This window comes from Prunus mume, linkage group LG3, assembly GCF_029339155.1.
Source record: "Prunus mume cultivar Tortuosa linkage group LG3, ASM2933915v1, whole genome shotgun sequence".
NCBI classification, from domain to species: Eukaryota; Viridiplantae; Streptophyta; class Magnoliopsida; order Rosales; family Rosaceae; genus Prunus; species Prunus mume.
Window position 1 is genome coordinate 24,482,075 of NC_142700.1, and position 72,089 is coordinate 24,554,163.

At 36.9% G+C, this 72,089-nt stretch overlaps 2 protein-coding genes, 2 long non-coding RNA genes and 1 pseudogene across 5 annotated transcripts; 2 read left to right on the top strand and 3 right to left on the bottom strand.

The window, feature by feature from the left end:
- Positions 1–4,182: 4,182 nt before the first annotated feature.
- Positions 4,183–8,242, bottom strand: LOC148919189 (uncharacterized). Its single transcript, XR_016124911.1, has 4 exons — positions 8,037–8,242; positions 6,664–6,737; positions 5,537–5,868; positions 4,183–4,571 (listed from the first exon to the last, which is right to left on the bottom strand). It is a non-coding gene; the product is annotated as an uncharacterized LOC148919189 (long non-coding RNA).
- Positions 8,243–16,219: 7,977 nt separating this feature from the next.
- Positions 16,220–21,506, top strand: LOC148919190 (uncharacterized; annotated as a pseudogene).
- Positions 21,507–29,305: 7,799 nt separating this feature from the next.
- Positions 29,306–31,977, bottom strand: LOC148919191 (uncharacterized). The gene is made up of 5 exons (XR_016125433.1): positions 31,894–31,977; positions 31,639–31,764; positions 31,319–31,501; positions 29,669–30,005; positions 29,306–29,400 (listed from the first exon to the last, which is right to left on the bottom strand). It is a non-coding gene; the product is annotated as an uncharacterized LOC148919191 (long non-coding RNA).
- A 15,415-nt stretch (positions 31,978–47,392) lies between these two features.
- LOC103327168 (uncharacterized) lies at positions 47,393–48,253 on the bottom strand. The gene has a single exon (XM_008229457.2). It carries the CDS (start codon positions 48,208–48,210, stop codon positions 47,587–47,589), a length of 624 nt encoding a protein of 207 aa, XP_008227679.1. The 5' UTR covers positions 48,211–48,253; the 3' UTR covers positions 47,393–47,586.
- Positions 48,254–58,146: 9,893 nt separating this feature from the next.
- On the top strand, positions 58,147–70,806 carry LOC103327167 (uncharacterized). Of its 2 annotated transcripts, none has more exons than XM_008229456.3 (8): positions 58,147–58,411; positions 62,346–62,453; positions 62,539–63,198; positions 66,590–66,666; positions 68,607–68,981; positions 69,092–69,175; positions 69,300–69,391; positions 70,194–70,806. In XM_008229456.3, the coding sequence occupies exons 1-8, from the start codon at positions 58,405–58,407 to the stop codon at positions 70,261–70,263; spliced, it is 1,473 nt and encodes a 490-aa protein (XP_008227678.1). In that variant the 5' UTR covers positions 58,147–58,404; the 3' UTR covers positions 70,264–70,806. The 2 variants fall into 2 exon arrangements, 1 of the variants encoding a protein (XP_008227678.1); XR_016125173.1 differs by having other exon boundaries at positions 58,152–58,411; positions 69,092–69,209.
- Positions 70,807–72,089: the final 1,283 nt, after the last annotated feature.

Below are 72,089 nucleotides of genomic sequence, written 5' to 3' on the forward strand. Positions count from 1 at the left end.
GCTCCCATTGCACAGCGGGAAAGGAGGATGTTGAGCCCCAAATCCACGAATTCATGAAAATAGATGCGACCTTTGCCAAGAAAGGGAAGTCGAGAAGGGGAGGAGAAAGGAAGAAAAGCTTAGCCAAAGTAAGTAGAAGCCATTAGGGTTTCTTGAAAATTGGTGATTTCCGGCAGCTATAAATTGAGCCTTCCCCTACCCAACAAGAACAACTCACAACCTGCAGAGAGCAAGCTTTTCTCTCTATCTTGCAAAACTCGGACTTGCACTGCTCATCTTCTTCTCCAATTTGTTTTTCTGGCAGCTGCCAGAAGAACTCTGCCTTTCTTTTTCCTCTTTCCCTAGTCGAATTCCTCACAAAACACCTCATTCCTTACTTAAACACTTTCTTTTCTCATAAACCAAGCCTAATTTCTCTCTTAGTGCTAAACCCATGTTGATTTTGCTCCCATGCCACATGCCACTCATGCTGAGCTGAAAAGACTATCTGTAAGCATGCCAAAACTATCTGCAAGTTACCATTATTCTCGTTGGTGAAGATAACCAAAATACTTCCTAAGGCTCTACTGCCTTTTCGAGGTATTTTGGGGCTTAATTTTCGAACTCAGGCTCAAGGGGCAATTTCTTCCATTTTGCCCTTTACTGTGATCAGGCCCGTAGTAGCTGCCGGAAGAAAAAGCCCTACATAAATTGGTGACTCTGCTGGGATTAAGCCACTGTCGCACCAATGCCTCCAAAGAAGAAGACTGAAGCAATAAACCGGAGGAAATAAAGAGATAAGAGCATTCCCTCTTTCTTTTTCTTTTTCCTTTCGTTGGCTATCTACTTTGTAGAACAAACATAATATAGATTACTCACATGCTCCCTTTGCTTGTGTCTTAGATATCCATTCTCAAGCAAAACAATATCTTGTAAGACGACTGGGGGCTTCAGCCAACGTGCAAGCCCGACCACCGTCGTCAATGGTTGAGGCTAGCTCGCCGCTCACCTCTCCGCCATGATACATCATCAGCAAGTCTGGCCATTGCCGTAAATCACCTTCATAGCAGCCCTCACCTCTCTAGAGTTGTGAAAACACGCGTTATATCGGTCCTGTGCAAGGAACCCAAGCCTCCAAACAACAAACAAGAAAACAAATGCTCTCATGTTTCCTACCCAACATCTCAACACACTGCCATTATCATTTATTCCTTAGACAAATCTCTCTCTATACTTCCAGTCATAGAAGTTCAAGCACCACTGAAAGAGCCGCTGGAAGGGTGGAAGAAGAACAGAGCCAGTCAAAATCCAAACACCACTGCTGGAAGAGTCGCTGCCAGAAGCACATGCTACCACCGAATCATGTCAAGCTGTCACCATTGCAACAAAGGGATATCCCAAGTTCATCATGCCATGCAATAACCCAAACAAATACTAAGAAGGCCATGTTGCAAAAGTTTTTGTAGCCTATGCCCATCAAATCCTTTTCTGATGATTATGGTGCACTTGGGGGCTGAGGAAGGAATTCATTGCAATCACCACGGCAGTGATTCAAAACCCCAAATGAGCTTAAAAATCCATTATTACCAAAACCACTATTCCCAGACCAAAAATCTCCTTGAAATCCCAATTATGTTACTATGACCTCCAAGTTCGCCATCACTTGTTATTGTAACCCAACACATTTGCTGCAGTGACCACATACAAAGCTCAAGCTTCAATAGCCAAGTCCAAGCTTTTGGTTCCTAAAACATGTTCGCAACAGCTGCAACAAACAATACCTAAGTTGCCATAACTGATATGCTCCAACGCCTCAAGCACTTTCTAAGCCTTGACCATTCCAATGACCAAGTTTAGGAGTCAAAACCAAAAGGCTATCGGGATGTCTCAATTGCCACAATTCCATAATCAAGCATCATCAAGCCCCGAGCCTTAGTCAAGAAATCCAAGCACTATGCTTTACTCAAGAAGGAAAACATCTCAATTCATGGCAAATGAAAGGAAAATATTGCGAAGGTAGTGCTATGATACTACTGGAAGAACCTAAATGCTGTCAAGATGGAGTTTATTTTACCGAGCAATCAGAATTTTTGAAGCGATGTCAAGCTTTCAAGAAAAGGGGTCTTTGGAAGCGTATTTTCCTATATTCATCCATTCTTCACCTGCAACATCCACCACTGCTTGCCATACTCTAAGGAAGTTCTTACACGCCGAGATACATGACAAAACTCTAAGAGGCAAGCTATTGACAAGGACCCCTTGCCAAAACGAAGGGGAAAGTAGATGGCTACTGTCATTACGTGCTTTGATGACTTGCTCGACGACGACGTATTGTGCCACCTGTGGAAGAATGACCCAAAGAAACCGGAGGCTATGTGGGAACCTTGTGGAAATATGAGGAAGGCCAACTTGAGCAAATATTCAAAATCTGCAAGCTATAACACCCCATGGCTACTTGCTAATTGATGGGAGAATGGTTCCAGCAGTGAAGTATTCACGTTGGACATGCTGGAAGAAAGCCACTCGGAGGCTTCATTTGGTCATCAAGATTATCAAGAAGCAGCTATTGTAACCTCTCATAACTTCACAGAGGTTGAAGAAAGTACAATGGGTTAGGAGCTGCAAATCACTCTTTGATTAGTTTGGTTATGAGCTGTAGGCAAGCAAAGCAGCAACTGTGGCTCTGTTAAATATCTCTACAGAGCATGACATCCTAGTACAACACATGCCAAATACATGCCAACCTAAGCCGCAAGCTTTCGTGCTATTGCAAGTCATGCACAACCTTGGGCCCTTTCATACTTGGGGGCTTAATTTGATGGGGGTACTTATCAATGCAAAATGGCTCAAAGCCTTACTACTGAGTTGCTTTTGCACCTATCCTTTTGTTTTTGGCTTTTCAAATTTATTTCAAAGATGAACTCCTTTTGTGTTTTCACCATATGTTTTCACAACTTTGGTAGAATGCACCACCATTATTGCATGCCAAGGCATAAAACGATATTTGCAAGGAGAATGGAGTATTTTGGAAAAAGAAAAAAGCCTCTAGAATTCTTTCCTTACTTTTGTCTTCTTCTGTTTTGCAAAACGTGTTCTTTGAAAAGAAAAAGAAAATAGACAAGCAAACTTCCCTTTTAAAAGCTAAGCCTTTTAGCAGTAACCATGCCAAGCAAAGTCACTTGGATGGGGTCCCGAACCATCAACAAGCATCAAGCCTAAGCAAAATGATGTGGGGTATGCAAAGTCAAGCTATTACAAAGAAACGAGCAGTAAAAGTGTATTTTGAGGCGCTGGAATAACAAAACCGTTGACTCCCAATCGGAATGCTCAAAAAAATTCACAACATCCGGCAATTCTTACAGGAGCCTTCGTGGAAATCATGCATACAGTGGCATGACCATTTTTAAGGCACGGAAAGAGGGTGCATTTTAGGCCAAATGAGTAGACGAGCCTTGCAAAAGTTTTAAAGAGCAATGCATCGAAGATTTAGCTTAAAGGTCCTGTCAAAATTTTGGGCAGCATATACCTTGTTTTTAAGGCTTGCCAACTCATCAGAAAATTTCAAGAAGTTCACAAGAGCAAGTTCTCCCAACCAAGCAATATATATATAAGATGTACGAATTACAACATGCCTCAAGCATTCAGAAATTAATGCAAGTTCCAGTGGTTCAGTAGTACATTAAAAAGTCATAATGACATAGTCATTAGATTATCTGAAAAGTACACAGCCATCGCAAAAACAAGGTTACACATGCTGGAGATTAGTACATCCTATGGTATCAAGAAAGATGGAAGCTGTGCACCAAGCCAACTGACCCCAAGCCAAAGAAAACAACCTGCGAAATAAAAGGAGGCGACTGGAAGATGCAAGGCAGCGCGGCTATGTCGCATGTTCCGAGAAGAGGATGAGTAGGGCAGGAAGGTGCAGGGCGGCGCAGCTATGTTGGATGTTCCAGAAGAGGAGAAGTAGAATGCAGCACGTTGGAAGGTGCGAGGCGGTGGCAGCTATGTCGCATGTTCGAGAAGAGGATGAGTAGGAGGCAAGATCGGAAGGTGCAGGCGTGCGGCAGCTATGTTGGATGTTCCGAGAAGAGGAGAAGTAGAATGCGACGCTGGAAGATGCAAGGCAGCACCGCAGCTATGTCGCATGTTCCGAGAAGAGAATGAGTAGGAGGCGACCTTCTGAAGGTGCAGGCGATGCGGCAGCTATGTTGGATGTTCCGAGAAAAGAATGAGTATGAGGCAGCACTGCTAGAAGGAGCAGGGCATTGTCTACCCCTGCATCGGATGTCCCAAGAACATAGGGGCTATGGGAATCATGCCGTCATGCGCTATTGCTAAAGCCAAGGGGAACACCTGCGCATGCAGACAATCTTGGGAAAAGTCACAGAGGAGGAATTTCCCGAACCATAATGATACAAACGCAGAAGACAACACTGGCTCTTCGCCTACTGCAACATCTTCACAAGCATTCTTGAGAAATGGAGGGGGCCTTCCCCTCTTCAATTGATCATCCGTTGAATAAAGGTAGCCACTAATAATTGACAACGGGTTAGTGAATGCCATGGCAGGTCTTGACAAGCGATGAATCCCTGCAAGAATTGCCAACAAAGAATACGCTGAAAAAACGGCAAAGCATAAAGCTAGTTCTCTGTGTTAAAGCCAAGCAATCTCCACACTAGCATGCAAGCCCTATGAACTTTACAAGCCAAGCCAAGCAAAGCAAACTATCTCATGCCAAGCGAAATGCATAAACAAAAAAATATTTTTGAAGCATCATGCAATCTATTACTCGAGCTCATGATGAGCAAATTTCCCATTCCATGCTCAATCAATCATTCCAGCAGACCCATTTTCACAAAGCAAGTGCTACAAACTGAGCACTATTTACCTCATAGTAACCTTTTTCACAAAAACGAAATACCTACGAGTTACACATCCTTGCAGACCCATCATATACATGTTTATGTCTATCCTTATAAAGCCAAAAAAATAAACAGTTACCCATGACCAAATTCTGAGCTCATAAAAAATAAAAATAAAAAGAAACCAATGGTGCTTTGCTCAAAGCTTTCAATAGCCTCTAATCCTATGCATTAATCATACGATTACAAGCATGCGCTCGTGATGCATATAGTTTAACAACAAAAAGTGGGTCAAGAACGCAGCACACGCAAAATATACGCCAAGCAGGGCAAGTCAAACTCAGGCCAAAGGAAACACTTAAGCAAATACCCAAGCAACATACAATTTATCCATGGCAAGCGAAATTTTCAAGCAATTCCCATGACAAGCAAATTCTTCCTCAAAATGCAAAAGGATTCAAGCATTGCAGAGCATGCACTCTATCAATTTCTATTTCCACAACATGGGAGAAAAGTCCAAATTTATTCAAGCATGCGAAAAACAAGCCTAGGCCAAGATATCAGTCTATATCTATTCCTACAGAGTTAAAAAGAAGGACCTGAGATTCCAGTGAACGAGCAAAGCCCATGGGCATGAAGAGCCCAACAAGCCCCTCGATAGATTCAAGAAATTGCAAAAGGAAAGGGCATACCTTGTCAATCACCTCAAAGGACGACCTCAAATGCACCAAGAAAGAAGGGAGGTTGGTGCTGGAAGAAGGGCAGTAGGTGCCGGGAGAAGGGTAGTTGGTGCTAAAAGAATATCGTATCTTCTATTTCACGTTACCATCTCCTTCATCACCATTGTTGATCTCATTATTTATGCAACCAGCTGACCCATCATTGCAATTATCCCCATGTTTTTCTGCGCAGACTTTGGCACCATCATTATTTTCAGGCATACTTAAGAATTGGTCTTTCTGAAGATGGATACTTCGGCAACCAATACTTGCAAGAACTTCTTTTCATGGCCATACGACAACTCCTGAAAAATCACAAGCTTTATTCATGCAATTGCACTACAGCAAAATTTAAAGCTTTTCAGACAAAACATCTTGCGAAAGGCTTATGGGGGCTTAAGAGAATCCATCATAGCAAAGAGCACATGCAAAAATGACTTGGGGGCTTCATGCCAAGCAAAAGAAAGAGACAAGAATCCTGAAGCTGTTGTAAATTTCAGTTTTCCTCTTGGAGGAAAGCAAACTGTTTGTTACTTATCTGGAGGAAAACAAGCTGTATGAATCTCTTCCAGCAACTCGCTTAGCCTATTCCTTCTCATCTTCAGTCTACTTCTTCCAAAGATCTTCTTTGAAGCAAGTTGCAAAAATATATATATATATATATATATTTACAAGCAGGCCTCTACTTTGTTTCTCGACCCTGAGTAAGCCAAAGAGAATATAACCCAACTCTGCAACCAATTGCTGACCTCAACAAGCTGACTTGAGGGCTTCATGCCAAGCAAATTCAAGGAAGTACACCATGCCATCCAAACAAGCAAACTCATCTACCTTTTTTTGCCACACAGTATAAATCATCTCTTTGATTACAACAAGCCTAGATAATCTTGCATTATGGTGAGAAACAGTTTTCTATTTCCCCTTTTTGAAACAAGCCAAGTTACATTCTTCTAGCACCTACTCCATAAGCAAAGAATTTTTATCATCTACCCTATTTCAAACATCCTTCCAGTACATGCCTAATTTCAAACATTCTGCCAGTTTCAAATCTTCCAAAAGCCTTCATATCGCAAGTCAAGGTGCAAGCAGCCAAAACTCACCTTCATGCTACCAAATTCCTTGCAAATTAGTAAGAAGATGGCATTTCTCATGCTGTGGAATCTCTCAATCAAGCCTGAAAAAGAAATAAGGGAGTACGTTGGTCAGATCAGTGGAAGGAACTAGTAAACAAAAAGGGGGTGCCGGAAGTAGAATTGCTATTAAAGCATAATGTTTTCCAAAGACAAGTTGCAAGAGACCAAGACTCACTTTCATGCTATCAAATTAGACTTCTCATGCTTTATCATGCTTTCGAGCTTTTAAAACAAGAGAATATGTTAGCCAAAATCAGACTCCGGAAAGGTACTCATACACAAACGGATGTGCCGGAAGCATAATTTTCTCAAAGTGCAAGCAAACTCATCTATTAAGCATTTGACAAAATTCACAAGGTGTGATACCAATTCACATGCCAAGAAATTTCATTTCATTCAAGCATTTCAAGCAATTCGGGCGTCTGAAAGCAAATTGAAGAATTCATGCTCTTACAACAATACCAATCCACTTCATGCTCTCACGACAATATTGCTCAAGAACATGCTTTAGCAATATTCAGATCGGCACTCAATGCCAACAGAAAAGACATGCTAAATTCCCAAGCAAAAGCAACATGCCAAGCAAAACTTATACACAAGCTTTCCAACCATCCTAGCTAGAATATCCCACCTTTAGAAAATCACTATAAATCAAGCTTACAACCAAAAATCCCAAACTTTCCAGATTAGAACTAGACATATCAAGCTTCATTTTCCCAAAATTTCGTTGCATTTCGAGCTAGGGAAGCATGTCAAACAGATTTCTAAAACAGCACATGCAGCAGAAACTGTACAGCTCCAGCACCTTAACCCTTACTTTGAAATTCCACCGAAAATTCATTTTTTCTTCAAGTGATGCAAGACCAATTCCAACATAACCATTGAGAAGTCCATTTTTATGTCTCAAAAGCTCCAACTCAGATTCGAAAAGAAACATTTCAAAAGTTCAAAAAACAGCCAGCAAGCTACTTTGAGATATTTTGACAAGCACTTGGCATGCATACCCAAGTGAGCTTGTATAACTCTTGTTTATCACCAAGCTAGAATCCTAAATCAAAAGCTCAACCTTAGAATTCGATTTCTAGTTCACAAATTCTGGGAAATACAGAGGAACTCAAGCATTCAAGCATAGAAGACAAGCATGCAACAAAGGCATCAACATCAACTCATGAACATGCTTTAGAAAAATGGAGGTAGAGAGCACTAGAATGGGTGGATGATCCTCAATTTTGGATATGTTATAGACAACATAATTTCAAGCAAATTTTGTGAAGCAAGCGCAATCATACGAGTATCATAAGTTAAAGACACATGCAGAAGAAAAATCTGCAAAAACTCACCAGCCATGGATGAATTCAGAAGTTACAAACCAGCTTTGAGGTATCAGAAAAATTCAAAAAATTCTGCAAATTTTACTGGCTATAGTACTCGAGCAGATGAACAACTTTGATCAAGGAAGTTTTCTGATCCGAGCTTCCGAAATATGACTTATGTACTGATGCACAATACCCACGGGTTTGGGTCGTGAAGAAGAAGAAAGAGGAGAATGAGAGAAAATCATAAAATAAAGCATGCCATGCCAAATGAAAGGAAAAAGGGTAGACATTTGCAAATAATGAAAAATTCAAGGAAGGGGCAACAAAATTTTGGGGGCCAAGCCAGCAAGGAGACAACGTGCCCAGCTCTCTTATGCTCTCTCAAACTCAGATCTCTTCTTCCACCCATCAATACAAGCATTTGTGAATCAATCCACGCAAACCATGCAACTCAAGCATTTCACTTAGATGCAATCATTTCAAGCAAACCAAACCAAATATCACAATATCAAGCTTTTCAAGCAATACAGTCATCATAAAAATGGCAATGTTAGAACTTGGCAGTTCGAAGCTGTGGAAGCACATAGAAGAAGTCATGCTATCATTGTCCTCATTGCAACAAAGGGGTATCGTTTTTCCAAAACACCAATATTCATGCTACCGGAAGAGTGAACCCTCATGCCAGATCAAGCTATATCTTGATTCAACTCAACCATTAGATTATCCAAGTCCAAGCTAATCATGCCAAGCCAAGTCACATTTTTTCCAGCACCTATTCCATGCCAAACAAAGCCGTTTCCAGCACCTATCCTATTCCAAATATCCTTCCAGCACTTGTTATATTCCAAATATCCTTCCAGCACATGCCCTATTTCAAGCATTCTTCCAATATTTAGCCATCATGTCGCACGATATCACCTTCATTGAAGTTCTGTCTGTTAATTCCTTAAAGCCATAACATGTTTAACACTAACCTGAAGTCGACATGGTGGCGCAGATTGGATGATCTTTGGAATAGATTGGCAAAGTGCAAGGTAAACAAAGTAGTCATTTGACAAGGCTGGCCTTTTAGGTCTCTGTGATCTCCCGAGCTGTAAATCTGGAGCCGCCTCGCTGATCTGGAGCCGATTCGTGATCATCTGCATTTCTTCCGGCCGCTGATCTTCTTCCAAGGCATCAAAAGATTGGATGATGCTGGAATAGATTGGCAGTGCAAGGTATAGAAGTTCTTCTCCGAGAATCCGATCCTTACAGCCTATAACTCGATGGGTGAATTTCTGTTTAGCCTGTGTTGTGTTATTCGGATCTAGGAGGGAGCCTTCTATTTATATGCATCTCTCTAAGTGTCTTGCCCATCAAGAAACACTTAGAGATATCCTTCATGCTATAGGATTAATCCATTCCAATCCTTGTAGAACTAGGAACCCTTAAGCCTTCATTATCCTTATTGAACACTGTTTGAGGCTTGCCTAATCGAGATAGGTTTTGAGTTCCTAATAAACAATAAGTCTTTGTAATCCTAAGTTGATTAGAAGATCACTTTAGTAGGTTTAATGTAATAAACCTTCTTACATTGTCCTCTAAATTCAAAGTGTTCGGAGGCTGGTACTGTAAAGTCAAACACAATGGTGAATCCAAGCTTATTGCATCCGCAACTCTAAGATTGGATCCCCACTATCCACTAGCACGTCCGGCTACTGTCAAATGACATCCACCATGCTAAATGTCCCAAAAGCCATATTAAACCATGCTACCTTAGCCAAAACCAAGCATCCAAGCATGCAAGCCAAAATCAAGCATACATAACTAATATTAGATACACAAGTCAATGCAACTCTTGCAAACCACAATCATGCAAAATCAAGCCTCTCTAGTCACTCAAGCAAATAAATCATGCGAGCTAAGTAGTTATCTTGAGCTAATCCACCAAGCATTTTCTTCTATATCATGCCACAAAATAAGGTCAACTCTTGGTAACTCTAGTAAGTGACCTTCAAAATTACAGTTGTCTAGGAAAGTTCTTCAAGGCAACACCCTCGGTGTTTAAGAATGATTGGGTTTAAGTGGGACCATTGTGACCCTCCAACCTTCCCTTAAAAGACCGTCTGTAATTTTGAGACTCTTAACTGTTATCCTTGAGTTGTCTTAAACCCATGCCATGCCATGCCATGGTAATTTATTTTGGGTTGAAAATTGATTATTCGGACCATTTCAATACACATTCATGGCCCCAATAATCAAGGGGGCTAATGTTGAGGCCCAAAATATTTACGGTTCGCCCAAATAAATTCTCGCCCAATGTGATGCTTTACCAAGAAGAAACCCGATTTGGGCATGCGAAGTTCATCATATGCGCGCTGCACACATGCCCAAGCCAAACGACACGCCACGCTAAGCAAGGAATTATCATTCCGCACCTAATCACGACACAAGCTTAAGTGGGCCCCAAGCCACTCAAATACCCGGGGCTTGCTTGAGTGGGTTGTGGTATGGATGGTGATAAATCAACATGAGACCCATTGATGGACCGAGAAATGGAAAGTCTCGGGTTGCTTGGGAGCCTCGAGACTCAAGCCCGTTTCTTAGGCCCAAACATGTGGGTAAGCACAAGAAAGAAAAGTAGCCCAATACCCAAGCAAAACAACCCAACCAAAATAAAGTCCAAACTAAGAAGCCCAATGTTTAGTAAAAGCCCTTTTGCTTAGGAAATCACCTTGGCCCATATAAAAATCCTAAAATAGCCCACAAAAAACCTCAGCTTTTGGAGAAAGCAGAGGACACGTGAAGAGCAGATGGCAGACTCCTTAAGCAAAGTGCTGAAACCAGCCCTCAAGCCGAGACATCCAAAGAACCGATGAATACCATCCCGCATCGTCGAAGCATCCTTGGACCAAGATGTATTTTCACCTCTTTTCCTTCGTCAGATTCAGCCAAGGAAGAGGAAAGAAAAGAAGAAAGAACACAAACCAAGAGTGGAAGCTCCCATTGCAGCCGCATGGGAAAGGAGGATGTTGAGCCCCAAATCCCACAATTCATGAAAATAGCAGGCGACCTTTGCCAAGAAAGGGAAGTCAGAGAAGGGGAGGAGAAAGGAAAAAGCTTAGCCAAAGTAAGTAGAAGCCATTAGGGTTTCTTGAAAATTGGTGATTTCCGGCAGCTATAAATTGAGCCTTCCCCTACCCAACAAGAACAACTCACAACCTGCAGAGAGCAAGCTTTTCTCTCTATCTTGCAAAACCGTGCACTGTAATCGCTCATCTTCTTCTCCAATTTGTTTTTCTGGCACCAGCAAGAACTCTGCCTTTCTTTTTCCTCTTTCCCTAGTCGAATTCCTCATAAAACACCTCATTCCTTACTTAAACACTTTCTTTTCTCATAAACCAAGCCTAATTTCTCTCTTAGTGCTAAACCCATGTTGATTTTGCTCCCATGCCACATGCCACTCATGCTGAGCTGAAAAGACTATCTGTAAGCATGCCAAAACTATCTGCAAGTTACCATTATTCTCGTTGGTGAAGATAACCAAAATACTTCCTAAGGCTCTACTGCCTTTTCGAGGTATTTTGGGGCTTAATTTTCGAACTCAGGCTCAAGGGGCAATTTCTTCCATTTTGCCCTTTACGGCAATCAGGCCCGTAGTAGTACGCTGGGAAGAAAAACCCTACATTGCCTACCCATTTGTCTCCTGAAAAAAGTTGGTCACTCCAAGGGAATAGGCAATGCAAGTGTACAAACTATTATTATTTTATTTACTTTTATATTTTACATTTACTAATATATTTTATAGAAAGTAGGTGAGAGTGAAGATGATATTTTATTATATAAAAAAATAAGTGGGGCCCAATATACCTCTTTACTTTGAAGTAGGCAATATTGCCTTGTTGGAGATAGTATGCATATTTTGCCTACCCATTTGCCTTTTCCTTTGGAGCATAAAAATGCTGATGTAGCAAGGCAAATAAGGCAGCACAAGGAGAGCCATTTATGCTCATTGCCACTATGTTATTGTTTTCTATCTTGAAATTTATCCTCAGTACTCTTGAGAAATTCTATTGATCATCACATGCTTCCATGAATGTGTGTATAACCCTCAATCAAAGTCATGAATATTTAACATGAAAAATAATAACAGATGCAACAATTTAATATACAAAATAGTTGTATCAAAACAGGAGCCAACCAAGAGGTATGCACATAACCAAAATATGATACACACAGCCACACAGTTTCAAACAAGTTTAACAAATACTATCAAAGACATACTTCACATTTGACTTGGTTGTGATTGTTTATGAGCATCCCCCAACCTGAGTGGTCGTGAGACAACAGGAAGATTGTTGATCAGAAGTTGAAATTGAGCTATAGACAATCCTTTTGTAAACAAATCTACAAGTTGATCCATAGAACAAATGTATTGAACTTCAAGTTCCCTGCAAACAAGTTTTTCTCTGACATTGTAAGGGCTTTTTGATTCTAGCGAATGGACTTGGGTTTTGTAAGAGATGAATGATGATAACCCTTTTTTGTTGGTTCAAGAACCATGCCCCAACACTACAAAACAGAAGCCCTTTTGCGAAGGCATTTTGTCGTTGCAAAAGGCCTTTTGCCGTCGCAAATATCTTTTTTCGACGGCAAAAGTTCGTCGGCAGTCGTCGCTAAAAGCTCGGTTGCAAATACTTCATTTCCAACCATTCCATCGGAAATAATGTATTTCCGATGCCCATGCTTCGTAGCTATTGCTTAAATTTCTATCGGAAATGGATTTTTAAAACGACCCTACATATTTATTTCCGACCGTACATGTGGTTGTAATTACTTATTTGATTGTCGGAAATAGTTCTTTTATCGTGATTTTTGTTTTTGTGAATTCATATTTTCAACCAATGAGTGTCGTCAAAAATACTTTTTCCGACAATGATATATTATTTGTGAGGGCTAGATTTCATCGCAATTATCATTACCGACCAAAAGAGTTTGTAGAAAATATATAATAGCTAGTCGAAAAAGAGTATAAAAATATATTTTCGATGGGCAAGTTACATCGAAATATATATTTCCAACCATATTTATTCGTCGCAAAGTTTGTCGCAAATAGATTAATCCTGTCCGAAAATATTTTCGACCAACAAGTGGTCGGAAATATAATTGTTTCGACCCGATTATGTCGTGGGGAATTTTGTCGGAAATAGGCAATTATTGTCGGAAACTATTTCCGATGATAAAATGTTTGTTGGAAATATGCATTACCGAGAGGGAAATGCGGTTGAAAAATGTAATTATTTTATAAAAAAAATTAATAAAAAGAAATTTGAATTATAATATTTGCTAGAAATAGTTTTCTAATCATTCGTATTTAATTGGTAATAATAATAAAAAAAGGGAGTTTCACTAAAACACCCAAAATAGAGGTTGAAATTATAAAAAAACCCAACACCCAAACTACTTTATAAACACACCCAAAACCCATTATTACACATACTCAAAACCCATTTATAAACACACCCAAAAAGTTGACTTTGGGGTTGATTTTGGGTGTGTTTCTATGTTTAAATAGTGCTTGAGTTTTTTTTTATAAATACATGTCTAGGATTGAGTTTATTTATAAATTTGTATAAAAAAAAAATCATACGACACCATACTGTACTAAAATTTTATGCATTCAATTAAAATTATTCTAAATAGTTAAAACATAAACAATCCCCATCATCCTTAAAACATATAAGCAATCCGCAAATATATCAAAACTTTGAAAATCAAAATACATATTGTAGCGAAATACAATTGATGTTGCACTACTCGTCTTCGAGGTGAGCATCTGAACAACTTTCTACATTGTCCTGTCGAATAAAAGATAATAATTAATAAGACATAAATCATTTGAGAATAAAAATAACAAATACAATATTTAACAGTGAGCAAAATATTGAAATGAGAAAGAAAAGAGTTCACCATTAAAGCAGATTGTCTTGAGCGTGCATAAGTATTTGAGTTGTTTTCCCTCATACTTTGAACTAGATCTTTCAATTCATACAGCACACTTTTCAAGTCCTTCACTTCCTCCTTTAATTTCTCATGCTCTTCTTCACGTTCTAAGCATATACGTATATTACAACCTTGGTCATCTGAGGGATACACATCTTTTGTACTATAGCCACCACCTAAGCCAAGGATACGACCATGACTTGGCCCACCAATAACCTCCTTGTATATATCCCAATCATCTACTTCATTCTCGTCTTTCGTTGCAGCAACCTTTTTATTCTCCATTTTTTCCTTCAATGAAATAGTAGAAATATAAACATAGATATAAAAAAAATGTCATGTGAATAAAAAATTTAAAAAGAAAAAGAAAAAGAGAAACAAAGTAGGGGCAACGTACAAAAAGTTCTTTAGTATTTTCACTTGGCCAACTTTCTTCTCCTCCATTCTTAGGCTTACTTACATGGAACTTTTTGAAACAATCAATTGGACTCGGTTCAATTCCAGTTCGATCAAGCTATTAAGATTTAAACAATGAAGTTTGTTATGACCAAATTTGGAAATAACCACAAAAGGAACAATCAACAAAAAGTAACAACCAAATGGATATTTTTACCTCATCTTTTCTGTACTTTTCCATTGGAACAGAACCTGTGGTATGCACAACTGTAGATTTCGCCCTATTAGACTTGTTTCTTTTACTTTTATCCTACATGAAAAAAGTAAATCATAACCTAATATCAACTTAGTGAACCCATATAAGGCATCTCTAAATAAAACAAAGCACACACTAGCCAGTCATAACAATATTATTTTAAATTGAGTTTTTACCTGCCATGTAGGCTGCAACCAATGATCAACCAGTTTAGACCAAACATCTTGAGATATCTCTAATGGGCAATGAGTGTATCTATCACTAGTAGTCTTGTATTTCTTAAAAACGCTATTTCTCAATGCGGACATCCAATCGGAATATCGTAATTTAATATGTTGTTCGAATGCCTCCCTCATCTCTTCTTTTGAGCACGTGTGTGTATATCCTGTTGTGTTAAAGCGATCATACAGTAAATCCATTTGAGTTGATGAAAATGTTTTAAATGTTGGCCATGCTCCATCGATAGCCTGATAAAAAACACTCCTATAGTTCGCACAGCTCCAGTGGTTATAATCTTGAAAATTTAAACCGAATTTAAATAAATAAATAAAAATGAATCTACACGAGAAATGGCTAACTTTGTAGGCCTTATACATTACCTTCCTCTACGTATTACAATTGGAGTGCCATTTCCATCTTTACCCTTAGCCTTCCCTCTACCTTTTTTTATTCCAACAGTTGAACCTAATAAAAATATATATATATATATTTGAAGTACAAGGTAAAAAAAAACTAGCTATAGGATCATATATATATATATATAAATTATCATGTGAAGGTTCAGTTTAAACCTCATATATATATAAATAAAAAAAATTACCTTCTTCATTTGATGGTTCGGTTTCAAGGGGCATGTCTTCCATTTCATTATCATGTGATGGCACATGTTGGTCTAAAGAAGGTCTAGATGACTGAGGATGTGTAATGTCGGATGCTTTATTCTGATTCTTTCTCTTTCTTGCCTTGGCTACAATTTATAATAGAGCAAAAAATTGGAAATTAATTGAGAACTAATCATATAATTGAAATATATATATATATATATATACACCAAAGAAAATTCAAAATTCAAAATAAATCATACATGTTTCTTGCATTTCGTTATCATGTGATGACTCATTGGAAATATGGCAATCTAAGGAGAGTCTAGATGACTGAGGATGTGCAGTGCCTGATGCTCTATCTTGACTCTTTCCATTTCTTGCCACGGCTAACATTTGTAAGAGAAATACAAACACAAAACATAATTGAAAAATTTAAAACTCATATAATAGAAATACAACTATAAAAAATAATAGAAACAAGAATTTAATCGATAATACGACACAAATAACTCATACATGTTTGATTTGTCTCTTGCATTTCACGATCATGTGATGCTCTATTATTGCTCTTTTTCTTTTTTGCCATGGCTGCAATTTATAATCACAAAAGAACCCATGTCATAATTAAAAAAAACATAAATCAGAAATAATACTTAAAAAAAAATTCATCCAAAAAGGAAAAAGTAGGTAGAGAAAACAATTTGCTTCACCCGTTCAAACTAGATAGGTACTGATTTCCATGAGTACCCATGTCAGTATCACCATACATGGGTATTGATTTCTATCTTTCTGGAAGACAATTTGCTAAAGGTATGCTAAAGGCTGCCATAGATAATTTCCTCTTTTGAAAGAGGAAATTGCTGTCCGTTCAAACAATTTAAGAGGAAATTGCATGCTGTCCGTTCAAACAATTTGCTAAAGGTATGCTAATACCCAATACCCATTTTTCTATATCAATACCCATTTTTCTATATCTATAACAACCTTTAAAGATGCTAAAGATCTATACCAACTTCTACATGAGCCGGTACAACGTGAAGCATGAGTTGACGTTTTCTATATCTATAACAATACATGGATATTAGCAAAAATGTAGTAGGTTACCTGCATGGCTCAATGGCTTCCTTGATATTGCTGAGGAGAAGAGGGTTTAGGGAGAAGACGTATGAAGAAGACATATGGAAGATATTTTTTTTCTCTTTTGTGGCTGCTGTTGAAAACTGATAACTATTAGGGTTAGCAAAAAACCTAAATTAAAAAAGAGGCTTGAGCGGCAAACAAATAATTAATTTGGGCTTCCCCCACTTTTTTTGGGCAAGCGAGAGTTAATTGCTGATTTGTTTATATTTTGTTTAATTAATTAATTAAAATAAAACAAAGGGCTTTGAAACCAAATTCACATTTGAGATTATTATTTGTCAAATATACAGTTTCTGTAACAAATCAATATTATTTGTACTTAAATAATTGAATTCCTTAAATTATTTGAGATTGATAAAGACATTTGTATTTTTTAGTGTTGATCATGTTATCTATTCCCGGCTGTACGTTTCAACTCCATTATGTTACATATTCAATGATAAAACAAAAGGAAGGATCAAGCTAAAATTGATGGTCTTATAGTACGAAAGAGCCCGTTTTAAACTTGATCAATTTTAAATATGTTGATCAATCGGAAGAACATGTGATCAAGAGTATTTGAAAATCTAAAAAAACCATTGATTTGTTGAATATGATAATTCGAATCCAAATTCGATATGGTACATTGCATTTTAGGCCAATGTAATCCAAATCCAATTTGTTTACGATCCAAATTCGAATTAGGCCAATTGAATCCAAATTCATGAAATCAATAGTGTTGGAACGGACAAATCTGTATTATTTGTACTTAAATAATTGAATTCCTTAAATTATTTGAGATTGATAAAGACATCTATATTTTTTAGTGTTGATCATATTATCTATACCCGGTTGTACGTTTCAACTCCATTATGTTACATATTCAATGATAAAACAAAAGGAAGGATCAAGCTAAAATTGATGGTCTTATAGTACGAAAGAGTTTTATTTCAAAATTCGAATACAATCCAAATTCGTTTACATTAGTAATTTCACTTGATCCAAATTAGGCCAATGTAATCCAAATTAAATTCATTTACATTAATAATTTCACTTAATTCTTTCGATGTGATGATGAAGGAAATCAAACTTTTTTATGTTATTTGATAATTTGATATCTTTATCAATCGGAAGAACATGTGATCAAGAGTATTTGAAAATCTGAAAAAACCATTGATGTGTTAAATATGATAATTCGAATCCAAATTCGATATGGTATTGCATTTTAGGCCAAATTCAGTAGTCTTGTTTCCCATATCACCATGTTAAGGAATTCAATTATTTTTCTTGGATTTGGTGACCTCCCCTGAAAGTTTGAAAATACACGAATTTGCTTCACCCGTTCAAACTAGGTAAAGAAAACAACACAAAATTCTAACTATGGATTGAGGAAACCCAATCATGCTTTATCATCAGCCCACACATGAGTTATTGTCTTTCAAAATTTATTCCATATTTGGTCAGCACCCAAAAAAACAAAAAACAAAAAAACAAAAACAAAAAAACAAAAAAACAAAAAAACAAAAATAGAAGCTAGAGCCGCTGGGGGTGGGTGGAATACGCCCAAAACTTACCCATATTAGTTTTAGTTTACCCTAACTTCAACAGCAGCCAAAACAGTAAAAGAAAAAAAAGACCTCCATAATTTCACACACTGAAACCCTCTCCATAATGGTCTCCGTGGCTTAGCGTTTGATCTTCCTGGTGTGTGTAAAAGTTTGAATTCAATCTACTTTTTTAATATAAAAGCATATCTGTCTAGTATTTGATGGTTCCGTGACTGATTTTTTAGTATGGAATATTGTTTCTTCCAATCTAATCCATGTAAAAAGCCCGCCCACCAGCTGTTTGATAAAATGACTCTGTTAATATGACCCTTGTAAAATTGTTATGCATGCACTTCAAATATCCTCTGGGTTTAGGCTTATTTTCTTCTTCCTTTTTGACTTGCAGGGTGGAGTATTCCTGTGGCTTCTTCTTCAATTTACAGCTGAACTATTCTATTTTGGCACTTCTGTGACTAAGAATTTGGTATCAGCAGCATCAACCCTTCAGAGAATAACTCTCAGTAATGTTCATGTAATTGTGTTATAAGAAGTCTAAGATGTGTGCACCAGTGCTAAAGTGTTGAATTTCTTTTTATACAGGAGGAGGCTTCTACTATCAAGGCCGCAGGAAAAGCTTGGTACAAAACTATGATCTCTGACAGTGATTTAATTTATTGCTTTGAAAATCTAAGACTTTGTTTTGTTAGTCTATTTTGTTGTGGTATTTATCTGTGTCTCTGCTGCTGCTGAGACTTTAGGGTGACGTTTTAGAGAATTACATAATATGTCATGTTTAAAAAGAATTTTCCGACAAATCAAATCTGCACCTCACCCATTCCTTAATGCTTCCCTGATTGTCATTTAAGAAAGCATATCAGCAGCATCAACTCTTCAGAGAATAACTCTCATTAATGTTCATGTAATTGTGTTATAAGAAGTCTAAGATGTGTGCTAGTGTCAGTAAGCTGCCTGTGTGAGACGTCTAGTTCTTGCAACTCAAGAGGTCATCTAATATATTATGATTTTTCATACTCTTATCTTATGTGAGTAGTACTTCATATAGGAAATGGTTCCTTCATGTAATACTGGTTTTCATCAGTTACACATGCCATCCTCAATTTAAGTTGAGCATGTACAAAAATTCTACATCTTGCCTAAAATTCTTTTGCTTCTTGTTTACTCTGTTGCAAGATCTTGGGCACCAGTGCTAAAGTGTTGAATTCTTTTTATACAGGAGGAGACATCTACTATCAAGGCCGCAGGAAAAGCTTGGTACAAAACTATGATCTCTGACAGTGATTTAATTTATTGCTTTGAAAATCTAAGACTCTGTTTTGTTAGTCTATTTTGTTTTGGTATTTATCTGTGTCTCTGCTGCTGCTGAGACTTTTGGGTGATGTTTTAGAGAATTACATAATATGTCATGTTTAAAAAGAATTTTCCGACAAATCAAATCTGCACCTCACCCATTCCTTATTGCTTCCTTGATTGTCATTTAAGAAAGCATATCACAGCATCAACCTTTCAGAGAATAATTCTCATTAATGTTCATGTACTTGTGTTATAAGATGTCTAAGATGTGTGCTAGTGTCAGTGTGCTAGTGTCAGTACCCTGTTAAAGATTTTCAATCACTGGCACTGGATTTATATTTGTAGCTTAGTTTGTCAACTTAGTTTCATGACAATGTTAGCTACTTTGGTTTTGCAATACAAGCATAATTTTGTTTTGGATTCCTTTAATTTTATGTGAATGGTGGATGCATGGCACGTTGGTTTGGTTCTTTCTTTCTTGTTGGGTCTACATGATAACCAAATTCTCTTTAAAAAAAATCAGTTTTCTTCCCTAGCTAATAATATATTTTGTTAAAAGAATATATGGCATGCAGAGAAATGCTAGTCAAACTTTTGGGAGATGTTTCAAATATGAATATGATAAAGGTTTAATATCTGGATTTTTGGTTGTTTGTTCTATTAATATTAATTGGATCTTATTTATGCAGAGAAATTATCTTGGATGCAATCTGGGAGGTCGTCAGAAGATTATTTTGTAGGAGTTGAAAGTTTTCTCAATTATGCATGCAACCATGTTAAGCCGGATGATTCTAAGATCTTCTGTCCTTGCTCTAAATGCAGTAATAGATATAGACATCTGAGGTATGAGGTACACAAGCATCTTCTTTATAATGGAATTAAACTAAATTATACTACATGGTATTTGCACGGTGAGGGTGAGGATGAGGATATTGATGAAAGTGATGATAGTGATAAAAGTGATGAAAGTGATAGTGACAATGATGGGCATGATGTGGCCAGTATGGAGCAAGATGATGATATGCATGGTTTAATAGAAGAAGGTTGTCCACAAGATCCAAATGGAGATGCGCACAAGTTTTACAAATTATTAGAAGAGGCAGAACAACCATTGTACGCTGGTTGTGAATCATATTCTAATTTGTCTTTTGTTGTGAACCTTATGCATATCAAGGGTATTGGTACTGTTGAAAAATGCATTTCCTTTTTGTGAGAAGTTACCTACAACCACTAACGGTGCAAAGAAAATTGTTTCAGATTTAGGTCTTCATTATGATAAAATAGATGCATGCAATAATGATTGCATCATTTATTATAAGGAGCATGCGAATGCAACGCAGTGTCCTACATGTAAGCTTTCGAGATGGAAGAAACAAGGAAAGGGTAGCAAAAAGAAAGGTAAAAGGTTCCATGGAAGGTGCTTAGATATTTTCCACTCACACCAAGACTTCAAAGATTATTCATGTCATCCAAGACAGCTGTAGATATGAGATGGCATTTTAAGGATCGTGTAAAAGATGGAGTGTTGAGGCATCCAGCAGATTCTGAGGCTTGGAAATCGTTTAATCAAATTCATGAGTCATTTGGTATGGAACCTCGAAATGTAAGACTTGGTTTGACAACAGATGGATTTAACCCTTTTGGGAACATGAATTTGCATTATAGTATTTTGCCGGTTCTTATATACCCATATAATCTTCCTCCGTGGATGTGTATGAAGGAGCCTTATGTTTTCATGACTTTACTTATTCCAGGACCCAAGGGTCCATGCCATGACATTGATGTATACATGAGGCCATTGATAGACGAATTGCAAAAATTGTGGGAAATTGGTGTTGAAATGTATGATATATATGCAAAGCAGAATTTTTAGATGAGAGCTGCACTTCTTTGGACTATCAATGATTATCCAGCCTATGCATACATGTCAGGTTGGAGTACGTCTGGTAAATTGGCATGCCCATATTGTGCATCTGATACTTCGCATCGTCTGTTATCTCATGGGTCTAAAACATGTTATTTGGGTCATAGAAGATTTTTACCGTCTGACCATGTATGACGTAATTAACGAAGCCAATTTGATAATACAAGAGAAATAAGACTTGCACCCAAGAGACCATCTGGTGATGATGTGATAAACGAACTTAGTGAATTAAGAGAAATAACACATGGCAAGGATGGGAAAAAGCATACAATACTTGGGTTTGGAAAAGATCATAATTGGAAAAAACATTCAATATTTTTCCAATTGCCTTACTGGAAAACACTTTTGGTGCGTCACAATTTAGATGTCATGCACATAGAGAAAAATGTATTTGAGAATGTGATTGGCACAATGATGAGCATTGATGGTAAAACAAAAGATTCTTTAAATGCTCGTCTTGATCTTCAAGAAATGGGTATAAGACACAGGTATCATCCAGAAGAAGGAGATAATGGTAAGCTCTATTTTATCCCAGGCGATTATACATTGTCAAATGATGATAACAAAGCTTTATGTCAATGGTTAATGGAGTTAAAAGTTCCAGATGGATACTCTGGAAATTTATCTCGATGTGTGAATGCTTCAGAGCGTAATATTTATGGTATGAAAACTCATGATTGTCATGTGTTCTTAGAGAGATTACTTCCGTTTGTGGCGCGAGATTTATTGCCTAAAGATGTAAGTGAGCCTTTAATTGAATTATCGTACTTTTTCAAGGAATTGTGTGCTAAAGTTTTAAGAAAAGATGACTTGAATCTTCTTGACAATCAAATTGTCATAACTCTATGCAAGTTGGAAAAAATATTCCCACCTGCTTTTTTTGACATCATGATTCACCTAACCTGCCACTTGGCATGGGAGGCAAAAGTGGCCGGTCCAGTACAATTCAGGTTGATGTATCCTGTGGAAAGGTAATCTTAATGTTTAGATATTAATTTTATTCATGATTTGTTTAACTGCTGATGTATGATTCTCTAATTTTGGTATTTATAACGTAATTAGGTATTTGCATATGCTAAAGACTTATGTTCATAATAAGGCTCATCCAGAAGGGTCTATTGCCGAAGGTGTCTTGGGAGATGAGTGTTTAATATTTTGCTCTCGCTATTTGCATCGAGTTGAAACTAAGTTTAATAAAAGAGATAGAAACGACGATGAAGGTCAACCGTCATATGATACATCTCCGTTATCTATTTTCTCAACACCTGGTCGAGCTTTTGGAAAGGTGTACTTAGAGAGATGAGCACCGAACTTCATAAGGCTGCCACTCATTATGTCCTGCAAAATTGTGATGAAGTTTTTCCATTTGTCCAGTAAGAATTCTTAAACACTATAATTTCTAAGTGTATTTAATAAGTTACTATTTATTTAGATGCAATATGTCACTGTATTAATTTGAATATAATCATTTGTTATGTATGCAGAGAACATAAGAACATTCTAATCCAGTCTAGTGTTGATAATGTGGAGGAGTCACATAGGCTTCAATTTTCAAACTGGATTTCTAAAAGGGTATGGATAAGATTGTATTCAAAAAATTATTGATTGTCATAGATGTTTATTTAAAAATATTTTTTCCTTTCTATGCAGGTCACAGAACTATACAACGATGGTAAAGTTAGTAAGCAAATGCTTTCTTTGGCTCGAGGTCCCTGAAAGGCGAGTAACTTATTATCCTGGTTATTATATTAGTGGTTTTAGATTTCATACATTGCAGCCTGATGAGAATAAAAAAACACAAAATAGTGGAGTTATGGTTAAGGGGGAGAATCAGATTGACGATGTGCCTTGGTATGGAACCTTAGTAGATATTGTTGAGCTCCGTTACACAGAAGGAAATAGAGTTGTATTGTTCAATTGTGATTGGTATGACACGGCATGAAAAGGAACAGGTTACATGATAGATCGTTATGGAATAATCACTGTTAATACAACACGCAAGCTAAATACTCAAGAGCCATTTGTGCTAGCAAGCCAAGCAACCCAAGTTTTTTATGTGAAGGGGGTTAAAAATAAAATTTGGAGTTTTGCCGTGGAAACAAATCCAAGAAATACTTATGAGACGACTAATGATGAAATTGAGCCATACCAAGAAGCAGAGACTCAAATTCAAAGCATGCATGTCATCCAAAATGATGTTGAAGACAATGAAATTGATTGAAGAAGGGATCGATGTGTTCAACTTACAACTATAGGATGAGTTGCCATGTAATTGTGATTGCTTATTTTTTTTGGATTGGCTATTTTTAGTTATTTATTTTGGAGTGTGATTGGTTATTATCAATATTTTTTTTTTACTTATTCTAATGGGAAATTCACAGCTAGCTAGGCTCTTCTTTTTTGTGGGGGAAGGGGCCAAAAAGTTGATAGGTTCAAATAAGAACTGCATATCACTACAGAGAGCTTTGGTTTGTGCATCAAATTATAATTTTCATATCATTTTGATTTTTAATTTGGGTTTCATTTCATATGCAGATAATGCCTTTGTTTTGTTTTGTGTAGAGACTTGCGAATGAAACTGTACCAACCCCCCATGGAACACAGCCCCCACCAACTACCATATATATTGGCATCGGGTTTGTTGGGTCTACATGATAACCAAATTCTCTTTAAAAAAAATCTGTTTTCTTCCCTAGCTAACAATATTATCAATCAAATTTTTTTTAATTTATTCTAACGGGAAATTGACATTCAAACGTTTTTCCGAGAGAACATATTTCTCCTCGAAAGTAGTCAAACAATTCAGACGAAAGGAGAACCCCTCGGAAATGTTCAAGCAATTTCGACGGAATAAAAAGCCCCTCGGAAATAGTCAAACAGTTCGACGAAAGAGAAAGCCGTCGGAAATAATCATCCTATTTCCGTCAAATGTACTTTTGGTCGTTAATAAAGTTGGCGCCAAGTCTTCCGACCAAATAAATTACATTTCCGACGACAATAGAGACTTTTTCTGAGGGTATTTCCGTTGTCAGAAATAAATTTCAGGCTCGTGACATATTTCCAACAGACAACATTTTTTGGTCGGAAAAAACACTTTTACTGAGGAAATTTCGGGGCCCTCGGAGAATGTTGGTCGGTAATGACCCTTTTTTTTGTAGTGCAACACACTCCGAAAGGATGTCGATTCTTAGGGAGTGCTCTGGTTTTTTCACCAAAGGTATTATGTTCATAGTAAATAAAAAATTCTTTAGCTTGGCTTGAGAAGTTTGTGGTGTGAGAGCTAAGTTTCCATAAGTTTAACAAGAGATATAGAAAGTTTGTATGGCTAGAACATGAGTTTTTCTAAGTTTCCATAAGTTTTGGTGTGACAAGACCCTTCCCGTGTTAGAAATATGCCCTAAAGCCAAACATGTGATATTACTTTTTAGATATTTCACCATCACTAATAGGCAAGATCGTTGTTTTCAACTATGATAAATGGTCTATTATCATAACAGTAAAACAACAAGTCCTTGGAATATGAAATAGTATGAGGGCTATGCAATGAGATTGGATATAAGGAGGCCTCTCATACTTCCACATCATTTCCTAAACGTTCCTGATCGTAGGATTATTAATTGGACACTGATCATCCGTAAAGACTGGTACACACTATATTCTCTCAATTGGGAGAATGACTATAGTCTCAAGTCATTGCATGTAAAGGCACTAACATAAGTGTGTAGGTGCTTATAAGGAAAAGTACACTGCATGCAATCAAATCACGAGTTCTAGTATGAAATTCTTACTCACATATTAACCTAGAACTCATAAGTTACAATACTGCAAACTAGTCCTTAAACCTAAGACATCATAGTTGTCTTGTGAACGAGTCATTTGTCTTTGATATCACTATACGATAATTGAAAGAAAAAATGACTCAAAGGTGATTATCAGGACTCTTGACAAGTTTATGGAGACAAGTGAATGTACAAAAGGGATCTATGTTTTCAGTAAGGAGAGAGAATGCTCCAAAGATATGATTGAGAAATATTTGCAAAGTATCGGATATGATTAAAAAATAAGTTTATAAACCTAACCAAAGTAATCATATAGGGTTTTGACAAAAGTATCCATACCCTAATAATATGAATTAGGAGCACTGTAATAGAGAAGGACTCAATTGCTCAGCAATTCCAACTTGAATAGGCTCTTTGTTTAGGCCCAAAAAAGTCCACGGTTGGGCCCAAATAAGTTTTCGGTCCAATACGCTACTATATTAAGAAAAGTCACATATCTGAGTATGTGAAGGCTCGTCATATGCGAGTCACACCACATGCGCCATGCCAAATAAATAATTCGTCATGTTAGGAATCGAGATTAAGATTATAAAATGCATTATCTTTGCAAATCCATGCTAATTATCCCGCCAGGCAGAATAATTGAAAGCATGCCAAGCGATATGCCATGCTAAATAGGAAATCATTATTACACACCCAACCACGCTACAAGCCTAAGTGAGCCCAAGCCACTCGAATGCCCGGGACTTGCTTGAGTGGGTTGTGGTATGGATGATAATAAATCAACATGAGGCCCATTAATGGGCCGAGAAATGGAAAGTCTCGGGTTGCTTGGGAGCCTCGAGACTCAAGCCCATTTCTTAGGCCCAAACATGTGGGTGAGCACAAGAGAGAAAAGTAGCCCAATAGCCCAAGCAAAATAACCTAACCAAAAATAACCCAACCAAAAATAAGCCCAATCAAAATAGCCTATTGACTCAACCAAAAAGCCTAAACATTTTAAATAGCCCACTTGCTTGATAAACCATCTTGGCCCATACAACTACCATAATGAGCTACAAAGGCACTAACACCTAGCTGAAGAAACAAAAGCCACGAAAGGGAGGTCTGGAGGTTCATTAAACAATGCTATTGGAGGTTCCAGCACATGGAGGGAGCATATTCCAAGCAAGAAACATTCAAAGTACCAAAGAATATTAGCCTGCGAGCTGCCAGAAGCACCCTTTGAACCAGCATGTATATTCAATTCATTCCCTCATCAGACCTGGCCTTGGAAGAGGAGAGAAAAGAAGGAAGAAGGATGGCTGAAAATAGAGTCCAAACACCATGGAAAGGGGTCTTGAGCTCCAAAAAATCCCTGATTTTGTGCAAATGGGCAGAGAAGATTTCACCAAAAAAGGATGATTGAAGGGATGAAGGGAGAAAGGAAGGGAAAGACTTGACAAAATGGGATGGAAACCATTAGGGTTTCTTGGAAAATGTCAGCTTCCAGCGGCTATAAATTGAGGCATTTTCTACCCAATGGAAGCAACCCACATCTAGAGAGCAAGCTTCATCTCTCACTATGAAATCTCTGCAATTTCGTGTCCTAATCCTCCATCTCCTCCCACTTTCCATTCTGCCATGCCATTCTAGAGTCTGACATAGCTTTTGTCAGGCTGCTGGAAACTTACCCAAACCACCAAATACTTCACCATTAGTCACAACTCAGACCCAGAGAGCAAGCTTTCTCTCTAACTTACAAAAACCCAAAGCAATCTCGTGCACTATTCATCTTTTTCTCTGTTTTGCTCTTCTGGCAGCTGCTGGAAGAACTCTGATCTTCATTTTCCCTTTCCTAGCCAAATCTCTTACAAAACTTCTCCTTCCTTACCCTAACACTTCCTTTTTCCCTCAAAGCAAGCCTAAATTTTCTTTTAGTGCTAAACTCATGTTGATTTTGCTCCCATGCCACATGCCACTCATGCTGAGCTTGAGAGTTTATCTGTAAGCATGAAGAAATTACCTGTAAGCTGCCATTATTTGGTTGGTGAAGATAACCGAAATACTTCCTAAGGCTCTACTGCCCTTTCGAGGTATTTGGGGCCTAATTTTCGAACTCAGCAAAGGGGACAATTTCATCAGCCCTTTTACAGAAGCCCATCCCATTTGTACCAGCTGCTGAGGAAAAAGTCCCCTACATAAATTGGCGACTCTGCTGGGGATTAGGCCATTATCTTCATCGATGCCTTCAAAGAAGAAAACCAGAAGCGACAACATGACCTCCCAAGATGGGCCAAGCCATGCTGACTCAGAATCAAGGCAACATCCCTCATCTAGAGAAGAAGAACATGCAAGTGAGGGAACTTTTACCCTCATAGACGTTGTTGCAGCCATCCATGCGATGGGAGAGACTCAAAGGGAGATGACAGAGACAATCAAGGAGCTAAAAAGTTTAGTCTCTAAGCTAAGTGAAGAAAACAAAAGACCAGCCCAAGAGGAATCTACTGCTGCCGGAAAGAGGTCTAAACAAAGGATGCAATCTTTTGTCACCCATGAAGATGTCATCGCCATGCTGGAAAAGAAACTAAGCCAAAACTAGGAAGCTTGGAAGAGTGAAGAGGAAGAGCGCCACTTGGGGGCTTCATTTGGTCAACAAGATAATCAAGAGATAGCTGCCGTAACCTCTCATAAGAGCCGCAAATCACTCTATGATTAGTTGGGTTATGAGTCGCATGCAAATCAGCAGCTGTAGCTCTATTAAATATTTCTACAGAGCATGACAGCCTAGTACAACACATGCCAAATATATGCCAACATTAGGCACAAGCTTTCATGCTATTGCAAGTCATGCACGCTCCTTAGCCCTTTCATACTTGGGGGCTTAATTTGATGGGGGTATTTATCAATGCGAAATGGCTCAAAGCCTTACTACTGCGTTGCTTTTGCACCTATCCTTTTGTTTTTGGCTTTTCAAATTTATTCAAAGATGAACTCCTTTTGTGTTTTCACCATATGCTTTCACAACTTTTGTAGAATACACCACCATTATTGCATGCCAAGGTGTAAAATGATATTTGCAATGAGAATGGAGTATTTTGGAAAAAGAAAAAAAGCCTCTAGAATTCTTTCCTTACTTTTATCTTCTTCTGTTTTGCAAAACATGTTCTTTAAAAAGAAAAAGAAAATAGACAAGCAAACTTCCCTTTAAAATGCTAAGCCTCTCAGCAGTAACCATGCCAAGCAAAGTCACTTGGATGGGGTCCCGAACTATCAACAAGCATCACGCTTAAGCAAAAAATAGCATAAGGCACGAGAAACCGATCTATTACAAAGAAGCACGCAATCTTGAGGTGCTGGAACAACATCTGGAGAGTTTTATAAAACCTTGGTAAGAATCATGCACATGCTAGTCTGGCCCTTTTTAAGGAAGGCAAGAAGCTGCTTTTCAAACCCAGAGGCTAGATAAACCATGCAAAAGTAACTTTAGAAATTCCGCTCCTGTAAATTTTGGCAGCATATACCTTATTTTTAAGGATATCCAACCTGTCAGAAAATCTCAAACAGTTCACAAAGACGAATTTTGCCAACCAAGCTATATATATATGAGACATGCGAATTACAACCTGCCTTCAACATTCTAAAAATTAATACAAGCTTCAGTGGTTCAATGCCAAATTACAAAGTCATAACAACGTAGTCGTTAGAATGTCAAAAGAAAAGAAAAAAACTACAGTCAAAGCACGATAAAACTATACATGCTAAAGATCCATGCATCCTATAGTCTCAAAGGAAACAGAACCATGCGATGATTTCATGCTATGAGTAACACCGCCATCAAAGAAGGCTTTGAACGCCATGAAGGAATTCTCCCAATCTTGCCAAGACATGCTTTTCTCCAATAAATGCCCCACGGAGGTGGAAACATCACCGTCCTTATGGATGTCATCAATAATCTCACCACGAGGGGCACTGCCGGAAGCTTTGTGAAGAGGTGCCAATATGTGTCGGGTGTGCTCGGTAAGGAGAAGTTGGAGGCAGACCGCTGGAAGCTGTGGAGAGATGCCACGATCTGTGTCAGGTGTGCCTAGGTAAGGAGAAGTTGGAGGTAGCAATGCTGGAAATCAGGCAGATGCCGCAGCTATGCCGTGCAAGGAGAAGTTGGAGGCGTGGCAAGGGAAGCTGCGAGGAGGTGCCGGCAACTGTATCAGACGTGTCCCAAAGGGAAAGGAAGGAACCGTACCCTCCGCCCCTTGTGAGATGCTTTTGATCTAAAAGAAAAGAAGGAGTTCAAACAAATATGCAATTTCTGACCCAAGTTCTTGACAAACAAAGTTCTCATCCTGTGAGTCAATAAGCATGACAAGCAAATTCTCTTTCGGAACAAAAATCAAGCATTGCAAGACATGCATTCCTACTTCTTGCAACCGAGAACAAAGTCTACAATTAATCAAGCATATGTTCACTAGGAGAGTAAGCTTAGGCCATGCACCAGTCTATGCTTATTCATGAAATATTCAAATTGGCGGAGTTACTTACCAAAAGATTAAAGCAGAAGCCCTAAATATCCAAGTTAGAAGGCTGGAGGATTTGAAGGTTCCAGCAGCAGAAACGTCAAGGTTTCCAGCACCTGCCCCACCCATGCCTGAGACGCGTGCACTTGCCTTATTTCAAATCTTCTTAGCCCCTGTCCTATTTCAAACATCATGCTAGTGTATATGCTCATTAACCCCCAAAGCTCAATTTATCCTTGCAACAATTCAACAAACTCATTACATCCGTGAAAGTAACCAAAAACTCACCTTTATTCTATCAAGTTCCCAGCAAATCAGTAAGAAGATGACATTCCTCATGCTTTGGAACCTCTCAATCAAGCCTGAAAAAGAAACAAGGGAGTACGTTGACCAGATTAGGCGCTGGAAGGGAACTCGTAAATGAAATGGGGGTGCCGGAAGCATAATCACTATTGAAACATAATTTTTTCCAAAGACAAGTTGCAAGCAGCCAAGACTCACTTTCATGTTATCAAAATCCTAGAAGATTAGACTTCTCATGCTTTATCATGCTTTGGAGCTTCTAAACAAGAGACTACGTTAGCCAAAATCATATGCCGGAAAGGTACTTATACACAAAGGAAGGCGCTAGAAGCATAAATTTCTCAAGGTGCAAGCAAACTCATCTATCAAGCATTAGACAAAATTCACAGGGCGTGATACCAATCCACATACCAAGAAATTTCATTTCATTCAAGCATTCCAAGCAATTCGGGCATTTCAAGCAAATTGAAGAACTCATGCTCTTACAACAATACCATTCCACTTCATGCTCTCACGACAATATTGCTCAAGAACATTCTCTAGCAATACTCAGATCAGCACTCAATGCCAACAGAAAGGACATGCTAAATTCCCAAGCAAAAGCAACATGCCAAGCAAAACTTATACACAAGCTTTCCAACCATCCTAGCTAGAATATCCCACCTTTAGAAAATCACTATAAATCAAGCTTACAACCAACAAATCCCAAACTTTCCAGATTAGAACTAGACATATCAAGCTTCATTTTCCCAAAATTTTGTTGCATTTCGAGCTAGGGAAGCATGTCAAACAGATTTCTAAAACAGCTCATGCAGCAGAAACTGTACAGCTCCAGCACCTTAACCCTTACTTTGAAATTCCACCGAAAATTCATTTTTTCTTCAAGTGATGCAAAACCAATTCCAACATAACCATTGAGAAGTCCATTTTTATGTCTCAAAAGCTCCAACTCAGATTCGAAAAGAAACATTTCAAAAGTTCAAAAACAGCCAGCAAGCTACTTTGAGATATTTTGACAAACACTTGGCATGCATACCCAAGTGAGCTTGTATAACTCTTGTTTATCACCAAGCTAGAATCCTAAATCAAAAGATCAACCTTAGAATTCAATTTCTAGTTCACAAATTTTGGGAAATACAGAGGAACTCAAGCATTCAAGCATAGAAGACAAGCATGCAACAAAAGCATCAACATCAACTCATGAACATGCTTTAGAAAAATGGAGGCAGAGAGCACTAGAATGGGTGGATGATCCTCAATTTTGGATATGTTATAAACAACATAATTTCAAGCAAATTTTGTGAAGCAAGCGCAATCATACGAGCATCATAAGTTAAAGATACACGCAGAAGAAAAATCTGCAAAAACTCACCAGCCATGGATGAATGCAGAAGTTGCAAACCAGCTTTGAGGTATCAGAAAAATTCAAAATATTCTGCAAATTTTACTGGCTATAGTGCTCGAGCAGATGAACGACTTTGCTCAAGGAAGTTTTCTGATCCGAGCTTCCGAAATATGACTTATGTACTGATGCACAATACCGACGGGTTTGGGTCTTGAAGAAGAAGAAGAAAGAAGAGAATGAGAGAAAATCAGAAAATAAAGCACATCATGCCAAGTTCAGCCTTTTCATATACAAAAAAGAGGTCAGAGTAAGATAAAAGTAAGAAGAGGAAAAGGAGAAACCCATACCAACAGTTTTGTTCTCACGGAAATTGGCACCCTTCCAGCAACTCGAGCAAATCAAAGAAAAGGGAATCCCAGAAGATTAGTGCGAGCCCTTCCTTGCTAGCACCCACGTTGTAAGCACTCACGTTGCTGCAATAACAAAATAGGTCAAAAGAGGGTTTGGTGCTTGACTACCAAAACAAAGGGCAATATTCATGGATGAAAGGAACCCAGCAAATTCCTCAATAAATCCAAGAGAAAGCTAGAGAAGGGACATACCTTGCTAAAATCCCAACGGGTGACTTTAAATATAACAAGAAGGGAGCGAAATTGAGAATCATAGCAGCGGCAGAGGGGCTTCTTGAAGGGAGAAGGGCTGAAGGGTCAAATCGACTTGGGCTCTTTTCCCAGCTCTTTGGAGGCAGATGTTTTCTACTTGATCTTACTCTCTCACTCAGTTTTGAGTGGGGAACAAGGGAAAACGAAGAAAAAAAAAGTAGGAAGAAGTTGGGTCTGGTGCAAGAAAAGGGAAGAGAAAGAAAGAAAATAATAAAAAATAAAGGAAGAAGGCGTTTGGTGTTGGGAAGCTGCAAATAACATTTGGGGCCAATTATGACACCGTCATTTTGCACGCGAGAAGAAGAGAAGTTCTCTACAAATACAAATCTGATTTTTTGGGTTGGGTTTAATTATTCGGCCCATTCCAGCACCTGTCTTGTTTCAAATATCCTTCCAACACCTGCCATGTTTTCAAACATCCTTCCAGCACATGCCCTATTTCAAACACCTTGCTAGCACCTGCTCTATTTCAAATTTCCTTCCAGTGCATGCCAATGCCAAGCATCCAAGCATACAAACCAAAATCAAGCATACACACCAATGCCAAGTATCAAGCCAAAATCAAGCATACATGCCAATGCTAAGCATCAAGCCAAATACCAAATATACAAGTCAAAGCCAATCATGCAAGCCAAAATCAAGCATACATAACTAATATTAGATACACAAATCAATGCAACTCTTGCAAACCACAATCATGCAAAATCAAGCCTCTCTAGTTACTCAAGCAAATAAATCACACAAGCTAAGTAGTTATCTTAGGCTAATCCATCAAGCATTTTCTTCTATATTATGCCACAAAATAGGTCAACTCTTAGTAACTCTAGTAAGTAACCTCCAAAATTACAATGTCTAGGAAAGTTCTTCAAGGCAACACCCTCGGTGTTTAAGAAGGATTGGGTTTTAAGTGGGACCATTACGACCCCTCCAACCTTCCCAGAAAAGATCTGGCTGTAATTTCAGAGACCCTTAACTGGTCATCCTTGAGCTGCTCCTAAACTCAAGCCATGCCATGCCACTGCAATTTATTTTAGGCTGAAAATTGATTATTCGGACCATTTCAATACACATTCATGGCCCCAATAATCAAGGGGGCTAATGTTGAGGCCCAAAAAAGTCCACGGTTGGGCCCAAATAAGTTTTCGGTCCAATACACTACTATATTAAGAAAAGTCACATATCTGAGTACGCGAAGGCTCGTCATATGCGAGTCACACCACACGCGCCATGCCAAATAAATAATTCGTCATGTTAGGAATCGAGATTAAGATTATAAAATCCATTATCTTTGCAAATCCATGCTAATTATCCCGTCAGACAGAATAATTGAAAGCATGCCAAGCGATATGCCATGCTAAGTAGGAAATCATTATTACACACCCAACCACGCTACAAGCCTAAGTGAGCCCAAGCCACTCGAATGCCCGGGGCTTGCTTGAGTGGGTTGTGGTATGGATGGTAATAAATCAACATGAGGCCCATTAATGGGCCGAGAAATGGAAAGTCTCGGGTTGCTTGGGAGCCTCGAGACTCAAGCCCATTTCTTAGGCCCAAACATGTGGGTGAGCACAAGAGAGAAAAGTAGCCCAATAGCCCAAGAAAAATAACCTAACCAAAAATAACCCAACCAAAAATAAGCCCAATCAAAATAGCCTATTGACTCAACCAAAAAGCCTAAACATTTTAAATAGCCCACTTGCTTGATAAACCATCTTGGCCCATACAACTACCATAATGAGCTACAAAGGCACCAACACCTAGCTGAAGGAACAAAGCCCACGAAAGGGAGGTCTGGAGGTTCATTAAACAATGCTGTTGGAGGTTCCAGCACATGGAGGGAGCATATTCCAAGCAAGAAACATTCAAAGTACCAAAGAATATTAGCCTGCGAGCTGCCAGAAGCACCCTTTGAACCAGCATGTATATTCAATTCATTCCCTCATCAGACCTAGCCTTGGAAGAGGAGAGAAAATAAGGAAGAAGGATGGCTGAAAATAGGAGTCCAAAACACCCAGGAAAGGGGTCTTGAGCTCCAAAAAAATCCCTGATTTTGTGCAAATGGGCAGAGAAGATTTCACCAAAAAAGGATGATTGAAGGGATGAAGGGAGAAAGGAAGGGAAAGACTTGACAAAATGGGATGGAAACCATTAGGGTTTCTTGGAAAATGTCAGCTTCCAGCGGCTATAAATTGAGGCATTTTCTACCCAACGGAAGCAACCCACATCTAGAGAGCAAGCTTCATTTCTCACTATGAAATCTCTGCAATTTCGTGCCCTAATCCTCCATCTCCTCCCACTTTCCATTCTGCCATGCCATTCTAGAGTCTGACATAGCTTTTGTCAGGCTGCTGGAAACTTACCCAAACCACCAAATACTTCACCATTAGTCACAACTCGGACCCAGAGAGCAAGCTTTCTCTCTAACTTACATAAACCCAGCAATCTCGTACTTTGTTCATCATCTTCTCCGTTTTGCTCTTACAGCATTCTTTGGAAGAACTCTGATATTCATTTTCCCTTTCCTAGCCAAATCTCTTACAAAACTTCTTCTTCCTTACCCTAACACTTCCTTTTTCCCTCAAAGCAAGCCTAAATTTTCTCTTAGTGCTAAACTCATGTTGATTTTGCTCCCATGCCATATGCCACTCATGCTGAGCTTGAGAGTTTATCTGTAAGCATGAAGAAATTACCTGTAAGCTGCCATTATTTTGGTTGGTGAAGATAACCGAAATACTTCCTAAGGCTCTACTGCCCTTTCGAGGTATTTTGGGGCCTAATTTTCGAACTCAGGCAAAGGGGACAATTTCATCAGTCTGCCCTTTATAGCAGCACCATTTACAATTCTTTGGAGGAAAAAGTCCCCTACACTCTTCATCTTTGAGTAATTTTTTTTTCATTTAATGGCCATATAGTGATATCAAAGACAAACAACTCGTCCACAAGACAATTATGATGTCTCAGGTTTGAGGACTAGTTCGCACTATTGCAACTTATGAGTTCTAATTTGATATGTGAGTAAGAATTCCATACTAGAACTCATGGTTTGATCGCGTTCAGTGTATTTTTCCCTATAAGCACCTACACACTTATCTTAGTGTCTCTATACGCAATGACTTGAGACTATAGTCATTCTCCTAATTAAGCGGATATAGTGTGTACCAGTCTTTGCAGATAATTCCAATTGATAATCCTACGACCGGGAACGTTTAGAAAATGATGTGAAAGTATGGGAAGTCTCCTTATATCCAATCTCATCGCATAGCTCTCATACTATTTCATATTCCAAGGATTTGTTGTTTATTGTTATGATAACATACCAAATATCATGGTTGAAAATAATAATCTTGCCCATTAGTGATGGTGAAATATCTAGAAAGCAAAATCACATATTTGGCCTTAGGTCATATTTCTAACAACGATATAGTCAAATATCGACTACTCATCCATAAGGCAACCATGGTGCCTTAGGTGTAAGGATTAACCTTGCGTTATTGCAACCTATGAAATCTTGTTTGACATGTAAGTCAAACTTCCATTGAAGATTTCTAGTTTGAACGCATTTAGTGAACTCACTCTCTAGTGAGCATCTACACAGTTTTTTTTTTTTTTTTTGGTCTGAAAGAGCATCTACACAGTTATCCTAACGTCTTTACACAAATGACTTGAGACTAGTCATCCTCGTAGTTGAGCATATATAGTGTGTGTAGTTCTTTGCGGTTTGTCAATGCATAATTGAACGATCCTATGACTAGGAACTTTTAGAGTGTGAGTTACAAGGAGAGGTCTCTCTGTGTTTAAAATCTTTAGATCACTTTCCTTGTATCACAAATCTATAGACTTGTCAATAGGCTAAGAGCATGCACAATCATGCTCTTAATTTTTCAGTTAAAATTTAGCTTAAAATATTAAAAAGCTATTTTAGGAGCTCTTTATAAAATTTCAACTCCGACCATACTCTCTAGTTTAAAAAGTCATAAATATTTTTAATTAGAATAATTAGGGTTTGTTAGTTGTATATAATCAAAATTAAAATTGCTTATATAATAGGAAATTAAAATTGCTTCTTAGTTGTATATAATCATCTTTAAATTATCTACCCCTAACAAAAAATTTATTGTAATTTAATTTGTATTCCTTAATTTCTTGGACACAACCAATCTATGGATATGAATATGAAGGTTTGATTAAGCATGTTGTTGAACGAACTCTAAAATTAACTGAGTACACCCTATGATCTAAGTACATCCTAATATTTAAATCAAAATATAAAATTAACTAAGTATACCCTATTTAACTACCAAAAATACCCCTGGTATATCCTAACATGCCCAAGAAAATAAACAAATAAATAAATAAATAAAAGAAAAATATTTTAATTGTAAATTGCATTATGGTTCTACAAAGATTTCAAAGCCATATAGACTGGTCAAACAAAAGAATAAGCCAATTAGGAATTGCCTCTGACTCTCTAGTTCAAGATTGCGTCACATGTGAATTTCCTAAAGCTTTCACTGATCAATGATCACCAAGTGAAAACAGAAAGAAGACGAAACGGAAAAAATGATCAAAAACTAAAAGATCAGCAAATGGAAGGTGAAACAATTGTGATCGAAGTGATGGGATGTGATTGTTTCAAAGCCTTCAAAAACAGTAAATTAGAACAAATGAAGATGAAGCAGAAATTTACCAAAGATCAGCAAACCAACAAATGGAAGCTGAAAGAATTATGATAATTGAGATGGGTTTCTTTCAAAAAGTTCAAAGACTCAAACTTTGATATCAGAAACAAATGAATTCTCATATGAAATGGTCATCCAAATTCACAAATTCTCAATTTTCAACCACATTTAAATAAAACTCATATGGCAGATACTATTATCACAAAAAGATCACAGCTTGGTTCTATTTGCTTGGGCGTGTTTGGGTTTTTAGAAGTATGGTTTTTTGCTTACATTTGGTTGGGATTGAATATGGTGAGTATGGTGTACTTATTAAAATTATATTTGTTTCACAATTCAATGTATCTTTTTTTGTCATTTTATATTTGGATAAATTTGACAGGACCCAACCCAAATTCCACTTTATAATCTGCGTTGAACCTTGTGCATATCCAACACCTGTCAGGTGCCAAGTACACTTGACCAAATTGCCCTTAAAACAAAAATTCAATTTTTTTTTTTTTTTAAGGTTTGACTTCTGCTGAAAATTTGGCAGAGTCTCCCCTGTAAATTGCTCGTTTCCCAATAATTTACACCTATACAAAATGCAATTCTTATATCCATATGCGTTCAACATACACAATGTTAAAGCACACACAATCCAACAGAAAATCTGTGTGGCCTCAGGCCTTACAGAAATCTTAGGGCAATATCAGAGCCTACTAATTAATTTAATTTACAAAAAAATAGTACGATTATAGTAGGATATCCTACATAATGGAAGTTGATGAGTGGTCGGTGATGAATGCCCAGTAGTGGTGCTCCGGTACTTGATTACTGCCTGAGAGCGCAAAACATTAAAAGTGTGAGTAGACAAAAGAAAGTTTTGCAAAAGTGTTCCACGCATATTTATATTCATATAACCGTTCATACATTCAATCAATTCATCAAAACCATTTGAAAGCATTGAAAAATAATAATTCCTTTCCACCTAGGTGTATCCTTCATAAATCCGTTAATTCCATGATTTTCTATTTATTTCCCACATTATACAGTCAATTCCAATGTCACATAAGCGACACCTCCTCGCAGAACTCGGAAACACAAAGTTAACCCGAGCCGCATTCCTCGCAGAACTCAAGAGACACTTGATCAACTTGAGCCGCATTCCTCACTCCTCACAATCCGGGTATCCTTAAGACTCGTGGGGCAACTGCTAAACGCATACGCTAACTCAACCGAAGGCAACAGTTTATTCGAAGGCAACATTTTGGGTACATATAGTGGTTTAAAAACCTTTCATGGAAAATTATAATAATGTTTCTCACTCAATCCTTAAATCATGTTACCATTTCCTTTTCTACTTTCCAAGCCATTCACATTTAATCATAAACAACATTTAATAAAAGTATTTGAATTCAAATTGTATGCTTGGAAAGTAAAAACTATAAATAATTCATTCATGATCAATTAATAAAACTTTTACTGCATAAAATTCATTTATAAAACAAACATTCACTCACTGTGCATCCGAGCTTTGACCTTGAGAGTCCTTCCCGCGGGTTTAGTGGAGCCTGAGTACCTATTTAAGCGATTAAAACATTTAATTAATAAAATAGTTGAACCACAAATATTTAATCAAAACCCTGACCCCTCCTTAAAGTGTATGTGTGTAACTTAAGAAAGTTCTTAGGCCCATTTTCAACAGTTCTACAGTTGGAATGGTGCGGAAAGACCCGAAATTAAATATATGATTAAATTCTTATATTGGTCAACCCCTTCCCCTGTGTGGTCCACGACCTCCGATTAATAATCCGAAAGTTCCTAGAGGTTCATAAAAATCCAATTAACATATCCTATGAGTTTCGTCAAGATCTGACAGTCCGAAAATATCGAACCCTAATTATGCCTAATATGTAAAAATTGGTTTTATACTCAAACGATAACAAAAAATTAATTATGGGTCTTTTTGTTCCAGCAGCTTGATGAATGGACTTGGGCTGCTGTAAGAGAAAGACAAACAAAATTCCCTTGCGTATGAGTTCAAGCACCAGGCTCCAAAAGAATTTCGAAAAGTTTGTGAACCTTAGAAAACACTTCGGGGTTTCTTTCACCAATAATTAGATGAATGTGACAAAGTGATAATACGGCTTGGCTTGAAAAGCTTGTGGCATGGGAGCTAAGCCTTCACGAGTTTAGCCACAGAGAGAGAAAGAGCATGAATTTCTAAATGAAATAAAGGCTTAAAGTAAATGGAAGAGAGAGTAAACTAGGAAGATTTTGAGTGAAGAAGAGAGAGAGAGATGGGAATGGAGAGTGGGGTGTCTTGAGTGAATTTCCAATTGCTTGACAAAGCTTGGTCGCACTCTGGACGATCTTTTTGGTGGGTAGAAGAAGCCTCCTTTTATAAGCACTTCGACCCCTTAATTTTATTAGACCTCCTCTTTGCTTTTCACTCATTCTTCCATTTACTCTTATTTGGTGAAATTCCCCTGCCCAGCACGCATAGGTAACAAGCCTTTTGGGGTTCCAAGATTTTTACACAGCTGGACCTCTCCATGTGGGTGAGGCGCCAGTCGCTTTTCTTCTTGGTTTCCTTATTAGAGCTCGCAAAGGAAAGGAGAATTGATAGAGCTTTTGCCTAATGGGTATTCCTCCCACACGTACGAATTCTCTTTGATTTTTTGTGATGGCTTCACGTTGACTCTGCTATGAAGCTTTGGCAAGGGCTGAACACAAGTCTAGATATTTTATTAGGTATTGGGCTAGGCTTTTCCTAAGGTATTGGGTCACTGGCCTCTTGTTTCCAATAGTCAGCTAAGTCTTTCATGGTTTTGTCAAGCTGCTGGAAGTAGCTTATTTGCTCTTCTTTTGACAAGATGTTGTGTGCCTTAGTTGATGAGGGGCCCTCCTAAACGTTGCAGACCACTACATATTTTCTTAAGTTGCTAGGTCACGTTTTCTTTCTCTATTGCTTACCCATGTGCTTGAGCCCAAGAAATGGGCTTGAGTTTTGGCGCTCCCAAGCAACCCAAAACTTTCATCCCTTGAACCCACAATGGGCCTCGTGAGGGCTTGTACCCATCCATACCACAACCTTCTCAGCAAGCCCCAGATTTTACGTGACTTGGGCCCACTTGATCATGTAGCGTGGCTTGGTATTTATAGTAGTGATCCTTTTGCCTGTCATTGCATGTATATTTGGCATGTTTGAACTCCAGGGTATGGCAATAGGTTGTGATCGAGCTAAATAGTATCTTAATAGGTCGGTGAACGTGGGCTTACAGTGACAGGACCTGACCCAAATTCTGCTTTGGAATCTACGCCAAATCCTCTGCATGTCTGACACTTAGCAGGTGCTAAACACACTTGACCAAATTGCCCTTCTATCAAAAACCAAATTTTACCTCAAGTTTGACTTCGTCAAAAATTCGTCAAAATCTCCCCTGTAAATACTTGATTCTCAAAAAATTTACACCTGTCTGAAAAACAATTTATAACCACAACCATTCAGCATGCATCGAGTTTGAATTCAAACAATCAAGTCTCAAATCTTTACGGCCTTAAGCCCCTTTAAAACAAATAAATCATTTTGCCAAAACTTAAACTAGTCCCACTGTTAAAACACTTAGAAAACTCAATTAAATCCCATTCTATACTCGTACAGAAATCACACATGCGTATTTATATTTATATAACAATTCTCCTATTTGCATAAATCACCACATCAGTTTAAGGCATTGAAAATAAGATTTCTCGTCCACCTAGGTGTACCCATCATATATCTATAAATTCCTCAATTTTCCATTTAATTCCCACATTATACCATCAATTCCTCGTGCCACAGCTTGCGACACATCCTCGCAAGTCTCGGTAACACAAAGTTGACCCGAGCAGCAATCCTCGCAGGATTCAAGGGACATTTAGTCACCCTGATCCGCATTCCTCGCTCCGCAAGGTTTGGATATCCCTAAGACTCGTGGGGCAACTGTCAAACGCGCTAACATAACCGAAGGCAACAATTTATTCCGAAGGCAACATGGGTACCTATAGTGGTTTAAAAACATTTCCTGGAAATTATAAAACTATTTCTCATCCATCCTTAAATCATGTTGCCATTATTCTTCCTACTTTCCAAGCCATTCTCAATTTAAATATAAATATAATATAATAAAAGTATTTGAGATCAAATAATTATGCTTTGAAAGTAATAACCATAAATAAATCATTCAAACTCAATCGATGAAACTTTGTTTGCATAAAATTCATTTATAAAATAAAAGTCCACTCACTTGGTCTCGTGGCTACACCTAGTAATTCTAGGTTGCCTACGTACCCTTACTAAGGGATCAAGCCTTATGTAGTTCTTTCCCTTTGTTTTATTGACAAGTTAAGTATTCAACTATTATGTTTACCACCTGTTTTGCAACATGAAATGTGAAAGGAAATTGAAAATAAGAAAATAATGAGAGGAGAATAACTTTTAAATTGGAAAAGAAACACAAGGAGAAAAAAAAAAGAACATGCATATAAAATCAAATAACAAAACATGCATATAAAATCAAATAACAACATAGTAGAATAAAACTTCACTTAAGAAAATATACATAAATTATATAAAATCCTTAAAACTTAGAAACTCTTAATCCTTATCTCTTAAGATAAAATCTCAAGTTTTAATTTATAACATCTCAAAACTTAAATACTCTCCACCTAGGCGTATCCCCATTTGTGATCCATCAATTTCATTATTACCGTCAATTCTAAGGGTGGTTGCGGTTCGGAAACTGCGAATTTTTATCCAAACCGCAAACCAACCGACTATATTGCTATATGGTGATTTTTGAAACAGCAAACCGACCGCTTTTTGCTGTCGGTTACCGTGAATTAGCGATTTAAAACCGTAAGTTCTTTTTGTATCATAAAAATCCAATCTTCCACATTTTAGGCCTAATTTTGATGCTTCTTTTGAAGCCTTTTGATTTCAAGCATACTTTAACCCAAAAATATAAATTCACAACCTAAATAAATAAATTCACAACCTCAACTTCTCAAGCATATATAAATTCACAACCTCCTCAATTTCTCAAGGATTTACAACCTAAAGAAAATTAAAGTTACAATTTCAATTAAAGTTAAACTTCTCAAGCATTCATAACCAAACTTCTCAAGCATTCCAATTCCAAATCCTTTAAAGTTACAAACCAAAAGGAAAATGCAATGCAAAATGAATTAAAGTTACAACCCAAAGGAAAAAAAATCCAATTCAAAGTTAATTAATGTTACAAACTAAAAGGAAAATGCAATGCACCAATATTACAAATTAAAGTTACAAACTCAATTGAAACGACTCGACCCAAATTCCACTTTGAAATCCGGGCCGAATCCTGTTTAAAACGACACCTAGTGACTGTAGGTCGTAAAATACCAAAATACCTGCAAACAGTAACATAAACCTAAGCCCTAACTCGTGGTTGTGCACGATAGCTGTAGGCTGCCTCGTACCCTTCTTGAGGAATCAAGCCACACGTAGTTCTTTCCTTTGTTCTGATACATGGTTTGTTTACTAAAACTTCGCTCTAGGGCTGACATTTCTGGAGTATCTGAGACTCCGTTTTACGATTCGTCAAATTCTATACGATCTTGAAATTATCTAGATCAACATACTGGAACATGATTACGATCCAACGGTTCAAACCTGTTGAACCCAGGAATCACCCATTAGGCGAGATCCGTTCGGGGTTAAAAATGTTATCCGAATTGATATCCATGAATTCCTACGAGCTCGTGACAACAAGAGGATCACATTGGGACAAATGCCTCACTACTACAGTGCCCACGCGCTGCCACATTGGCGCGCGTGGTTGCCCAGCGATAACGCTTCACCGGAAAATCTCACCATCTCGGCTCAAAACTCCTACCCTAGGTAAAACACCCTATTTGGAACCACTTTTGTTCTTGGACCTACCCCAAAAACTGGCCCGGAAGTGGCCAGAATAGTGACTCGAAAATCTGCTGAAACCTAACTTAAAAATCGAACGATTCTACGCTTGAAATCTCTGAAATCCTATCCAACCAACAGCTAGAGCATGGAAAATAGCTAGAAAACCATACCTCCCTCGTCCGATTTGGTGGCCGGAGGTGTCCGAACGAGTTCCGTGAAATTTCATAAAAAACTGTCCAAACCACCTGTTTCGTAGTGGTTTCGACGGCGGATCGAGGTGGGATGGGCTGAGACTGAAAGAGGGGAGTGAGGTGGTTTGTTTGGCACTGGTCTTGCTCAATTTGGTGGTCGGAGCTGAGAGAAACCCTCTCCTAAAGTCGGCTGGTCGAACTGGAGGAGGAGGAAGAAAACTGGGTTTTAAAACTGAAGTTTGAAGTATTTACGGTTATGCCACTGAACTTCTTTTAATCGTAACTCCTTCGTTACAACTCCGATTTGAGTCCACTACATGTCTACGGACTCTTTTCGTCACGCTCTATGCAACGGTGCAACTGAAATCCCCAAATTCATTCCCAGTCAAAAAGTCAACTTTTAAACTAATAAAATATTCTAAGGGTATAATGGGCTTTTAATGGAATAAATTAGTAATTAAATATTAATTAAGGACCGGGTTGTTACATCAAGTGTTGGTGGTGGTGAGTGTATTTGAAGGACCCCGTTGTGTTGTTTGAGCATCAATGCTATCTACAAAATGTAATTTTTTTATAAAAAAAATAGTCGCGGTTTGTGGTATCGGTAAGTTTTGAAAATCAAATACCGTAATGCAACCGCAAATGTAGTTCGGTTCTTCATACCGCAAATGAGATTCAATTTCCCGTGATTGCGGTTCTATTGAGATAAATTGTCGGTTGATTTTTGTGATTTTTCGATCTAAAATGCCACCCCTAGTCAATTCCAATGTTAATCCGTCAATTCCATTAATACCGTCAATTCTAATATTAATCAACACTTGTTTACGTATAAATTCCATATAATACTATATTTCACTATTAAAACAATATGCTTTCATAGATAACCTGATATCACTCAGTCATATACTTAATAAAAATCATAATAATAATAATAGATAAATAACAATATAAACTTCAAACATTATAATAACACCCAAGAATACCATAAAACACCATAACATAAACTCGTAATCCAAACATAATCAGAACAGTTCATAAACAGTTAAACCTTTTTACACAATCGTTGTAGCACTACTCGAAGGACAATACTATCTCAGAAGACTCACGGTCAACCGAGGGTCAAACTTCCCTACACTGGGTCAAACAGGCCGTGGGGCCCACAACTCCATTTTTCCGATCTGAAAGTTCCCATATGTTCAACCAAATTTACTAAACATGCCCTACAAGTTTAATTTCAATCGAGCAGTCGAATCACTCACGATCGGACGGTTATCATTTAATGCAAACTTTAAATTATTGAATCGGAACATCCGGGACTCCGATTCACGATCCGAGAATTCCTACATGATCCTAGGAATGCCTAGATCAACATAATATTAAATTAGAGTCGATCCAACGGCTTGACCTATCAAACTTGGATAACGCCTAATATGCGATATTCAATCGACGATCAAACAATATCCAAACCACAAGGAAAAACTTATTTCTACATGATCAGCACCTAGAGTGGAGCAACTTTTGTTCTTGGATCTACCCCAAAAAGTCGACAAAAGTGGCCGAAATCGGAGGCCCAAAATTGGCCAAACTCCCATCACTTATTTGATTTCCTAAATGCAGAAATTTCTCAAAACTAATACAACTAGTAGTAAGAACAGCTAGAGAGGTTGAAAAACCATACATGGATTGTTTGAAACGGTGGCTGGAGAAGCTCAAAGGAGCTTTGAAAATTTTCTGCAAAATCTGGTGTGTTTTGCGATTCAATAACTTTGGCTGGGTTGTGGGCGACAACGGGGTAGGAAAAGTTGGGAAGGAGCGGCGATTCAAATGGGACGATCCTTGGCCCGAGTGGCGGCGGTGGTGGCGGTGGCGACGGTGAAACCGTCGTTGCTATGCTTCGAGGAAGGGCTTGCGGAGAGAGAGAGAGAGAGAGAGAGAGAGAGAGAGGAAAATAAAAAACTGACTTTTGCAAAATTATGATTTTGCCCCTCTACGTATTTTGGTTGTATCTTCCTCAATACAACTCGGATTCGAGCCCACTATGTGTCTACGGACTCATCTCGATGTGCTCTACGCAATGGTACAATTGAAATTCTTAAATTCCTTCCCAATCAAAAAGTCAACTTTTAAACTATTAAAATATTAAGGGGGTAAAATTGTCTTTTACTTAAATAAATTAATAAATAAAAATTTATTTAAGATCGGTTTGTTAAATACAGAGCTGATACATTTTTTACTAGCTCATTTTTGACCCTTTTGCTTGGCGGGTTTGCGTGTTTGCTTGGCATGGCATGCGTCCCATGATTTATATGGGTGTATGTGACAAATTCTCGTACACCCTAGTTGGGATTTCTTTCTCACTTAAATATTGCGCTGGGCTAAAATTAAACTTGGGCCCAGCCTTGGATTTTTGGGCCTTAACACATACCACAATGCTTGGGACGACCTAGGAATAATTTTAGGCTAAAAAGTACGCAGGTGGCCCTGGCCTACGATGGGTGCGTTGAGTAATTTCCGGTGATCGGAAAATATCAAAATTTCCTGCCAATACCTATGCCAAGAAGTACATTAAATGGAGTGTTTTTAAGCACATTAAATGGAGTGTTTTTAACTCTTGTACCCCAGCCAAAAAGTGGCCAGAAACAATCAAATTCAGGACCAAACAGTCGGAGCATATGGGTGTTTAAATCAAACTTACAAATCACAAAATTGATTGAAACTACCTACAATAATGGATAGAGCACTTTGAGAGGATGAAAAACCATACCTCACTCGTCAAAATTGGTAGCTGGAGTTGCCTGAAAACAGAGGAGGAAAACCGGCGAAACTTCCCTCGTTTCCAGTCGCTTTAACCCTCGATTTTGAGCTGCAAAACTAGTGGGTTGGGTAGAGGATGAAGAGAGGAGAAGAAAGAGTGTAAGATTGGGTCATGAGGTGGCCGAAAACTGTGGCAAATGGCCGGCAAAAATCCGGCCAAATGGAGGTGCCGAATGGGAGAGAGAATGGAGAGAATTCGTGAGGAAAGAGAAAGGGAATAATCCAATTCAATTTGATCAACATTTTTTTTTTCACTTTCCTTTTTTAGACTTTTTCTCTTTCGTTACAACTCAGAATTGAGCATGCGGTATACCCACGAAATCATATCGATGAGCCCGGTGCAACGGTGCGGCTCAATTCCCCAAATCCTTTCCTGAAACAAAAAGTCAATTTTAAACCCATTAAAACACCATCGGGGTGAAATTATATTTTACTTGAATAATTTAAGAATTGAATATTAATTTAGGAACATGATATCACGTCATTCAATAAATAGTTTGGTACGAGGATGTTCTCAATTAATTTTAAGGTTCTTTTAATAGTACCCTTGATTAATTAGGATGCATAAATACAGTTCCGCTCACCTTAAAACGTAAAATTGAGGTCCCTGACACATAATTATTAGTTTAAATTCTCACTCGTGCTCCTTATTTTACCTTGAACAAACTCTAACTAGCCTCTCCACACGCGCTTCCGCCCTTGTAAGAGGCTTTTTTAAAAAATTTAAATTTATTTTAGAATTAAAAAAGATAATGGGCAGTTGTGTTCCATAAAAATATGATCCATTATCTGAATTTTCTTTTAATTTTAATTTTTTATATATGAAAAAGTGTGAATTTACCATATTATCATTATTTAATTATTAATTTCAATTCTTAATATTTGCATTAACTAATGACATTTTCTAGTATTTTGAATGTTTTACCATTCTCTGCCTTTTGCTTTTATATATATATAGATTATAAAAAATAAAGGAATTTAAAATTAAAATTAGGGATTCATGTTCAATCTCTCAACTTCCCTCACCATCTGAACCTTGTCGGAACCTTAGATCGGCGGCTCCAATCAACCCTACCCACCCAGAAATCCCTCTCCTCTTTCTTCCCTCTTCCCTCTTCCGTCTTCTCACCCGAAAAAAAAAAAAAAACAAAAAACCATCACACTTTCAAAATCTAAAATCAAACCAAGAAGCTGCATGACCCCTAGCTAGGAAGATGCAAAGCAACCTCGTATTTTGTATATCTTAAAAAAAAAAAAAAAAAAAAAACAAATCAACATGTACAGTAGTTATAAAGGCTTTGTGGCACCATTGTTGGCCACAGAGGTCCAGCCACGCTGGCGACTGCGAACTCCCAAACCCCACGCCCAAGCTACACCCCCACACCGCCACCCACCCATCATAGCAATTGCTCCCCCAACTCACCCATCACCGCACTCATCCCCCCACCCCAAACAACATTGATGGATCTCACTCCCTGAACTCCTTTTCTCTACCCATCTCTCTCCAATTTCAAAAACCAAAAAATTGAAAGAAAAAAAAAACTTCGAATATTGTTTGCATCTTCGTTTTTTGTTTTTAAATTAGAATAATTGGGGTTTGTTTTGGTAAAATAGGGAGCATGAGTGCGGGTTTAAATTATCAATTATATGGGTCATTTGATTAAGGCTTGTGAGGACCTCATTTTTAGGTCCTTAGGTGAGCGGGACTGTATTCATGCATCCTCAAACCTTCATATTCATAACCAGAGATTGGTTATGTCCAAGAAATTAAGGAATACGAACTAAATTACAATAAATTTTTAGTTAGGGGTAGATAATTTAAAGATGATTAGTTATATACAACTAAGAAAGCAATTTTAATTTCCTATTATATAATCAACTTTTTACAACTCATGAATGAATCAGGAAACAGGAATGAAGAAAACACAATACGTACAATTAGCAAATCTCTGTCTTCATATGCTACTAGCTCGTAGAAAATTAACCAATTAACTTCGTCACTAAATTAATGAAAGAGATTGAACAATTACATGACTTCACTCTCTTTCTGTTTCCATTCCAGCCCTATGAATTTGCATGGTGAAAACCTAACCTTGTATTCAGAAATGGTATCAAGCTTAGGCGACCACAATTGCTCTTTAGACCCAACAAGCTGTTCATAGTGCTTTTGCAACTCAGGCGTGCTACAAAGAAAACTATTGCTAGGGCTAGTAACAGTTTCCTTATTATTAGCTCTCGTAATTAGCCTTGTTATGAAGTCTGGCACAACCTTGATCAAGACCTTCCCGTTCGAACCCTTTATGTACTCGAACGGGGACTCTCCGAAATTAATCGGAGCCTTCTTGTTGGGGCTTGAGGACGAGCCTAAGGCGGCGAGCGAGGAGGCCGAGAGGACCCTGCATGCGAAGCAATCAAGGGGGAGAACAAAGTAGGTCTGTCCATGAATGAGCTCATCGTCTATGGCTAACGCCGGGACAGGGTGGCCGATGAAGAAAGAGTCCGCATGGCAAACCATTTGGTCTGGAAACTCGAACATGATCTCTCCAGCTACGTGCTTTCCTCTGAGGAGTCTTGTGGTTCCTTCTGAAAATATAACTTTTACAGCTAAGTTTGTTTTCTGTTGAAAACACGGAGACACTGCATTTCCCATTCTGAGAGAGAGAGAGAGAGAGAGAGAGAGAGTTAGGATTATTAGTTGGCTTTTAGGTAAGGGACGAAGGGAGAGGGTTATTATATACAAGAGAAGGGATGAAATTGACTTGGAGAAAGTCTTGGTTTGTTTTCCTTTAAGATTTGGAGGGGTCGGTGGTCAGTTATGCCGGCTTTGACAATCTCTCTCTCTCTCTCGTGATGTGGTACGGCTTTAACCACTCTTAGATATGTGATTACTACTTCTTTTTAACGTCATCTTAAGCATCATATTATGCAGATACCCTAAATTCGATTAATCAAGTCGCAAAAATAAGTTGCAAGGCAAAAAAATGAATATGATGCCTTTATATAAATCAAATATATTATGTAGGTTGAATTGAGGATCTCTTAAATAAATTTGAGGGGCGCTGTTGTATATGTGCCCATTATATTTTGTGATTTAATAATTCAAACAGTTAATTTTTCAGTTATCATCTCTGTAAAATGTCAATCAAATTAGAAAAATTTTATTCAATTAAAAGGTAGAGATCTTAGTATTTTCTTAAACTATTATGTCAGTCTACTTATTTTATTACAATTAGATGGGTTTACAATTTGTATAATTTGTTTCAAGCATGATTTATGAACAAAAATTTGAAAATAGACATTTCATATTATTGAAATATAATAGTGTACTTCACATGTGTACTTCACATGACTTTTTTTTTTTTAAATAATAAGCACGAGTCAAAATGCAATAATTTGACATCTAATGTCATTATTTATATGTTTTTAATCATAAATATATATTTGATGTCTTTCATTTTAGGGAAATTACTTGAGTCCTTAATTAATTAAACATATCAACTACAAATTAATTAAACAACATTGGACTTGATATCTAATCACATATGACATATACACAATCAAAGCAAGACATTATTTCACATATAAAATAATAAGTTGTTTAAAGATGAAAAGTTGAAGTGGACTTTGTAGAGTTTGACACTTTTTGCCCTCCGCCATTTCATATTGTTTGGATGTTTGATTGATTAATGTTTTCAAATAGTTCATCATTTCTTGCCTCTAATTATATATTTAATGTTTATAATTTGAATTATCAAGTGAAAAAAGGGGGTTTTACTAAAACACCCAAAATGGGGGCTGAAATTATAAAAAAAACACAACACCTAAAATACTTTATAAACACACTCAAAATCCATCATTACACACACTCAAAACCCATTTATAAACACACCCAAAAAATATACAATTGTTGATTTTATGGTTGATTTTGGGTGTGTTTATATGTTTAAATAGTATTTGAGTTTTTTTATAAATACATGTTCTATGATTGGGTTTATTTATAAATTTGTAAAAAAAAAAATGAAGTGAAAAAAATTCAAATTAAATGGATTGGTTCTTGGGCCGAGTATGGCACGAGCATGAGCACGGGCATGGCACGAGTCCGGCCTGAGCCGTTTCAATATGGACATGGGCTTTGGGCCGGCCGGGATCAATGATTTTACTAAATGGGCGGCACGGCACGACCCGATAAATTAAATGGGCGGCCCGGACCGCAACGTTAAAAGCACGAGTTTAAATGGGATGGGCCGGCCCAGACGGCCCGTTTGACACCTCTATTTGTAAGTCAAGGTCTTTTTTATACTTTACGCTTCATCATTTCTTTGCTAGATTCTTTCCTTGATTGTTAACTAGGGGTGGCATTTTAAACCAAAAAACTGAAAAATCGCAAAAATCAACCAACAATTTACCGCAATGAAACCTCAATCACGGTAAACCGAACCGCATTTGTTGTATTAAGAACCGAACTGCATTTGCGGTTGTGGTTATGGTATTTGATTTTCAAAACTTGAGGTTACCGCAAACCGCAAAGTATAGCCGCACGGATGATAAGATTGAATTCTACAAGGAAATGAAACATATGACAACTTGTAAGTAATTAGTTTATTTATGTTAATGTTATTTATGCTTCTTCTTATAATAAAATGTACTAAACTATATTGTTTTATTTGTAGACAACATTGGTGCTCAAACAACACAACGGGGTTCTTCAAATCCACTCACCACCAACGCTTGTAACTTTAGTTTGTAACATTGGTGCATTGCATTTTCCTTTTAAGTTTGTAACTTTAATTAACTTTGAATTGGATTTTTCTTTTTGATTGTAACTTTAATTCATTTTGCTTTGCATTTTCCTTTTAGTTTATAACTTTAAAGGATTTGGAATTGGAATGCTTGAGAAGTTTAACTTTAATTGGAATACTTGGAATTGTAACTTTAATTTTCTTAGGTTGTGAATGCTTGAAGAAGTTGAGGAGATTGTGAATTTATATATGTTTGAGAAATTGAGGTTGTGTATTTATTTATTTATTTAGGTTGTGAATTTATATTTTTGTGAATGCTTGAGAACTTGCGGCTTTAAACCGCAAAACGCGGTCGGTTTGCGGTTTCAAAAATACCAAACCGCAAATAGTCGGTCGGTTTGCGGTTTAAGTAAAAATTCGCAGTTACCGAACCGCAACCACCCCTATTGTTAACCATGGAATGATGGAAATGATCAACTTCTAATTATATTAATTACATGCCACTTGAGAAAAGTTAATTAATTATATAAACAATTAGTTGCAAGTTCATCAAAGAACGGCCACACGCTTGAAATGAAAACCCAGCCCATATCATATATATATATGATCAGCGGCAGACGATGTTGATGGTTTCAAGTCATGCTCTGACTCCCATTATTAATTGGAAACTACACGCAATGCAGACTTATTATTATTACCCAAACTCAAAGGCATTGCCTCTGAACTAAACTTTATCAATGCCGTAGGTCCATCCCATTGCATTGCATGCATTTAATTACCTCATTTTATTATAGCAACTTGCCTTGGCCCCGGATTCAAAGTCTAGCTAGCTAGGGTTTGTCTTAATCACCGTCTTCCCAAGTCGAGCTTATAGAGTTGAACAGGCAAAATAAGCTGACCCTTTGACCGATCTTCATGACTTATACCCTCAAATTATTTTATTGAAAGCATGATTAATGTAGAATATATAACTACGTATTCCGATACAAGCGATAGAGATGGAGATTCAAACACAAATCTCAAATGTGAACATAACTGTTCTTAATCATCTAAATTACAAGCCCCATTTAAATAGTTCGTCACATAAATATAAATGTAAAAAATGTAACTACGTACGTATATGTTTGAATGGTGTTTTCTAATGCTTACCTTTTCCGTGTTATAGCAGCAAACAGAATAGCACATATATTATTTTGATTTAAAAAAAAAAAAGAATAGTACATAATTTAAAACCAAAAAGGTTGGCCTTGAATTAATAAGCCTGTGGCTTTTGGCTTAATTTGTAAATCATTTGGCAGATTTGATGTTGATGCAATGAACCACATGTTAATTAAACGTCATTGCTAACTGCTTTGGAGTGGTTAATTCTTTGTTTTCCCACTGCTCTCCCAGTGAGTTATTATTGACTTTTCATTTTCGTAGGAAACGTACGTATACTTACGAAATTTGTATTGTACATATTGACTTTTATTTACGAATACGTATCGAACCCAAAAAAAAAGAAAGTAATAAGAAAAAGACAGATTAGGGTACATGATAAAGTGTTCGTGTTGACTAGAAAATAGACACGTCATTTTCATGTTTTCATATTAAAATAATAAGGCACAACTTAATGTTTTAATTTTTTAAAAAACTAAGTACGTGTTGAAGATTTAAGAGAAGATCGGATATGAAATAATGGCCCCTTTTCTCTTGTGGATGCGTTCATATGTGCCCATTTCAATAGCGACAGTATCAATATTATATTTGATTATAATCGTGGACCACTAGGGTTTCCATTAATATGTACATACTTGACCTTTTATCTGATTCTGACATGGACGAAAATGCCCTTTGACTTCCCAAAATAAATGTCTGTACACTATATATTTGGTAGTTTTGAGATTGAAATATAAATTAATGATACATACAACTAATCTAAGGATTTCAATTTTTATTATTATTATTATTTATAACTTGATCACGTTTTCAAGCATGAAGAAAATATGGAGAATTTTAAAATTGAAATGGTATGGGAACTAAACTTCCAGCCACTATCCTCCGCAGATCAACTCAATCATTCATTGTTATCAACAACAATTGTAATTAATGTCATGGGACACAACTAGACCCATTTTCTCTTTTATAATTCTAAATTGAAAAACTAAAATAAACCCAAAAGAAAAGTAATTGACAATTAACTGTTTTCATATCAATTTTTTTTAACAAAAATTTACAAAATGGGAACATGGTCCTATTTTCATACAACATAACTAGACACATTTTCTCTTTCTTAATTTTACAATTAAAAAAAAAAAAACTTAAAAAAAAACAAAAAAAAACCAATTGACGTGCGCCAAAGGCTAGTTGTGGATAACGACAAAAAAGAACGAAGGAAAAATCAACTAAGCACACATAAGTCTTCTCTTTTGACTCTACCACAGCAACAAAAAACTTACTTGTAACGGGGATAACATTGTTTTACTATCCCGGGCCAATAACATAATGACAAGTGGAAAAGTTATCCTACGTATTATTGTATTATTGACCAGAGATAGCAAAAAGTGCTCCCGTTGCATGAGTTGAGGCGGACCTCTGAGGCGCAAGGAGGAGCAGATTGCACCTCCCTTGCCGTAAATCTGTGAAAAGGCTGGATTATGCACCTCTGCTGGTCCCAAGGTTCTGCATCTGAGGTGTGTTGCAGGGGGTTTCAAAACGAGGAAGATGATTTGGGCTTTCTGTTTTCAATTTTTTGCAGCGCAAACGACGTCGTCTTTGTTATCCTCCAACTCAAAAGGTGTTTAATGAAACGGGGAGTATTGATTGATGCAATTTTGACTTTCGGCAAATTACCACTTTAACCATCTTATTATCCTCTAGCTCAAAAAACGTTTTAATTATCCCATAATCAATTAACTATGTGAGCAAATTAGGATTCCCTTCCATCTAGAAAACCCACAACCCAAATCTCTCGAAGATTTCTTCAGTGCAAATTTAAGTGCTTATGGGTTAGTCTTGAAGATATATTTTATGAGGTAATATTTCTTGTGGCTTTTACAGGTTATTATTTCTCACTTTTATATTTTGGGATTGCTTATGCTGCTTAGATGAATAAGTACGTATATCTAATTACATTATACTCATTATTATGGGTCAATATTAATTAGTAAATTTATAAATTTTTCTTGTCAAAACAATTGATGCCTCAAAAAACATACTCCTCACTGTTTAAAATTTTAGCTAGCGCCTGCTATGTATTCAACTAAATGTCTCAAAGAGGTTTCCATGTTTTGTTTGTACTGTTATTTTTTTCATCAATTATGAGTGACATTAGTAATGTTTAAATTCTAAAGATAATAGTTGTCTAAATTTTGTTTTCAAATTTTTAGTCTTTTAAAAATTGCCCATTCTCTGAAAATTTTCTGAGTCCGTCATTGCATGAGTTTCTCTCACAAACACTCGTAATTAAATAGATCATTAACAGGGACGCTCATTCTTAGATTTTGGTCATATATATATTTTTAGAACAAGTGATAGTCTAAATTACAAGGTAGAGGGGGTTAACATACACACAACCAAGACATTTTATCTGATTCTGACATGGACGAAAATGCCCTTTGACTTCCCAAAATGAATGTCTGTACACTATATATTTGGTGGTTTTGAGATTGAAATATAAATTAATGATACATACAACTAATCTAAGGATTTCAATTTTTTATTTATTTATTTATTATTATTATTAATTATAACCTGATCACGTTTTCAAGCATGAAAAAAATAAAATAATGGGAACTTCCAACCGCTATCCTCCTAAGAATTTTAAAATTGAAATGATGGGAACTTCCAACCGCTATCCTCCTAGGATCAACTCAATCATTCATTGTTATCAACAATAATTGTAATTAATGTCATGGGTCACAACTAGACCCATTTTCTCTTTTATAATTCTAAATTGAAAAACTAAAATAAACCCAAAAGAATAATAATTGGCAATTAACAGTTTTCATACCAATTTTTTTTGAACAAAAATTTACAAAAAACAAAAGGGGAACATGGTCCTATTTTCATACAACATAACTAGACACATTTTCTCTTTCTTAATTTTACAATAAAAAAAAAACCAAAAAGGAATGAAAAAAAAAAACCAATTGACGTGTGCCAAAGGCTAGTTGTGGATAACAACAAAAAAGAACAAAGGAAAAATCAACTAAGCATACATAAGTCTTCTCTTTTGACTCTACCACAACAACAAAAAACTTTCTTATATGAGGATAACATTTTCTTTATTTGATTGATAACATAATGACAAGTAAAAAAGTTATCCTACGTATTATTATGTTATTAACCAGAGATAGCAAAAAGTGCTCCCGTTGCATGAGTTTCTCCCACAAACACTCGTAATTAAATAGATCATTAATAGGGACGCTCATTCTTAGATTTTGGTCATATATATTTTTTTAGAACAAGCGATAGTCTAAATTACAGGGGAGAGGAGGTTAACATACACACAACAAAGACATTTGGTATGCAAGTTAAGACCCCTTTTCACTTGGTTAGACCCCATTGGTTCAGTCATAGTTTGGATAATGCATATTTTATAAAGTGAATTTTTTTAATAAATAAAAAAAGGAAAAAAATTTAGGTCCCTTAATAAAAAGTAGTCATTTATAAAAATTGAAAAAAAAGATTTGCAAATTGAGCCAAAATTTTAGACTTAACCCCTTCAGGTATCAAAATTTGACTAAAGTTGCAGATTTGGTATTTAAAAAATAGCTGTTTTTAATGAAGGTTAGGTTTTTGCTAATTTGATTTCATACCAAGAAAATATGACATAATTATACATCTAAGGGAAAACTGGTTGTTAAAGTTATTTTTAATCATATTATCAATGATCCATCCGAAATTGAAAGAAATCTCAAGTTCAACGCTTTCCTTCTTAATTAATTAGAAGAAAACAATTAGCTCTAATTGCGGAACCAAACCAAGCACCTCATGCATTTCACATGCTCTAGGCTTAGACTCAATGGCAGATCCAGGAATTCTCTAGGGAAGAGGCAATATTCGAATGAGGGTTTAAATTTTTTTATAACTATAACGGTATAAAATTAAAACATATATATTAGGATCTTATGTCTATGACTAATTGACTATAGTCTATATGTTATTTCTATTAATATGAATAAAATGCATATAACAAAGGACAGATCCATGCTTGGGCTAGAGTGGGCTTTAGCCCAGTGTTGACTTTGAAGAGAGACAAATTAGGCTTAGTTGTTTAAGCTCAATTCAGAAAAATTAAATAATAGCCCACCACTTTTTCTAGAAAGCATCCCATATCTATGCCCAAATACTTTAATACTTCAATTACTAATTTTTTTTTTCTCTCTCTCTCTTCTCTGGTTTATTCAACTTTTGATTTGGCTCTAATAATGCTTATAACAATATAAAACAAAAATATATATTATTAAAAAACTAGAAGATAAAAAAAACAAGAGATATAAAAAAAAATTGAACTTTGAAGTTATTTATTTTTAAATTTTATTGTTTGCCAATAATTTGAATTTTATTAATATACTTTATTTAATTTAAGTAAAAAGACAATCGTTCCCCTGAACTAGGGGTGGACATCTCATCACAAAAAATCCGTGTACCGACCATACCGTATTGACAATTTGGTTTGGTTTGGTTTATTTTTATTTTTTACTCTTCCAATATGATATGTGCCGAAATATTTGTTTAAAGATCAGGTAACACTATCCCTAACCGGACTCGTACCAAACCCGAACTAATGTATGTGTATATATAAAACACACATACCTATATACATAAGAAATATACAAATGCCTATACTAATGATATATATCTATATATATACATATACATATATATATATATGTGTGTGTGTGTGTTAGAATATAAGCCTATAATTAATACTACTATTTTGCATTTGTCATGGTGCTATATTCTATGTTTTTAGAAAAGAAAAAAAAAGGATTATTATCCCTAATAAAGAAGGGATCCTTGAGTTGGAGTTTTTCAATTAGCATTAGTAATAAATATTTTTATTCTAAAGAATTTTTGTTAAATGGTACTATTGGCCTACCGAATTAATCCAAATAGAATAAGTGGTTAATCGATCTAAAAGGTTAAAGCTTCTAATGATTGGTTAATGGAAGAGAAATTGGTATACTGAAGATTTTGGTTTGGTTAAGGGCCTTTCCATCCATGAGCCTAGCCCAAGGCTAGGGGGAAAAAAAAAATTGTGTTCAGTGGAGCGACCCCCGGGGTGTGGGACCCACCAACTCGGGTGGCGAAGCGGCTTCGGCCAGAGGTCCAAAACTCGGCTGCGGCGTTAGCTCTGATACCGCTACAATATCTCTACAATCCCGCTCTGATCGCTACGATTACCCCCGATTTGATTTTTTCCCCTGTTGCCACGTGGCGTCATTTGGGCTCTCCGATCGATTTTTCCTCCAATCCAACGGCAGCCAATTTTTTGCAATAAAATACTGAAAAAATTCAAATTTTTTTAAAAATACCCAAAAATTAATGAATTTTTTCTATAAATACCAGCCAATTTTTTATTTATAATTTATTTGAAATTTGAAATTGAAAATTTTATCCGATTATGAGATATGAATAGTATTGACATGTAGGAACCCTAAAATCTAATCCTAAAATATTATCCAAATTAATTATTGAGGTAAAAAAAATTGTGAATAAAACAAAAAGAATAATGCTTGCCTTAGCTTAATTGTAAATTTCGGTACCAAAATGATACAACTAAAAAATGAACTAATTCAATATTCAACACCAAAATAAGTGATGCCTAAGTTACAAATTCAAAGATTCATCATATTCAATATCCATCAACATTTTCAATATTCAATATCCATTAACATATTCAATATCCAAATCCTAATCAACATATTCAATATCCATTAACATATTCAATGTCCAAATCAACCAAATCAATATTTATCCATCAACATATTCATCAAATCCAAATGGTTAAAACTCATGCATTATGGCTTACAGACCAAAAGAGTTAAACTTATGCCTTATGGCTTACAAAAATACAAACACAATCCAAACATAAATGACAAAAGCGTTTGAGAAATTGAAAGGTAAGCGAGAGAATGAAAAAAAAAATTATATTTCAATGAGTACTATTGTGCAGTGCTCAAAATCTTGATACGCTCCATACTCGATTAGAGAATATCTATCTACCAAATACGGTATGAAATCGTTCAGTGCGGTTAAACGGTATTTCGTTTAAAATGCCCACCCCTAGTGCTTAGGTCTACCATGAATTGTTAAGTTGACTTAACTCCTGTTAGATTTAGGGGGTGTGATTGTAATAAATGAACCTGTGTGGTCTGACTGTAATTATGTCAAATCTCAAGGGCTCTAAGTGAAATTCACCCTTGTTTTTATTGTTATCTTGGGTTGTGTGTTTCTTCGGTTGTACTGTACCCTTGTGCTTTCTTGGTTGGTCTTTTGACCTCGTTGTCTGTTCTTTGGGCTTTGACCTATTTTTGGTTAATAAATTCATTAATTAGCAAATTAAAAGAAAATCAAATTAGAGTACCAAAGTTGTTTCCCCAAGTTTTATTTGATATGGATAATGCATAATTAATTTGGATCTTGCTTGTAATATTTTCGACCTAAAGAAAACCTAAAATATTACCTATATCAAAATTTTGAGAATCATTTTGATGCTTGTAATATATAACATTAGTTTTTTTTAATAAAGAAAATGAATAAATTTTTTATTTTATTTTGTCAATATTGTTAAATTATAAGATAAATGTTTATTTGAAATTTTACTAAAATACGGTGGTATTTGGGGGCATTTCAAGGAAGGCCAAATTGTAAAAGTTAATTTGGATGAAGAAGCCAAACCAAACGAAGGAAAACAGAGAAGAAACAAAATGCCCCGTCTTTGAACCTTTCCTTTCTCTCTCCATAAAATTTAATTGGGTGCAAACAAAAACATGCAGACTCAATTGTGCAGTCCTTTACTTCAATCAATCTGCCCAAACAGGTCCAATGGGTTTCGAGTTTTAGACACATAGAAATCAAAAACTCACAACGCAAGAGAATCACCGGAAACTCACACCATGGAAGGTATTGTTGTTTTCCTCTCTGTCTAAGATCGTTTTTGAGATATGGGTTTTCTATTTTCTGATTGATTTATGTGAATTTTTGCATTGCATTGTTTGTTTGTATCTGGGATTATCCTGTATGCATAGAGAATTTGTTCTAATGGTGAAGATGTTATCTAGGTTTTATTTGTTGGCTTCTTGGTTACTGAGAAACTTACAAAAGGAAAATGGAGTTTTCATCATGTTGTTTTCTGTTTCCTACTGTATAACAGTACCAATACTAGTCGAGTCTATTGAGAAAGGAGATGGAGAAGAGTGTAATATTTCTTTTATCTGCCATTAGCCTAATATATTTTTATATAATTTCAATGCTTTAAGTTTCCTACATTTTCATATTAGACACAAGATTAGGCCTTAGGGGTTTTTTTCCTTTCTGAATTTCGTTAGTCTATCGGCACAAAGGTGATCGTAACATCATTAATCACCAAGATATGGAAATCTCAGGAAAGGCTTAAATTTTGTAGAGATGATGCCCTTAATATATTTTTTGGGAGTTTTGTTCAACTTTATCGATTCTTCTGTAAATGCTATGGTTAATAGTGTAAGGTGTTGTCCTTGTTTGAGTATCAAATGTTCTGGTGTTTGATTAACAAACCTTAAGTAATTAGATTTCCTATGATTGAATTGGAAAATTTGTTTCCAAACAAGAAAGTTTACATAAAAAAAAAGGGAGTAACTGGTTAGTTGGTAGATTAATATATGGAAAAGTGAGGTAAGTGCAGATGATTTCACATAAAAGGAAAAAAAAGCTATCCGTTTGTAAATATTTTAATGGCATATAATATGGATAGATGGCAATATCAATTAGTTTAACTTAAGAAAAGCCTATGCTGATAAATAAATTAAAAAACCTTCAAGAAAGTTTGTGAAACAATGTTCTTTTAGGTATGTTACCATGACCTACGTACATGTACAAAATTTATGTGAAATCAAGCTTGTGAAATAGGATGCTGTTAGGCATGCAGCCATGACCTGTGTGCAAACTGGATTTTACTCACTGGGGCACACTTGACTCATTGGTCAAGGCTGTGGAAGGGACTCGTGCGAAACATAAGCTTCAGTACTGTCTGTTTTAGAAATTAGAATGCCCTCCTCTAAGAGTCCCACTAGTTGATCTAGGGGATCAAGCAACTCTATTAGAATTATGCATGACCACCTTATTTGCTGAAGTTAAGGCAATCGAATGTACTTCTTTAAGACTGGAGCTGCTATATTTGTGTGTTTGGATTTTATTATGAAGAAGTATGTTGTATACTTGTTTGTATGTTTGTGAAACTTGAGTTAAATGTTTTTTAGTTCAAGAATAGCAATGCTTTCAAATGTGTTTGTGAACTTAGGCATTTTTGCTGAATGGTGTCTAGTTTTGGAAGATTTTGTTCTGAAGGTTCAGTTCAACCTGTGATCATGTAGAAGATTCCTGCAACCTAGGAAGGAAGGAATTGCATATTATTCCCACCATTTTATATTTCTCTTAGAAGGTCTTTCTTATATGTGGCGATTGTCTTATTCTTTGTTGTCTCCAATAAGAAAACAATATATAAGCATAGCCACACCTATAATAATCTTAATGAAGAAAGTTATTCATGTGAACATTATTGCAAGAATAACTTTGCAAGAGTTCTCAATTTCATATTCATAGTCTTTGGCATTGTTGAGTCACAAAGTAACAATTCTTAGCTTCTTTCTCACGCTCCCAGTTGTTTCTCACTTGGGGGAAATTTAAGTGATATAGAATTTGTAGAATTTTCACATGTGCTGAGAGGAGATATTGAGCTATTCAGGGATCTGGGGTTATCTCTTGTAAATCTTTTTTCTTTCATTGCTAAACATTCCGAAGCATCCCACCTTTGATCCTTGTAATATAAGTTGAGATATCGGGCTATTCAGGGATCTGGGGTTATCTCTTGTAAATCTTTTTTCTTTCATTGCTAAACAAAAGAATCCCACCTTTGATCCTTGTAACATAAGTTGCAAATCTTTGGTCCCTACCAAAATGTCCAGTCACTTGCTTGGCTGGTGGCACATGGTAACATTAACACATGTGATATGCTTCAAAAGAGCAGGAAATACTCTTCATTATCTCCTCATTGGTGTGTGCTGAGAAAAACTCCCCCTAACATCCCAAATCTGGAGTAGACTAATCCTGGCTTTTGTTTTGGAATGGGTAGGAATTGATACTCTTTTCCATATGAATTCTTTCTGGGTGCTTTGGTAGCAAAGGAATAGCAGAATCCTTGATAATAGAGAGGAAAATTTGGCTCCACCGTGGGACATAATTCTCTATCATGCTTCCCTGTGGGCTTCCTTGTCTAAGAAATTTAAGGATGCCTCTTTAGTAGGATTCATCTGGATTGGGCTGCTTTTTTGGACTACGTGTGTTAATTTGTTTTGTAAAGACTGGGGCATGTTTTATTTTTTTTATTTTAGTGGGTGGTTGTGCTCTTGATGGACTTCTTGTCCATCATGCTTTATACTTCTCTTTTCTATCTTTAATCATTAATATCTGATAATATTAATGGATGCAAAATAAGCATGAATCTGATAATATCTGCTGATATAGAGATCACTCGGTGGTGGGGATGCCATAAAATTCTGTAATTATTTTCCAAGGAGGGATACAAACAAGAGGAGTGTATATGTTATCTGTGTCACTGAGTATTTACCCGACATGTTGAATTTCGTTTTTCATGAAGGTGCCGTCTTGCTTCTTGGTAAAATCTTCGCACAGAATCCTACCTTCACAGGGCATTTTATTTAGAGCTGGAAGGGGAAGATGATTGGAGAGAGCTAGCCCCCATTCTATTTCCCATAGTTTGATTATGGTAGTCAGGGATATTGAAAATCTAGTTGAAGTTGAGAAACTATTTGTTATAAGAGTTAAATGTTGAAAATTAGAATCATTCCCTGATCTCGGTTATTTTGCACGATTGCTGGTGGGAAGATTAAGCATAGGTGGTAGTGGATCATATGTGGAAGTCATCATCGGTCACTTTTTAGGTCATTTATGCTACAAAGAGGATGGCGACTTTCCATGTGAAGGATTTGTTAAATTTGATTGAGGCTATGGTGGGGAGCGAGTGTACTCGGTTTCTCATCTTTAATTTGTTGTTGACATTTTTTCTCCTCAACAATTGAGGAGGAGAGATGTGGTAACTTGGTACATAATAAAGATTTTTTCAGGTTAGTCTTGGGTTTAAAGTCAAACTTGTCCAAGAGTGTGCTGGTAGGAATCAATGTTGAGGAATGACTCTTGGTGTTCTTATCCCAGGGAGTGGGTTGTGAGATAGGTGAGTGGCCTTTGAACTGTTTGAGACTTCGTGGACTACTCCATGTATCGTTTTGGGTTCGGTGTAAATATTTTTGCATGCTTGCTGGTGGGATTCAAAAGCGATTGTCAGAGGTTCAAGCCGATGTCCTCGGAGAGACCTTTCTCAAGGCTTTGGTGTTTAATCTTCTATTTTGGGAGAATGGGGAGAGGATCTGTTTTTAGAGATAAATGGGTTGGGGATCTCCTATGTGTGCCTGTCGTTCCTTTTTCAATAGAGTTCTTGTTTCATATATAAAAAATTGGGAACCATGAGGAAAGTGTCGTTGGTGCTCCATTCATATTAAGTGGAGATGCCAATGAATTAGAAAGGGATGTTTTCGAAGAGTAGAAGTAAAGGATTTGAAGGAACACAGTATGTATTCTTAACAGAATGTGTAGTCCCGACATAGAAATGGTGAAGGATTCTTGTGACTGAACTCGAGTAATATGGAGGAGGTTATGTTGAGTCTTATATTCATACCTGGAAGCTGATTGGGTATTAAATATGTTCTGATAGATGTATATTATCCTGTCATTGATTTCATTTTGTGACTAATATATCCTCTTTCACTATTTGGTTGATTTTTAGAATCAAATGAGCTGCATTCTGAGGAGAATAAAACTTCCCAAGATAATAATAAGAAAAGAAAGCTGAAGACACCAGCCCAGCTTATGGCTTTAGAGAAATTTTATAATGGTAAGGATTCTTGTCTTGGCATATCTTTTGTCTTGCTCAGTTTTGAGTCATCAAATTTCTCAAAGGAAAATTCTTCTTTTTCCAGAACATAAATACCCTACAGAGGAAATGAAATCACAAGTTGCGGAGCAGTTAGGATTGTCAGAAAAGCAGATATCTGGATGGTTTTGCCACAGAAGGTTAAAAGACAAAAGATTGTCAAGAGATGAAACTTGTGCTAATGGACGGCAAGATCGTTCAAGTGGTGTTATTCAGGATCGAGCTAGTGGACTTGGGCAAGACTCATGTGGCAGCACTAAACATGGAGATCATAGGTATGTTGATCCAAGGGAGGTTGAAAGTCGAAGGCTTTCTGGGCATGATTTCCCAGCTGCAGATATTACCCGTGAGTATAGGAGTCACTATACCGAAAGAGTTGGTGGCATGGATAATACATCTTCAGAAAGTAGCTCGTCTTTACAAGATAGGTTCTTTACTCAAAATGAGGATCCGTATGATGTGGAAACTTCTAGATACCTAGCCCATAATGGAGTCTTTTCACCCATAAATCCCAGGGGCACAGAGAACATGGCATATAAGCCCGCAGGGTATTTGAAAGTGAAAGGTGAAGCAGAAAATGCTGCTATTACAGCTGTTAAGAGGCAACTTGGGAGACATTATCAGGAGGATGGTCCCCCGTTAGGTGTAGAATTTGATTTGCTTCCTCCTGGTGCATTTGAATCCCCGATTATGGATTCAGTCCATGGTATGTCATAATATAGTTTCTGTCATAAGAACAAATTTCATATTCCATGAAGTTAGTATTCTGAGAACAGAAAGCTTGATTACCCTTTTTTTAGATCTTTTTACTCAGCTTGTATTGATGCTCTCATATTATTAATTATATTTCTTTGGGTCAGCATCATACAAATAGATTGTGAGGTATGCTTATGTACAGGAGATGATTCTCTTTTTGGCTCAAGAAGAGAACTGAACAAACTGTGAGAGAGTGTAAATGTTGCATTGAGAGAGGACACGATGATGGTTTATGAGAGAAAATGTGTAGTGATTGGTGTGTAGTTGTTATTTTTGTTATCTGCTTTGTGCATAGGTGATGCAAATATTATCATTTTGTGTATAACCAGTGAAACAAGATTTTTAAGGTGTTTGACATTTTATTGTATTATTTTACAGTTTCATGAAGAATATGCAAGTTGTTCTGTATGGAAGGCAGATGTTTATATTTACCTGATTCTACTGGCACAGGGCTTTGTCCAGTGAAGTAGCATAAACTTAGAAATCTTGAACTTCATTGTAGAGCCTATAATTTAATCTAATGTTTTATAATATAGCTCCTGAAGATAAATTTACTTAAACTTATGCTTTGAAGCAGTGTTAAAATTTACTAGCTAGGCTTTTGAAACATTGAAATAACATAAACTAGCCCTCTCACAAGTGGTTGAGTTTGCTTTCCGATTTTTTGTCTTCTATTTATTTATTTTTTTCTAACACTTTTTTATCACATGGGTAGTTGGAGGAAAGTGGAGTAATTGTCAGATTAAGTGGACTTTTACTGGCAGTGTGAGTTAGAGGTAGTTTTGTAAGATTCACATCAAAAGACAAGAAAACTGTCCTAATAAGATAAGGCTATAATTTGTTTCTTCAAGGCTGTGTTTTCATGGTAGGTTGTGGAGTTAGGGTCAGATTTTGGGAGGATGACTGGAGCCGGGGGCGGTGTTTTGAAAGAGGTGTTTCCAAGACTTTTCAATTTGTCCAGGAAGCAAAACCACAATATTTCCTCTTTTACGGGCTCGGATGGGTTCCCTCTCAGCTGGGATTTTGGTTTCAGGAGGAATCTCAATGAATTGGAGATAGCGGAGGCGGCTAGATTGTTGGATTTATTGGAGGGTGTGAGGTTGATCACTTCCAGATTGGATAAGAGAAGATGGAAGCTTGACCCCTCCGGTCTATTCTCCTGTCATTCTCTCTGTTCTCATATTCAGAATAGTGGTGAGGGGGAGATCTTCTCCCCGTACACTCAAATTTGGAAGGCCAAGACTGCGCCGAAAGTTAAGATCTTTGTGTGGCAAGCGGTGTTAGGAAAACTAAATACAGGTGATACACTACAGAGATGCTACCCCTATTTGTGCCTTAGCCCTCACTGGTGTGTTCTATGTAATAAGGCAGGGGGGAGCGTGGACCATCTCCTTCTTCACTGCCCTTTCTCTCTAAAGTTGTGGGAGACACTACTGAAGGAAGTTAACACGGTGTGGGTAATACCGGAAGGGTGCTTTGAACTTTTTTCCATCAGATTTGATGCTTTGGGAAGGGGAAAGAAAGCTAAAATTCTCTGGGGTAGTCTGATGCAGGCAGTGGTTTGGAACCTATGGCTGGAACGTAACAGGAGAATCTTCGAGGATTATAAGGGAGTGGGAGTGGGAGTGGTAGAGTTATAGGATAGAGTGAAGTTTTGGGCTGCCCTTTGGGCATCAACTTCCCTTGCTTTTAAGGATATACCCTATCCTACAATTACGCGCAATCTGCTGGCTGTAGTATCTTAAGGGGTTGTTTTATGTTTGGTTGTTTAGTTCTGTGTTGAGTGGCCTTGTGTCTGTTTTACCGGCTAGTGTTTTTTCTTTTTATTTGTGTTCTAAATGCCCTTGTTTTGATCCTTACAAATTTGAATAAAAATGTTTCTATTCAAAAAAGAAGAAAGAAGATAAGGTGTGTTAACGAATAAGTAGTAGTTTGTAGAAAGAGAAAAGTGTGGGTAGAGAGGGAATCCCCTTTCTATAGTAGTGTAAATATAGAGAAGACGTGTGCGTGGTGAAGATTCTTAATATCAGTGGGGTGAAGGCAGCTGAAGTACATACAACATAGATAGAAGCTCTGATTTGAATATGTATGTGAGTTATATATCTCATATCTGTGCAAATATGTTTTGTTTGATACGTCATTGTACTAATGATGTTTTATGCGTATACAAATCAGCAGTATTCCAATATTTCATGCTTTGAACTTTATTCCTTGACATGGTTCTATTGTGATCAAGCCTTTTAACTTTGTCTTTCTGCATTCTTCAATTCTCTTACCATTTTGTCTTTTGGTTTCAGTTGTTAGAGTAGTTACAAAAGCCTGTGTCAGTTGGTTAGTCAGGCCCCAGAAGTGGTGACTGGGCCTATAGTCTAATTTATTTCTTGCGGTGGACAGGGAGATGTTCTGGTCAAAGTGTAATAGAAACTGAATTATTGTGTTTGAGAGAAGATGAACTGGGGCCTTGGGCCCTCCATTATTTTAGCTATTCTTTGCAGTAATTATTTCAATGTGTCTAGTGTAACATTTTCTTCTGTAGTTTTTCCTCTTTATAATATGAACTTCCAACTTATTTACCTGTAATTGGAGCACTAACGTTTTGACCTACTCTCTGAGTGGTTTGCTATAAATTCCGGGCTTACAGTTTAAACTGGGGGAAAGAGTGGGGTGGTGAACTCCCCTACTCATTTCGTGTTGGATGTTGGTGTTTATCTTCTTGTGTCTTGTTTGCCTGATTTCTGTCGTGCATTCTCTTTTGAAGCTTTTGGAACCATTTCTTTGCATTTGTTTCAGATTTGGATTCATCTTGATCTCGGTAGATATGATGGTTAGACTAATAGCGTACAATGTGTGTGTAAATGCGAAATTGTAGGTTTAATAGTTTGTATAGTGTATTTGTTTTGATTCTACTCTAACTATGTAGATATTTTTAATGTTAATGAATATGGAACTTTGTCAGGGATATATGATATCATGGAGAATATTGTTAACAAGGAATGCAATGGGAAGAAAAAAAAAAAAATTCATCAAACCACCAAGCTGCTTACTTTTTCAAGGAAAACAAAAAATAACCGAATTGCTCTATAGGCATTAGCACATCAGTCTTTTTGCTGTAATTTTCAATGTGTGTTTAGTCTGGGAGTTCATTATTTTCTATGCATGCTTGTTAACGAACCTAAAAAATTGTTTCCTCCTCTCTTTTATTTTGAAGTTATACTCTAGAGGAGTATGATTTGCTTTCATTCACATTCTTGAGTCTTTTAGTAGTTACCTGGAATGTTTATTTGAATATTTATATATTCCGGAAGTGTATTCTTATTTATTTTTTGTTCAATGCTATGCAGAACCATCCATTGTTGGGAATCCTGTCCTCCGTTCTCCTGACATTTCTGGAGTGAAGGGGCAACTTAGTCCAAGAACTGTAAGTGACCTTCTGATGCATTTGTGTTATATTTGGACAGATCTAGTGGGGGAAGGGGTGTGAAAACTTCATGGCATAGCTAATTTATTTGTTTATTTCAATTATAAAAGATAATAATGGCAAGGAAATTTTATCTAGTCAATTGATATTGATTCTGAATGCTTAGGTGCCAGTTATTCTTCAGAAATCAATTTTTCTACAGAATACCTTTCTAGATGAAATAATGTTATTAGTTTTTAAGTCCAGATTCAGAGTCTGGCCACATTAGTCTGACAAGAGAACAATTATTATTATTATTTTAAAGGAAAGGATGAAATTTTATTTCACAAAAGAAACTGAAGAAAACATTATGTGCGCTGGAGGGGGATACCACCTGCTCCTGTTTCCCGGGATGTGAGAGGCGGTGCTTATGTATTGCCAGTCGACTGGGCTCTCACATCCCGCAAAAGGGTATTCTGATCCTTTGTTTATGTGTGTTCCTTTCAGAACCAAAACATGTAAAGGCTTTGTTAAAAAATTTCTGCGGGACATCCTTGTTGTATGCAACTTCATCATCTTTGATAAATTCGAAGTTCTGAATTTTAGAATCTCAAATCTCTTTGGTCATTTCCCTTAGGCCCAGGTGTGAGCCATGTTCTGTTATGGGTTGAGGTAGAGAGAGAAGATTGTTCTACTTTGGTTACTGCCTATTTTGTAATTGTTATATTATAGGGTAGATTACATTTTTACCCACATAAACTATAGCGGCATTTTCACTTTGGTGCATGACAATCAAAACCTTACAATGCCATACCCAAAGTTTGCGCCATCTTTGAATTTCAAACTTCCATTAGTGTCTCCATCAATTTAGTCATTTTCTGCTGATGTAGAACTAGTGGGCCCCACAAATTTGATAAAGATTATGCCACATGGGAAAAAACGATTATAAAAAAAAGCCAAATAACCTTTTACATGTTTAAAAAATTGAGAATCAGATAAGTAATTGAAAGATTTAAAGATAAAAATTAGAAACTAAACAACATAAAAGGAAAGAAACCCAATCTTCCCCAATTCTCTTCGACCCTCATCTCCTCCCTTCTCCCTCATCTATCCCATGGCGGATCTGCCATTGCAGATGAAACCAAACCCATTTATCTCCAACGCCTAATTAAGAGTCCAAACAATATATGCTGCACAGCCTGTTGGCTACAAGACCCAAATCAAACCCGTTATCACTAATCCAATGCTGTCAAAACTGGCATTATTGGGTTTGGAATGTTGGCCAGAACTTCTTTTGGTGTCGGGTCTTTAATTTGGTGGATGGGTCTTAGTGAGCAGCACCTAGATTTTTTCCTTTATGGCCTCCCATATTCTGCAGGTTCAAAATCTGGCAGACCGTACTGTACCATAATCTTCTCTATCTTCAGTGCACCACCATTGCTGACTGTAGATGTGTGCCAGCTGATACAAGCCATGCCACCTGCATTGCATTATCATCACCATTGCTGTGAACCCTATCCTTTACTTCCAAATCCTCTTCACCCTCTGAAATGTAAAACAAAAGCCCCCAAGACAGAACTACTATGACATTTCTATGAACCGTTACATCTCCTGGATCTTGGCTGGTCCACAACCCTAGCACTTCCTCTTCTAACTCCTGGATCTTGGCTGGTGCACAAACCTAGTACTTCCTCTTCCAATAGAATCACATCCACATTCTTAAGCCCGAACCGCTTTATTTATTTATGAATTTATTTTTAGTTTGTCTTGACATGACATATAGCCAAATTGCATTTGCATAAGTTAAAATTATAATTGCAAGTTTGGATTAGCACAACTTACACCTCAAGTAAGCAAAATATCTCTGCTATAATATCTTTGTTTTTCATTTGTCCGTAACTGGAATACATTTTTCTCCCTCCCTTTTGTGATATTCTTTCCACCTTTTGATGCCCTTGCAGAGATATGAAGTATACAATTCCAAGTTCAGTTCCCAGGATTCGTATATACAGCAGGAAAATCCTTGCATCATGCATGGGTTTGATCTTCAGGAGAAGAAATCTAGCAAAAAATTGAGACAAAAGTCTACTTATATCAACCACACAAATTCTTCTCCTGGAAAGAACTCTTCCTTGGATATTTATGATAAATCTGTTGGCGGAACCTCTGCTTATAATACCAATAGGAAAGATAAAATGAGATCTAAGCGGGGTTACTCTGGTAGGAAAGTTACTAGTGAACAAACAGAGCCTTGTTTACATGAGTATGATAGAGTTAGTAGCCCCAAGCTTGTCCAAAGGAGTGATTATTTGAAGCCAAAGCCTTCGAGCTCTATAGTTAAGCGTTCTGAGACCCTATACCTTTCAACTTAAATGCTCTATTATTCAAAAACTCCCATATGGAAAGTACTTGTCTTGTGACTGTTTTTAATTGCTATGTGTGCCAGGAGAACCTTGATGGAGAATGTAAGGCCATGAAAGTCTATAGCAATCCAATTAGAGTAATGATGAACTCTACTGATGAAATGGTGGTGAGTTTGAAATTTGGTGGGACAATGTTAATATGTATGTGTGGCATGCATACATGAGTACATACAACTTATGAATGTTTTCTCATTTGCTTTTTGTTCACATCCTTTTTCCTTATTGATGAAGGTTGCAAAACAAGCCAGAGTTAATCTCCCTCAACGAGATTATTCGACAAATTCGTTTCCTCAACTGCCACCTCGTAAAAATCAGATTAAAGGGTTCGTATAACTTCCTCAATGTGCATGTGCCTACAGTTATGTGCGCAAATGTGTGCTTGTGGGCTTGAGTGTCCTCCATGTGATTTTGGTCGTCAATTTGTGCTTGTCTTGTTTTCACTTTTTGTTTTTATAAAAGAATAATAATAATTACCAGGGATTTATTTTCTCTTTTGACTGCTTAAGCTCAGGCTGCAAAAGTCGCATTTCCCCCCTGAACCTGTTTAAATAATGTTAGTTTTACATGTAAGAGTTAATATACAGAGGCTGTATATGGCAAGCTATTCTAGGTTAGACTGTTATCTTTTCCCAACTAGCAGCGGAGTGATTTGCTTCACTTTCTTGGTCCAGTTACAGTGGCATTTCCCTTTGCCATGATGACATGCTGTTATTTGCAGTATATTATGTTTGGCATTATACTTGCAACATCTGGCAAACTCTTTATGAGGCCCTGACTTTGATGAAGTGATTCTTATCCTTAAGGTGGGCGAGAATAGCATTAGAATGAAGCTTTCACGGATTGGAATCTTGACCTTCTGCTTCATCAAAGTTTTACCGAATTTAGGTGCATGAGACACAAGAACAATTTCCTACTTCCTGAATACCGTCCTAGTAGAAAATAATCTTTTTGTTTTTTGTTTTCTGTTTTCTGTTTTTGGATTATATCCTTTTGAGGATGAACAAAGTATTACTATGTCCATGTCGCAAATGTAATAGCATCAATGACTGAAATTAATTGCCTACATAAATATTTGATGGATCCTCCATGGCTATCCGCTTTCTGACTGTATTGTGCATCATTTAGAACTGCTATGGAGATGCCATCTAGCTTCAGTGAGGATGAAACTGCAGAAACCAATTCTTCTGTGGATTGAGGATCCCGCAATTGAAGGATGGAAAGCTGGGAGGGATTCACAAGGGCCTTTGGTTGTACAGTTGAATAGAGCATGTATTCCATTTAAGCACATCAGAAGTACTATATGCGGCATTGTTATCGTCAGCAGCAAAATGCAGTAGCTGGCCTGTTTTGCTCTTCCAGTGATCATTTGTTAATATGTGTAGAAATAATTTTTGTACACAATCTTAATTGGTCTTGCATTATGGTGAGTGTGATAGAGGTGACAGTAAGATTGTAAATCTTCTCTGTCTGGATCTGCTATGTGTACGGTCTTTAGAAGGAAAGCTCATCCAACGCAAGTTACTGCTTTTATTGTTGGTTAAATGATGGCAGAGCTTTCTACAACTACAAAATTTGGCTTGCTTTAATTTATAATGAGAAGAAACGGGTTGTAACTTATTAATGGTTCCCGGTTCATGCATTATGGTGGAGGAATTAACTCGTGTAGCAGATACATGATTTCTCCATTGAAACTTTTGTAGCAGATACATGATTTCATTAGGGATTTTTGGTTTTTTAATCTGCATGTATGCATGACATTTCTTTTCTTCAACTTAACTACCTGCAGATATGAACAAATTAGTGAAATATCTGCTAATTGCTAATTACTTTGAACAGGGGTTGTGGAAATAACACTGGCCTGCACATTTTCTCAAACGAAGTGGCAATCCACCTCAATATGTTTGGCTCGCCCGTAGATGGAGGCTCGCCCGTGAAAAACTGGGTTTGAAGCAAGCTTGATTATCAGGAAACTATTTTGTTGGTTAAGTCAAACCAGATCCTAATTCCTGTAATAAGCTTACTGCCTCCATCTATGGGCGTTTCTAATGGTTTGACTCCCAATTTTCCAGTTGCTTTTAACAGATCCAATAAATATTCCTTTTATTTATTTATAAGAAATATGCCCTTTTCGAGTAGGCAATTTCCAATCCAAGAAAGTATCTTAGAAGGCCAAGTCTTTGTTAGCAATTTTCTTGTGTAACTAATCTTTAGCTATGAAATTTCGTCTTTATCATCTCTAGGTCATCGACGTAAACCAAAACAATCGTAGTACCAGAGAAGCATCTGCAACACTTCCTTTTAGCCCATCGGTAAGAACTGAACTTCTCTTAGCATACCACAATCACAGTGACTGTTTCAGTCCATATGTAGCCGTTCTTGTGGTTGACTAGGAGGAAGGGGTGGGCATTGATTTTGGAAAACCGGAACACGGAGCCGCACCAAACAGAAAAAATTGGAAAAAAACTCTGTTGACTAAAAAGTCAACAAAACAGCACCGCCGGTTTCACACCTTATAAAATCAGACTGAGCTGAACTGGATAAGCCGTGTATTTTTTATATATTTTAAAAAAATATTTAAGTTCAATGCTAAATTTCTAATCTTATAACTAATATTTCTCCAAGCCCAACTTCAAAACACCTCTCTTTTTAAGGCCTAATCATCTCTCTTAGCATGAAATTGAGTCATTTGTGAATTTTTAAACCCAAAAAATAAAAATATTGTTGGAATTTGTATAAATTAATAAAATAATTTGAAAAATAATAATTATAAAATCCAATCTAAAACCGAAAACAGCAGCAAAACCAGTTAAAACCTGACCGGTTTCATATTTTTTTTTCACCAAAACTACACTAAACCGCACCAGTTGAATAGTATCGGTTTCGATTTCGGTGTGAATTGGAAACTGGACTGGACCGGACCTCGCCCACCCCTACTAGGAGGTACTCTGATATAAACTTCGTCTTCTAGGTCACCATGAATAAATACATCTTCGACATCCATATGAAATAATTTGTACTCTT

What these genes read in the sequence shown, in the direction of transcription:
- LOC103327167 (XM_008229456.3), top strand. An exon ending in GGCAACTTAGTCCAAGAACT is followed by an intron (nt 66,667 to 68,606) that starts GTAAGTGACCTT and finishes ATGCCCTTGCAG; the next exon opens with AGATATGAAGTATACAATTC. An exon ending in CGTAAAAATCAGATTAAAGG is followed by an intron (nt 69,392 to 70,193) that starts GTTCGTATAACT and finishes TGCATCATTTAG; the next exon opens with AACTGCTATGGAGATGCCAT.
- LOC103327168 (XM_008229457.2), bottom strand. Translation starts at nt 48,210, where the DNA reads ATGGGAAATGCAGTGTCTCCGTGTTTTCAACAGAAAACAAACTTAGCT.